This window comes from Myodes glareolus, chromosome 1 (assembly GCF_982192425.1).
Source record: "Myodes glareolus chromosome 1, mMyoGla1.1, whole genome shotgun sequence".
Classification (NCBI taxonomy): Eukaryota; Metazoa; Chordata; class Mammalia; order Rodentia; family Cricetidae; genus Myodes; species Myodes glareolus.
In genome coordinates, this window is record NC_142026.1 from 34,430,692 (window position 1) to 34,502,533 (window position 71,842).

A 71,842-nucleotide genomic window follows, 5' to 3' on the forward strand; every position below is an offset into this window, starting at 1 on the left:
GCTGAGTCAGGGGCATTGCGGCCGAACATCCAACCCAGGCAGGGAGGCAGAGAGACCATTCCACAGTGGGGAGAGGGTATGTCTTGGCATCACCTGGCTGGCTTCAGGGTGAGCTCAGATTCCAGAGGGCAGCTCAGCAGATGGACAGGGAGGATGGAGGCTCAGATGACAGCTCACAGTAGCCATGAAGGCAGAGTCCAGGAAGGACAGGCTGGGGCTGGGGGAGGCCAGTGGGCTCTGGGTTCTGTGTGCCAAAATGCAGCTGTTCCACTGTAGGGTGCTGTGCTAGGCGTCAGTTGTTGTAGCCCTAGCTCTGGCTGTAGGGTACTCTGTCAGGAACCAGTTTTTGCAGTCCTGGCTCTGGCTGTAGGCTGCTGTACTAGGGGGTCAGTTGTTGAAGCCCTGGCTCTGGAGCTGAGGACATGGGAGGGACACCTTATGAGGCTGAGGGGTGGTGGCTCATCAGAGACCAGAACTGGATTCCAAGATGGCATGCCAGTGGCTTTCTGGCTGTGCCCTCAGTCAAATGCACACAAGCTATGGCCTAGAGCCCTGATAACATCTTTGCAGGACACCCTGGACTCTAAAGTCCTGTTCTAGGCCACAGAGGAGACCTGTCACCTGTCCTCCCAGGTTCTGTATAGGACAGGAGGGCAAGAAGGCATGCATCTCACATAAATGACTCTAGCAAGGTCTAGTAGGAACCTGTCATGAGATCTTGCATCTGTGGGCCAAACCCAAGGCCATAGAGAGGATAGGAGTCCGGACCTCAGTCCTGGACCTGAAGACATCTGCTGCCTGGCTTGCTGGAGTCTCCTTGCTCACACTCTGTCTTGGTACTAGGAGTAAGTGACACACACAAGTGGCTTCAGAGGAGGGAAGAGGGTGGGGATCCAAGGCTTCTGAGGCTCTAGGCCTCTCCTCCTCTGTGCACAGCCTATCACCCAGCCTCAAGAAGGCACCCCTTGTGTTGGGAGGTCCTAAGACTTGAAGCCTCCTCTCGCTTCAAGTTAACTAACTCTAGTACTAAGACTGTACAAGTCAGAGCTGCGGTGGGAGGGAGGAGGCCCTAAGGCCTCCAGTCAGGTGCAAACACAGGGTCAGACCCCAGGCAGCTTAGTGCACAGGGTCCCTTCCAGGTCCCACCTCTCAGGAGAAATGCTGGACAGGCTGTGTTTGTTGCTTTTCTTGTTTTTGTGATAAAACACTCAGCTAAAGTAAGTTAAAAAAAGGTTTATTCCGGCTGGGTGGTGGCACATGCCTTTAATTCCAGCACTCAGGAGGCAGAAGCAGGCAGATATCTATGAGTTTGAGGTCAGTCTGGTCTACAAGAGCTAGTTCCAGGACAGAGAAACCGTGTCTCAAAACAAAAACAAAGCAAAGCAAACAAACAAACAAAAAACAACAAAAAAAGGGTTTATTCTGGCCACAGTTCAAGTACGGTCCATCCTGGCGGGGATAGCATGGTGGCAACAGCTCGAGGCAGCCATTCACACTGCATGTGCAGTCAGGAAGCAGAGAAGCCTGGGACCAGTGACATTAGACCTGCAGGTAGGTCATTCCATTCCATCCACACGCCATTCTGTCTGTTCAGCTGCATGCTTAACCAGTGAAACTCACACCGAGAGTCTGAAGGGATGGGCAGGGGCAGGTGGGATTCAAGAAGCCTTGAACCTGGAACACCTGGAGGTACACAATCAAGGTGATTGCATGGTGCCCTGGAGACAAGTGCCAGGTGTTGCCTGGAGGTGCCAGCTCTGCCAGGCCAGCACACACTAGGGGCATCGGTGGTGGCAGCAGTGCACAGGCTCTATCCTTTGGCTTCCCACTGGCTTCTGGGAGTCTGTAAGGCCGGAGAGGAGGTCTGAGCACTGCTGACGAGAAGGATGGGATGCCAGTTTAAAAAGGGAAAAAATGATCTGAAGTGTTTGGAAGGAAGAGACATAATTATACCTGTTATATGTATATTCAAAAAGCTTGGCAGCTTGGAAAATAGGGCCCGGATCTGCCATTTCTTCCCATTTCCTGCAATTTCCCCTACTATTGTCCAGGGCTCTCTGAGCCAGCTCACCCTTCTCCCAGATGGTTCCCCCTCAACAGCTGCTGGTTCCTAACCAGCCCCACCAAAAGACTTGCTTTAGGCCAAGAAGGGGACTAGAGAAAGGGGGTGGTTCCTAGATCTAGGGAGCACTGGGCATTGACATGGGGTGGACCAGGGTCACCTTGCTGGCCACAGGGCACCTCAGGGCTGCAGAGACTTGACAGCAGGCTGCTATCAGGGGAGCTGCATGGGGAATCCTGAGGGCAAGGGTGTCTGTCACGTGAGATCCAGGGTTGTGAGGAAACAAGTTGTAGCTCACACTGAGTATCAGGGGCCAGGGCATTTTGTGGGCCTTGAGATTTCCCTCACCCAGAACCCATCTCCAGGCTGAGCAACCTGGACACCCAGACCTCCTCAGGCTCCATCCTCAGCCTGCACAGCCCACAGGTCTTCGGGACTCTGATCGCTGCGTGAGAGCAAGACTCCCTTGACACCAGCAAGAGCCGCTGAATCAAGGGCTGAGCTCCAGCAGCGTACCCATGCTCCGGAGAACACTTCCTGAAGGCAGTAACCAGACGGTGTCTTTGGACACCGGTTGATCCTCTTGGCCCCAGCAATGCTCACCTCCCAGGGTGGTAATATGACACACGTGGCCCAGTGCTGAGTGGGACCCTGTGCTCAGGCACCACAGCTGTGCCCAGCTGATGGGGAGTGGGTCCAGTGGTAGGGTGTGGTGGGGAGTGGGTCCAGTGATAGGGTGTGGTGGGGTGTGGGTCCAGTGGTAGGGTGTGATGGGGTATGTCCAGTAGTAGGGTGTAGTGGGGCTGTGTCCAGTGGTAGGGTATGGTGGGTGTGCCCAGTGGTAGGATATGGTGTGTGTGTGTGCAGAAGAGGTAGGGTATGGTGGGTGTGTCCAGTGGTAGGGTGTGATGGGGTGGGTGTGTGTCCAGTGGTAGGGTGAAGTGGGGGTGTATCCTGTGGTAGGGTGTGGTGGGGATGGGTCCCGTGGTAGGATGTAACCTGATGGGAAAGCCTTTTGGCCTCTTACTGCCAGTCTAAGAGCTCACAGTCAAGGAGGCAGAGATATCAGCGGTGCCTCCTTATCCCTCCCAGGACAGTGTGCAGAACACATGGCACATCCACATTGGGTCTCCACAGACATCACACAGGACTCCTGGGGAGCTGTGTGCCAAGAGGTATCTAGGAATGCTGGAGCTTCCTTCTGTCTGTGGCTGCATTTCCTCAGTGACGACAGTGAGCTCATGGTCTGGAGGTTGGCTGTGAGGCTGATCCGTGAGGTGTCGCTCCCCCTAAGACACCCACTCCAGTTTGGACTTCAGAGTCTTATTTCTCATAACAAAGGAAGAGTATTTCCTGACCTGGGTTTGATCAGCAACAGGGCCTTGGGGCACCCATTCTTTCCTGATTGGCCACTGGGAAAGTCAGGGTGCGGAATCAGCAAGTGAATTAAAAGGCTAAGGAAAATGACCCTTGTCTAAACAACTGTTTTGACTGAGGGCTGGTTGAAATGAGAAATTCTCACTAGGCGATTAAGGGCAGGTGCACACATCTGCCTACAACTCCTCACTACAGGGTACCTACAGGCTGTGACTCCATCACCTATATAACCATCCCTGTATCCATTTTCAAACAAAAGGGTCCTTCAAGTCAGTGCTTTTTCCCCATTGGCCAGCTCTTATCCACAATGGTTCTTTCTCCATCTCTGCCTAACCTCTTACCTCTCCAGGGCTCTGTTCTGCTCTGAGCAGCCTGGGCCTCGAAAGGGTATCCTGAAGAGCCAACTGTGTGGGCTCCCTTTACCTCCTACAGGCAAACAGTGGCCTAAGAGCACAGATTGCTGTAATTTGAAGTTGACCTTGCACTTCCCTGCTGCAGGCAGTGGAAAGGGTTGAAGGCAGCATATGGGGAGTGTTAGGAAAGCCTGGGATGGACGATCCCACATACAGATCTAACCACCACTGGGCTATGCCCACTGCAGTGGCCCTAGGCTTAGCAGGCAGTAGATGTGACCACCTAGGATTGAGGAGGGAAGCCAGTACATGTGTCTTTGTCCTTAGTATTGCATTGTCATATTGCTCTGTCTCCAAGGCAGTATCATTTTGTTTCCTGCCATTGACCTGGCTGAGGCCTCCGTCACATCCCACTGGACTATGCCCCGAACCTGGAATGCCCTAGCTCTGGCCCCTCAGTCTGCTCACCACCACGAGGCTACCGAGTTTGCAAGGAACACAGGGAGCCTCTGCTTCCAATGCACTAGCAGGAGAAAGACCCTGCTGTTGCTGGCACCACTCCTTCCTAGGAAAACGCAGGTTTAAAGGGTAGATCTATTGGACTAGCTTCCTGTCAGAATACTAAAAAAGTCATAAAGGTCATCTCATAGGTGCCAGTGACACCCTGCCTTAAAGAGCCCTTGTCATTGATCCTTTGGGGTAAGCCTATATTGGAGATCTCTGGTCCTAGGGTGTCAGATCAGAGTTCCAGTGAAAATGGGATGCACCAAAACTCAGAGCTCGGGCCTCCCGACAAGGAGCCCAGGGCCATGTAGGTGAGAAAGGCACTTTCCTTCAAACTCTCTGGTCAAATCCTGGACTTGCTGTCTTTCAGAGAAGCTTAAAACCTCAATAGGACAAAAGGACCTAAGGACTGCAGGTCCTAGGAATGCCCTCAGGGCTGGCTTTATATTCGATGTAAAGCCCAGGGTGACTCGGGCTCTACCTCCCAGCTCTGAGCTGTTTCAAAGGCTACATTATGTGTAGGGTGTTAAGTGCAGCACCATCCTGCCTACTGCACAGCAGCCCTAACCTTGCACATCTGCCACAGAGCAGGCCTGTCTCCTTGGCGCCAGCACACACTGCTTACCAACAGCCAATGCAGAAGACCTTTCTGGTAAACAGAACACAGGATGTCTAAGCAATTAGGAGCCATCAGAGGGGCCCAATGTAAAGCAAGGAAAAGGTCTTCATTTGTACTGATTGCACAACCCCATACTACATCACTGCAGCCTGACTGCAGGTTCTGAGCCCCTCCTAGTACCTCGCACCCGCGAGTGGCCACGTAGCTATACACTGGCCTCACTGCATGACTTTGTCTGGTGGGTGGCTATTTGCCATGGCTCCATGGCTGGCTATATGGTGGATTGAAGTTGGCAGCAGTCTGATGCTTGAGCATGCCAGCTGCCACCAGGCTGAGCCTTGCTCTGCTGAAGACCGGCGGTGGGTGTGGGTGTTGGGGGAGGACAGCCACAAGGGCGTTAAGTCACCGAGGACTTCCTCTTCAATAGAAAGCACACAGAACCAGTGTTGAGACAGTGCTGAATTCCTGATCCTCAAAGCTCTGAGGCTGCCAGTGTGGGCTATGCAAAGCGCATGCTTTTATCTCAGCCCTGATCTACGTTTCAAAGGGCAGTAAGCATTTTGGTGAAACTAATGAGGCAATGCACTGAAACCAGATTAGAGCTTCTACTAGACTCCTCCGCAGGGCTTCACCCTGGAGGAGTCTGGGAAAGTGGACTCATCTTCCTTTGCTCAATGTAGAGTGAACACAGGAAATGGGAAGATGGACTTCTGTAGCAACACAAATCACAAGCGACACGCACCCAGGGAGTAGAGCTCCTGGGAATGAAACAAGCATGTGGGCTCTGCTGTGCTGACATGGGCTAGCCAACATGGCTGAGAAGGCTGTGCGTGTCTGCTGTGAAGAGGTTAGGGAGAAGCAGTTCCTCGTAGGCATGGGCCGGAAATATAGCCAAGATAAAGATTCTTTCTCTCTTTAATCCATTCTTCAATGAGTTCCACAACACTCCAGGGCTGGCCCGTTTCAGGAGGAGGAAGAGAGGGAGGAATGGCAGGTGGGTGACAACAGCAGTCAGGCCAAGCAGACCGTTCTGGAAGATGAAAGTCTTCTGTTCTAATACTGACCCCACCTGCCATGTGCTGCGCATACCTGATAGAGCCCAGTGCTACTAGGAAACTGAGAGCTAAATTTCATTAAGTTTTAATTAAGTTAAATTTAAATCATATGTAGCAGGGGCTCAGTACAAACTTACAACTTAGGACAACTTACAGAGGTACTCCTGAATAGCAACACAGATTGACACTCGCTCATAAAGACTCCTTCCCACTAGGGTCCAATACAGGTGAAAACCAAAACGCAATTGCTTTCTTCACTTGGGACTGGCATCCTGATTTTTGGTGACATTATGAGACCTTGCTTCTGTACCCACATTCCATGCTCATCAAGTGAGCCTACTCTAGACGACACCATTCTGCTAGTCGTGGGGTTCTTCTTCCCTTTTTGTTCTAATGTGCACTGTTAAAAGAAGAAATGCTTCAGAAAACCATTTCAACATTGTGTGTGAATGCAAACTGCAGGGAAGGCATGGAAGGGCTGCGCATCACCACCACATGTATGTGTGTATGTGTTTGCGTGCGTGCGTGCATGCATGCATATGTGCACGCATGTGGACACAGGAGGAGGAGCTATAGAGCCAGATTTATTTCTTGAAGTTGGCAGGATTGAAAGACACAGCACAGGGACACGGGGTGTCCAGTGGGAGCTGCTCTTCCAGAGCAGACCTGCTTTGTTTTGTTTTTACTGGAAGGTTCCAGAACCTTTTCAATGGAAGTTGAATCATTCAATCAACTAACTAGGCACAGGAAAGACTTTTTTCTTGACCATTTCTTCGGGCAATTTCTTGATCATTGCTTTTTCTTCCTGTTGTCTTGTAAAGCTCTGGAGTTCAAAGTTGGGCAGAGCAGACATCTTCATGGCTGTGACACAGCGTGGCAGAGGGGATCATTCACTTCAGCCAGATCCACTTGTCACCCACCTCTTCATTGTATCCTGGGTTGTACTTGCGGCCTGGCAGCTGTGGGGGAAGGCATTAAAACACTGTTTAAGACCACCTGCCCATCCCCCAGTTGGTCAGCTACTGCCCATCTAGTACCCAGAGGAGCACCAGAGAGCAGGGATCCATTGCAATGAAGCAGTCCTGCCCAGAGAAGCCTTGTCTAGATAAGATAAACCCGCAGAATTCTCACTGATGTCAATAAGGACAGGAGGGACAAGAGACAGCAGTGACACTCAGCAAGAGCTGGCAGAGGGGACCCAGCCTAGGAAATGTCTTGTTTTCAAACCCTGACTGCCTGTTTGATTATTGTGAATGGTGACTGGCTTTGAGAACCAGTGACGAGATCACTAAGAGGCCATGGTCACCAGGGTCTTGGCTTGGAAGAGTGCATGAGGGGAGAGTGTGAGCTTAACACAGGTCCTGCGGAAGTGCAGGCAGGTCAGGAAGATGGCACAGGCCTTGGGAAGCCACTGAAATGTCCAGGTCTGAAGGAGCATAGGCAAGAAACGACTGTGGAAGCAAGGAAGCGGTGGGAGAGGCCTCTGGTCTGTCATCACTGTCCTTCTCCAGCTGGAGAGTTGGATGTCACAAACAAGAACCCAGGTGTTAACAGCCTCAGGGCTCAGAAAGAACTCTAGACAAGCAAAGGGCACGACAGGGACCTGTCCAGTATGACAGCAGAATGCCCCACAAATCCACAGGGCAGCCTATCAGTACAAAGGCCACATGAGGGCAGGCAGAGGCTAGAGGCAGACCCCCTCCCCCACCTTTCCACAGTGTGAACCAGAAACTTTCCAGCAGAGACAAGTTGGCATGACTAGAACTGTCTCAGGCAAGACATAAAGGTACAGTGTGCTGCAGACCAGCCTCACAACCACTGAAACACGAAGCTTCTCCAACTGCCTTCCAGCTGAAGAGAAGGTCGCTTCTTCTCACTTGCTGGACCGATTCACACAATTTTGTCTGACGAACAGAAGACATCTGAGCAGGTCTGCACTACTCCAGCGGCCAGTCCGTCGGCAAGGCCAGGGCTTTCAACCACCACTGTCCTGAGTTTTAAAGTAGAGCAGGTAAAAACTAGCTGAAAACCTCAAAGCCTTCTGAGTCTCACCAATGTCTACTAATTGCTTCACAAACTCACTCTCTGGAATTCTTCGGGAGCATTTAATTGGCTTATGAAATCCAGTAAGGGACACCCCCAGGTTCTGGGGAGAAGACACAGCACCCCTAAGCTCCTAGTTACTAACTGTTCATCTGTGGGCTGGAAGCCATGCTGAATCTAAACCAGCAATTCAGATCATTAGAAGGCTCCAAATGAAGCTCAAGACACAACTGCCTCTGGACAGGGCCCTGGACAGCTGGAGACACAAAGAATGTTACAGGACGAGCATGTATTTTTAATTTTTTTTTCAAAAAGAGTAAACTGCCAGGCAGTGGTGGCACAAGCCTTTAATCCCAGCATTCGGGAGGCAGAGGCAGGTGGATCTCTGAGTTCAAGGCCAGCCTGGTCTACAAGAGCTAGTTCCAGGACAGGCTCCAAAGCCACACAGAGAAATCCTATCTCAAAAAACAAAAACACAAAACAAACAAACAAACAAAAAGAGTAGGTCACTTGCCTAAAGCAAATGGTACAAGAATCTGCACTTGTTCCAACTCTGGAGTGGGTGCTGAGCCCGAGTCCCTAGACACCCCATTCTGCCCTCTCCAGCCTAGATGGACCTGTGCTGCCATGCCCTATTGTTTCCAGCCTCCACTCCTCCCTACAATGCTTCCCCTTTGTAGATGCTTCGGATAAACTCCCAGAAACAGAACTGCTTGCTGAAGCAAAACAGCCTGAACAGCAGGTGTAGACAGCACCCCTCCATGGCTCTAACTTGACAGTGTGGAAGTTCTGGTCTGGATTACTGTGCTGAGGCTTAGGCAAGGGAACTGACTCAGCACCTCCTCTCCTTGCTCGTGGTCTCCAGGGCCTCCCACCAGGACAAGCAAACTGGCTGCTCTTCAGGCTGGCTGTCCTTGCAAACAGGGCACCTTACCCGCCTGTGCACAAGCTGACTATGGGGCTTCACCAAGGTTCAGTTGGGGCTAGGAGAGGCAATGGCAAGGTGTATCCCAAGTGAAGCCACTGAGTTTTGGATTTAAGTTAACATGAAGGAGTGGGGTTCTGAAAGTCATAAAAGATACCCCTTCTACATGCCACGGCCAGCTGAGTGGACACTTCAGTTTCAAAGCAGCAAGTGCAGAAAAGCCCTCCCCTGACCACAGACTGGACACGGGCCAATTTGTAACATATGGCCTTCGGGCCCCGGGTTCCAGGACCGCGGCCTGACAACTGAGACTGCCAGACAAAGCGCCATCAAGTAAGAGCAGCTTCCCAACAGTGTGTGCTATTGCATCTGGCCTCTCTAACAAGAAGCATTTAGAAACTGGAAAGCTGAGTCCCATGTCCTACCTGATCCTAGATAGGCCAAAGTGTATGGGGTAGACGTAGGGACATAGGGTCTAGGCAGAGAAAGAGCTCCAGAATTTGTCAGGGTCACTGGCCTTCAGCTGAAAACAATGTCCAGGCAGCAAAGGTGATATCCTGCAAGGCTGGACAAAACCTCTATGAGCTGTGAGCAGAAGGAACCCATGGCTACTCACTTCAGGGGGTGGGTCAGATGGGTTCCCACTGGCCCCTCCTCACACACATGAGCGTAAGAGAGATCTCAGGTTATAATGTCCCCCAAAACAGGCCCTGGAAAACTAAAACTCACTGCTCGTAGGATTCCTGCTGATGTGCAAGTAACTGCACTGCAGCCAGAACACTTCTAACACTTGTCTCAGAATAGAAGAACATCTAGCATTCCAAACCATAAAACTCACAGTGTGTTGCAGCAGTGATGCACTTCCAGACATGTGCAAGTGGAAAATGTGACCCTCAGCCAGAGGGAGAATCAGGCTGACTCAGAAATGACGAACACGATGGATTAGTGAACAGGGACGTTAAAGCATCTGTTAGGAAAGTGCTCGATATGTTCTGGGAACAAAATGACAGATGACAGAATAAGGGAGAACTGGAAAACAGAAAGGCAGAAGCTCCATGTTTAAAAATAAGATTCCTGAAGTACAATTCTATTGGATGGGGGAGGGGGGTCACGCAAATGTGGAGCTATGAAGGATGGGCCCCTGGGACTGCCCTGCTCGAGGCAGGCTGCACCCTCCCTGTTAATGGCTGGGTGCAAAGGAGCAGTGCCAGTCCACTTTGTAGGCACAGGCTCTTCCCAGAGCTCTCTAGCCTGGCCACACGCCTCCTGGATCTGTCCTCCCCACTGCCTGTCAGACATGCCACAGGCTCTCCTGCCCCTTCCAGTTGTCTCTTCTCTGCTTCCCCTCAATACATTGCTTCAACATTTCCTTTGTCTTCTGTTTCTTTGAAGATCCAAATGAACACAATGGAACAACAGCATATTTCTTAACAGCACAGAAAATAGTGAACACAAAGATATAACAGAATTGACTCAAAATAAGACAGAAAGAAAATGGCCAAAGCAGTTTCAGTGACCCATAAAACTTCCATCTAATGCACATATAATAGATTCCCCAAACCACTAGGAATAGTGAAACCTTTCCCAAATGCTTTGAAAGGTACAGAGAGCACACCCAGAAACTCAGCAAACCTCTGCAAGATACAAAGAAGCAAATCACAATGAACGCCTTAAAAACAGCACTAACGGGGCTACAGAAAACCCTGAAAGATTCCTGGGGCAACAAGACCAAAGACAAAAGTTGACTAGACTTCTTATGAGAAACGATGCAGGCTCAAGGCATAGAGGACCTTCCAGGTGTTTAAGAACAGTTAAGCTAGAATCTTGTATCAATTGAAAACACCTCACAAATTGAGTTGAAATAAATATTTTTTAGTTAGCCAGCCAAAGGAATTTGTCACTATCAGATCAGCACTGTAAAAACTGTTAAGTCAGGCAAAACCATGTCCAAACAAAGGTATGGCATACACTCAAAATGACAGTTCAGGAAGAAGTCAAAGCCCTTTCCAAATCTCTTTAAATGGTAGTAGTTTACTATACAAAGGCTTCTTTAAACAACATTATAGCCATGGAGGAGACCTTCCTTCTCTTCCTTTCTTAAACTTTATTTTCTAATAGACTTTAAAAAATCAGAGATCTTGTTATTTCTTTTTCATAAACCCATTGTTTTTGCTGACTCTCCCATCCACAATCCATGTCTCCACCCTCCCTACCCTGACTGAAACCAACCCAAACCCAACAATATCATTTTCTTTCATATCACCTATGTTCTACCAGACACCCTCCCTTAAGGAGTCCCGATGGTTCCTTTCTAATTCCTGGCTTCTACAGTATGTTCCAAATTAAACACACAGATATAAAGAGGCTAAGCTGGACCCGCATATGAGAAAGAACGTGTGGTACTTGTCTTTTGGCCCTGGCTCATCTCATTTGGGAGACTGTATATATATATATATCCATGTATCTAAAAATTTCATTTTTCTTTACAGCTGAGTACAGTTCCATTTTGTATATACCACTTTTTTTTTTTAAAAAAAGTCATTCATCTGTTGACAAAATATACAGGCTGATTAATTTTCTGGCTATTTGTGACAAGAACAGCAATGAACACTGATGGGCCAGGGTCTCTATAGCAGGATACAATAGGGTCTATACAAAGGGAGGTATAGTAGGGTCATATGGTAGGTCCATGTGTTGCTTATTGTGGACTCTCCACACTGATTTCCATAGTGATGCACCAATTCACACTCCCACTAACAGTGACTAAGAGTGCTTTGTTCCCCACAGCCTCAACAGCATCTGCTGACATCTGCCTTCTGGGTAACAGTCATTCTGGCTGGGGTGAGATGGAATTTCAAAGTTGTTTCAGTTTGTATTTCCCCAATGGCTAAATTATACTGACTACTTTCTAAAGTATTTATTAGCTATTAATATTTCTTATTTTGAAAATTCGTTATTCATTTCTAAGGCCCACTTTTAAATTGAACTGTTTTCTTGAAGTTTTAGATTTGTTCTTAGTTCTTTACACAACCTGAATTGTAGTCCTCTGGCAGATGTACAGTTGCCAGATATTTTCTACTATTCCATAGGCTGCCTGAACAAAAATCCCAGTACCAAATGCAAAATCTCTCCTTAGAAGTTACTGGTTACAGAGGCCCCAATGCAGGTTCTCAGTATTCTCGTTGGTTAACTGTAGCCAGTCTTTTTCTGTCCCACCTGCCAGTTCTCCACATGGAGACTTTTTATTAATTATGAAAGCTCGGCCTTAGCTTGTGCTTGTTCCTAACTAGTTCTTATAACTTAAATTAACCCATAATTTAAAATCCTCACTCTTTTACATGGCGTGGTTACCTTTACTCTGTTCTGCCCATCTTGTCTCCTCTGTGTCTGGCTGGTGACTCTGCCTTTCTCCTTCCCAGAGCTCTCTGCCCAGAAGTTTTGCCCATACTTCCTGCCCTAGCTCTTGGCCATTCAGTTCTTTATTAAACCAATCATAGCGACACATCATCACACAGTGTAAAGGAGTATTTCACACAGATACCCACCAGAACTAAATGATAAGACACCATGTACCTTGGTTTCAAGATACAGAGAAATCAAACTGGAACCCAGCCAACTGTCTCTTCCCTGCCAGACAAGTGTTACGCTGACTAAAGGGTGAGAAAAGGCCTCAGTGGTCTTACCCAGGTGCGAACCCTACAAAATATAAAGCCAACTTGAAAGACAAGATGCATTCACAAATGCAATAGTGGCATTACTACTATGGGTAACCAACAGCTCTTGGATTAGATTTGAAGCCTGCTCCACAGTAAGGAATTCAGGTCTGGTATAATAAACCTTTGCTCTCAAACTCATGGTTGGGAAACCATGGTTCTTAGGGGGAACTTACCACTGCTGTCTGACATGACACCAAGCTACCTTCTAAATACTTAAGATTATACTCATAGATAAATGCTACTTGATTCAGAGAATCTTCTCTGTGAGTGAATACCAGTGAATGTAGAGACTCATGCCTGCTCAGGGTGCTAAGAATAAGTGATGGCTAGGTGTTCATCCCTTTATAGGCCTCTTAGTTAGACAATGTCATGGAAGAGGGAACAGAAGGAATATAGAAGTGGGATGAAAGGAAAAATGCTGCAAAATGCTATCTTCAGGGCACGATACAGCCACGATCTCACAGCAGTTGTGGTTGCCTGCGCTACACCTGTATGAGAGTCAGTGTCAACAGTCAACCACAGACCAGGGAGGGACTTATGGGACTCTCCTGCCCCTGCTGAACTACTGGCTACTGACAGATTCTGGAAGCTGCTGTTTCCAAGTGTCTACCCAATGGTGACAGTTCCAAACCCATGGGCCCACAAGCCACGCTGTTAAAATCAGTGAGATCTACACCATCTGATAAGGCCCCTCTGAAGACAGTTGCTAACAGATGTTGGACTCTTCTAGGAACAAATTGTTTTGTGTGCCAAAGCCATGTATGTAGAGGTAACTCCCAACTCTTCACAGCCAGACCTGTGACATCATAATGAGTTAAATGGATGAAGGAAGTACTGGTAAACACACGTGCAGGTAGGAGGCAGGGGTATATAATATGTTTAGAGCTACCTTTGGGTGCCAAGTCAATGAGGGCAGACTTGTGATAATTAATCTGAATTGGGAAAGACCTGGAAGACAGTAAAGCACACCTCTGGGCGTGCCTCTATTTTTCCTTTGACGGCTCTGATCTACGAGTGGACTGATCCCTGGATCGATACATAGTATGATGAGATGTTTGGGTGGTGGTGGAAAGTAAGAGTTGGGGCCCAGCTGGAAGAAGTGAGTACCATGGACAAGTCTTCGGGAGTGCGGTTTCTTCCTCAGCTTCTTAACTACTCTATAAGTTGCTGTCCCCTACCTTGTCTTCCTTGCCAGGACAGACTGCCACCCATGAAACTCTCAGGAAAATAAGTAATTCTTTCCTAATGTTGTTTTTATCAAGTGTTTTGCTGCCACTACAAAAAACAAAAACAAACAATAAAAAACCAACTAAGTCTTCCGAAATGAGCAGGGACAGTCCCAAGCACGGCCCCAATGGAACAGCTGGGCCTCTGTGCACTGTGGCCTGAGCTCTGCTCTAGTTCTCATTCTGTCTTCTGCCCCCATCTTTTGAACTTCCTCTCACTTACTCTTTGCCTATCAATTCACAAAAAGTTTGGTTTTTAATAACAAAAATCAAGTAACAAACTCAGAAAATACTGGCTAGCTAGTTGCCATTCTCCTGACACCTTTCCTCAATGTTCACCTGAGACCCCACGCAGTCATCAAAGCAAAACCCTGGGCTTCCTTCCTTGTTGTGGGGTATTTATACACTGTGTGAAGGTGTATTTCTGTGATTGGTGTAATAAAAATTTGAATGGCCAATAGCCAGCAGAAGGTATAAGGGGGATTTCTGGGAAAGAATGGAAGAGGAGGAGGGCTCTAGGCACAAGGGGATGCCAGGAGACATGGAAAGGAAACAGGGGTGCAAGATGGAAGAGAAGTAATGCCACATGATAGAACGCAGATAAATACAGTGGATCACTTTAAGATTTAAGAGCTAGCTAGGAACAAGCCTAAGCTATACGCCAACATTCATAATAATAAGTCTCTGTGTGGTTATTTTGAGCTGGTGGCCCAAAGAAAAGTCTGACTATACCTCTTGACCTTCCCACAGTACCAAGGTGCACACAGTTCCTATACTTCTTTATACCCAGCCAGTTTGCTCCTTTTCACTGCCTCCCTCCTCATGACATGAAGTGTCTTAACACTGTAGCCTCAAGTGCTTGGCTGGACTCACTATCTTGCTGGTGGCACTCTATGCTTCCTGGGAGTGGGGTGAGGCAGTGTTGGCTCCCGGACAGCAGTGACAGTAGTGCTTGCCAGAGCAGTGTAAGCAAATCACTAGGTCAGAATTGTTTGAGGTCTGAGCACAGTGGCTGGAAGACAGTTCTGCTGCCAGAGAAGTGTCTTCGTGAAAGCTACAGATTCCCAGACTGTCAATAGCTAGGTGGGAAACAGACAGAGGGCCTTCATGCGTTCATCTCTGACTCATCCATAATGCAATTTCCAGAGGGAAATTTTGTGATAATTGTTGATGTCTGTAATAGCAAAGAAAACTCTGACTCTAAGAAGAAAGTCGTTATTATTACCATGCTTCATTTCAACCCATCATTATTAATGAAAACAACTTAGTTTTCTTAAAAGACAAACAAACAAACCAACATTCCTCTAAACGGTTACAGTTTTCAGTCACCAAAGAGGAAGCTTGAGGAACACACAATACTTCTGAAAGAGACAGAACGACCCTTCTGAAAGACCCTTCTGAAAGACACGGGGCAATAAAGGCCAACAAATGGCCACACTGGTCATTCACCGCACCAGTGCCCACCCGAGACTGCACTGCAGGTTCCTTAAACCGTGACTGAGGACAAGGGGCACATGCATCACCGCTGAGAGGAGCCCGCAGAGAAATGGAGTCTGTGCCAAGAAGTCTGGGTGGGGTCCTGGCACAGAAGAACAGAATAAAATGCTGAGGAGACCTAAATGACACTTAATTGACACCCAGGGTCCATGCCTTGTATCTCCTGAAAGCTGGTGACATCACAGCCATCACACACACACACACACACGATCTATATGTAATATCATATAATATATATTATGATATATTATATTATATATAACATTACATATTATATGTTACGTCTTTTAAAAACTAAACTTATTTTTAAAAATACCAGAAATAAAAAAATAGATTTTTCCAATTATTTGTTTAAAATCTTAAACATTTCTAACATTTAATTAAATTCACATGTTCAATGCCATAGACTCTCTTTGTTATTCAGTATTTATCTTAGTATATTGTCTTAGGTATATTGCTGTGATAAAACACCATGACCCAAAGCAACTTGGGGAGCAAAGAGTTTATTTCATCTTATATAGTTCCTGTCCCAGGGAAGTTGGGGCAGGAACTCAAGGCAGGGTCCTAGGGGTAGGAACTGAGGCACAGAAAATAGAGGAGTGCTGCTTACTGGCTTGCTCCACATGACTTGATTAGCTTACTTTCTTATACTATCTAGGACCATCTGCCCAGGGGTAGTACCACCCATAGTGAACTGGGCCTTTCCATATTAATCATCAATCAAAAAAATGTTCACAGGCTTGTCCAAAGACCAATTTGGTAGAGGCATTTTTTCAATTGAGATTCCCTCTCCCCAAAGCCTGCATCAAGTTGACAAGACGACACCCAGCAGAACTTCAAAATACAGAAAGCCATAAAAGCACATCTACAATGATGTTATCAAGCTTACCATATAACCACCTACCTACGTCTAGCTTTTGGATGACTAGCTGGCTCAGACCAACTCTGCCCTCCCTTACAAGCACAGAGGGATGGTGAATAAGTCCTCCACTTACAGGGATTTAGGCAGGCAGGGGCTGTATTTCAGGGTGTCAGGACAAAGAGCAGGGGGGCTGACAGTCAGCACATCAGTCTCCCGGAGTCTCCTCAACTCTCATGAGCAGCAGCAGCAGCAGCAGCAGCAACAGCAGCAGCAGCAATAAGGCACTGAACAGAGCTTCTAGCAGCAGCACACACAGAAGGGATGAAACTGACAGGAAGCAACCCTGCTAAACATGCTCTAACTGCAAACGCATCAGTGCAGTCATCTGTGTGGCCTTAGATTGGATTCTGGTGGTCTGCCTTCACTTTACTGCTGACCAGATAACTGTGTAGTGCATCTCCTTGTGGGTGAGCAGCACTGTTAAAGTCTAAAACTATCTTTACATTCTTAATCAAATACAAACAAAAGGGACAAGGAACAGGCACAGTGAGAGAAGATGTGAGACAACACCTGCCAGGCTGCAGAGACAAAATGATCACACAACAGCAGCGAGACCGGCAGTAAAGCAGACCCTAAGACAGACACTGCAGTCATCAGATTACTTTATTTGAGACTGTTCCAAAAATTTGTATAGCAAAACTAATTTTGCAAAGTTGAAATGAAAGTGTAAACTCTAGAAACAACAAAAAAGACAATGATGAGAATTAAAAGCTCAATGATAAGAAGAGCAGATTAAAGGGCAAGAAAGACTATCGATCGATACTTGGAAGATGGCAGATGAACACGTGTGGGCTGAAACACACTGAGAAAGGCTGTAAGAAGACCGCGCACAGAGCACAGGGAGACACGGCCTTTGGGAGCCCGAGGAGAGCAGAGAACTGGCACTGACTGTGGAGACCAGACACAGGGACAAAGGGCTTCACAAACCTCCAGGCAACTGAGGACAAAAGCACATGGTCTGGCCCCAGGTACACACACCCGTGGCAAAGCTCAAGACCACATCAGCAAGCAGACAAAAAACAGGCCCTGTAGAGAAACAAGAACCATGCCACAGAAATAGCAAGCTGCTCTTTAGAACACAGAGCCAGGATCCTAAGATGCTCAAGTCTATACTGGATGAAGGAAAACAAGCTGGCAATTCAGAATTCTCTGCCCCAACCAAGCAAATTATTCCACAAGAACGAAGGAAGACAGTCTCCCTTCCAAGTGTAACCTAAAGCTGAATATGGCTTGTGACTCCCTGAAAGTGGGGGTGACAGATATTGGTAGGGTTTGTAGCAAACCATGGTAACTGTTAATAGGGCAACAGGGGAGCAGGCAAGACTGTCCACAGTATCAGTCCTGTAAGTGCCAACAGGGAGAGTGAGAAAGGCTGAGCTGTCACCACACAGCCCTGTAGAAGTAGTGGGACCCTGACAGCATGAACTCACGACTTTCAACACACACAGATAAACACAAAAAATCGCACACAGGGAGAGTATTTCCTCACAGCAAATACTGAGGATTTGGAAGGGGTGACAGAAAAAGAACTACAATTAGGAAACCAGGCCAGGCAGTGGTGGTGCATGCCTTTAATCCCAGCACTTAGGAGGCAGAGGCCAGCCTGGTCTACAGAGCGAGTTCCAGGACAGGCTCCAGAGCTACAGTAAAATCCTGTCTCAAAAAAACAAAACAAAAATAAAAACACAAAAGGAATCCATCACAGTGGTAACTAAGTAGGTAAGAAAATCTGACAAGAGAACATGCCTGCTGTCCCAAATTCCCCCATTGACTCCCGATCATGAAGAATGAAAGACTTACATAATATTTAATCAAACAATAGAAGGAAATGTAAGCAGTGACAGGGCCAACGAATCACTTACTGCCTAGGAAGTTGCAATGAGTACTTTGACATTCCCTCCACAACAAAACTAGGGCCTGACTACTCATGAGGAAATAGCCAACAAACCAAACTAAGTGATATTTAACAGCTAAGCAATCTGTAGTCTCCAAATGTTTTGAAGTATCAAGTTCTTAAATATCAAGGAAATCCAAATGCGAGGACTGGAGACAAAGCTATCAGATGTAACCTCAGCCACCCTGGGTCTCTGGGGTCACTGACATCCCTCAATTGGTATGTGGTTAGCAGCTGCATGTAAATCCTCTCTCGTGTAGATTGCCCGATACAGTGGGGTCTTGTGGCATCTTGCTCATTAGAATGCCATCTTCAAGTGGAGTGTCCCAATCTTCTTGTTTTTTTGAGGCGGGGTTTGTCTGTGTAGCTCTGGAGCCTGTCCTGGCACTCGCTCTATAGACCAGGCTAGCCTTGAACTCACATAGTTCTGCCTGCCTCTGCCTCCCAAGTGCTGGGATTAAAGGCATGCGCCACCATTGCCTGGCTGAGTGTCCCAATCTTAATGCTCATTACAGTCAACTAGAAGACTCAAGAGAACACAACCCCGCAGCCCAGGCCCAGGCTGGGGTGTGATCTAGCAGGCCTAGCGGTCTGAGAAGTGGTATTCCTTATGCATAAGCATGCACCCTGGAGAAAAGGTGCAGAGACTATGTAATGAGTAAGAACAATGGTGTATAATGAGTTTGATGACATAGGATTATAAAAGGGCATTACAGTGATCTCAGATGGCAAGAGAAGTTTTTTTTTTTTCTATTCTTAGGTACTTTTTTCAGGTTGGCCTTGAATTTACTGCATAGCTAAGGATTACCACAGGCCAGTGGACACACGGAGAGTAGGCACAGGATCTTCTGTAACCAGGGCCGGGGCTAAGAACAGAAGCCAGGTCTTCTGCTCTAATTGCTGAACCATCTCTTCAGTTTCTCTTACCATTTTTAAGTTTGAAGTATCCCCCAAACAAATTTAAAAATACAATAATAAAAGATAAATGAAGATCAAATAAATATCATTTTAATTTGCTGCGACAAAGAATTCCTCCAGGAGGATAAGCCTAAGCAGAAGCAGAGCCACGGAGGATATGAGCCACAGTAGGGCTAAGTGGTGGGTGGTGCAGACCTATCTTGAGTCAATAATGTCTTGAGGGACTTAAAATGTACAGAGAATTAATACACACAATAACAACAGGTTACAGGAGGAGTTGGGCAAATGGGGCTCAATGCAGTCTGTGACTTCCCACGGTCTGCAACTGGAAACTACTGATATTAGACTCAAATATGTCAATTCTGGCCCCTTTAATTACCAGTGATTACTAGCTAATTACAGCAAGCAGAGGAAAATAATGAAGCCAGAAAAAAAGGTAAGATAAAACAGAGAGCAAAAACCTACGACAGGCCAGAAAACACTGTGAAACACCCAGCTAAACCCACCTTCCTTCCACTGACTGGATAAATATTCCAAATATTGAGAATAATAAGAAGTTTTTAATACCTAGAGAGGCTGACTAGAGAGGCTGTGCCATGCATACACTTGCTGGTGAAAGGGAGGCGCTGCAGCAGCACTCACCAGAACAGTCCATTACTAACGGCACAAAAGGGACAGCACTAACCACCTAGTCATCAGTGCACCCACTCCGCCAATGAGGTCAAAGCTGACAGCACAGAGGAGGCAGGGCCAGCAATACTGTAGACTCTCTTGCTACAGTACACAGTGGGCAAGATGGACCAGAATGAGGCTGCTTCCACACGGCAGAGGGAGGCAAGGAGTCCATAGGGAGCAGCTGAGTTCACTGAGGTTAAGATGGCGTCAGTCCAGACCCAGACCATGCACAGCAAGGAGCCACCATAGCCTTGGTTTGAGGAAGCCACAGTGCACGCAGGAAGAGCAGCAGCAACATGAATGGACGGTGCCTGGTGGGGGGATCTTTATGGCTGTGCTCCCAAATTTCTACACTGAATAAAATTATTTTTGAATCGGCCCAAAATACTTGCTTTAAAGAAAACATTGAATACTTTAAGAAAGGAAAAAAAAAAAAAGAAAAACAAAACAAAACTGACCACGGTGGAACCCTTGATCAATGCGTCTGGTGCTCCTCAACCTACTCTACGCAGGCGGCAGGAGCGCACGCACCTCTCACAGGGAGGCGGACTCACACATGTTCCCCTCAAAGCCACTTTCCAATAACGAGCAAGCTACAGCAGACCATGACAGAGGATCGCTCTTTCCATTCCAGCTGCTTGGTGCAGGCTGTTATTCCTGCTAAGTCTCTGATCCTGGCTGAAGGGCTGGAAATGACCCCACACCAACGGAGGAACAAACGACTGGTGAAGAAGAGTGTAAATTAGAGGAAGACGTGACCGGAGTGGTAGCTGCTGCCTCCACTGTCTTTTCTGCCATCCTTGCTGCTTTGCAGCACTTGGTTGGAGGACACTGTAGAAATGTAAGCCTCATGACTTAGAGACACACTGTGAAGAATAAGGTGACATCAGATAGAGCCATGGAGAACTGGAGACACCAGCTAAAGAATGGAGGACATGTGTCCACCAAGATAATGCACCTGAAACGGTACTGGATCTGGTGGATAGGATGTACTGCTTTATTGAGGGGGACAGCAGTAGATCTATTCTTCACAGAGGTGGCTTAGTGGCCACAACACCCCAGATTCTGCCCCCATAGCTAGGGCTCACCTCTCTGAAGCTGTTGTAGATTCGGGTACCCTGGTGAGCTCCAATCGTGATTTCTGGAAGGTAGATAGGAACAGTCGTGTAATTCAGCACATCCATCTTATCCTGAACCCTGAAAAAACAAACATGAATTACAAGCCATCAAAATAAGTACCATTAGGAAACTATTATCTTTGACTCTTGAAGTATCCATATTAAAACAAACGAAAAACAAAGAACCCTAAGATAGGGACTGGAGAGATGGGTCAGTGGTTAAGAGTACTGGCTACTCTTCCAGAGGACCTGGGTTCAATTTCTAGCACCCACAAGGTAGCTCACAACTGTCTGTAACTCCTGTTCCAGGGGATCTGGTACCCTCACACAGACATACATGCAGGCAAAACACCAATGAACATCCAGGCGGTGGTGGCGCATGCCTTTAATCCCAGCACTCGGGAGGCAGAGGCAGGCAGATCTCTGTGAGTTTGAGGCCAGCCTGGTCTACAAGAACTAGTTCCAGGACAGGCTCTAAAGCTACAGCGAAATCCTGTCTCAAAAAACCAAAGCCAAAACAAACAAACAAACACAAACAAAACAACAACAACAACAACAGAAAGCCTACGATAAATGCTGTTCAGCAGCAGGTGTCTCCGAAACACCACCTCCCTCAAATCACCGGGGCTGTGTGGTCACTCTGCTGAAACAGCTCCAGAACTGAGGGAGCTCTGTGAAGCACTGAACCTTCAGAGTTTGGGAAATGGGAAAACAGAGTCAATGTGTCCTTCACAGACAAGAGCAGGGAGAAAGGGACCAGCAGATGGTAGGTTACTAAACTATACACACATGCCCTCACTAAAAATAGGCAACATTAATACCACTAGAGGAGTGGGCCATACCTACCCACGGTCAGCCTCACTGGGTACTAGTGATACTAACTGTGGGCTTTTCTCCTTACTTTACCTTTTCACCCTGCTGATACGAGAATGTTTATACTGTTGTTCCAGCTCACTCACTTTGAAGCTGGTCTCAAAATAACTACTGTGCTTGAAAGAAACATAAAAGCTGGGCTTAGTCATACAGGCTTAAATCTTTGAATGCTTGAAATCCTCGTACTTGGGAAGCCACGACAAGAGAAACGCCACAAGTCTGAGTCCAACCTGGGCTACCTGGTGAGACAACCGAGGGGAAAAGGCACTAAAGCTTTTCTTACAGGCTCAAGAAGCAAAGTAATTATTTTCAACAGATACTCAGCCACACCTAAGTTGTAAAGGCAAGAGAGGGAGTTTCTTCTCTGCAATTTCCAAGTGGAGATTCAATACTCATCTGGCTCCTGGTGGCTGGACCAAGCCTGCAGACAACCAGGACTAGGACAACCCAAGAGGAATACAATGGACATGGGTCCACGGGTCATGCTTCCCTAATAAACCACAGGGAAACTAGGGCTGCTGCAGACTGAGCTTTGTGGGTAGCAGCAAAAGCTGGTGTCCTTGCACAAAGTGGCTCAAATCCCACCCCATAAAGCAGCTGTCCAGGTTGCCCTTCCTGCTTCTCTTCCCATGCGGTTTGTACTTGTTTAGGTAAATGGCCATATTCGACAAAGTCAAAAATTAATGCTGCGTTTCTTAGACTTCATATCCAGTTGGTTTATCAGTCAGAAAATAAAAAAAAAATTTTAAAAAATCCAAGCATGCAAACAGTAAAGTCTGCAAAGGACATAAGTAGCTGTGTTCTGTAAGCTTGCTTTATTTAGCTGTTAGATAAAATTCTACAGGACCAAAGCCCATCTTCGGCATCTCCTTCTAGTAAGCCCTCTCCAGAGCTACAAGCCGACAACTTTGCCACACACTCTTTACATGACACTATTCCAGCAGTGTATGAGCACACAGCTCTCTACTGCAACACACAGAATTATTTTGTACCTGTTACCGTCTAATTTTGTTGAAGTGGTAACAAAATATTTTAACTAAAACAAAGTACACGGTAAATGTTAACAAATATCAATGTAGTAGGGTGGTATCTGGTTTTCTCTATAAGTAAAAATCCTTTGAAAATGTTGAAAGAAAAAAAAAAAGAATGTGTCCTGGGAATCTATGAAATAGTCAGAGCAACAGCGCCATCTATGTTTAATCTGGCAAAATTACAATTTACACATGTCCCAGAAAAAGTTAGAAGACTGTAAAAGTAACCCACTGCTCTATTCTGCACCTTATTTAAACCTGGAAAAGTCCAACTCTTAGCAGAGTCACAGAAATGGGGAGAGGCACACAGCACATCTCGAAGAACTACTTCTCAGGTGGGCTAGAGAGAACACCCCAGATCAGAGATAATTAAAGTAACAAAGGCACTAGGAAGCCTTTTATGACTGAGAACACAAGGAGCAGCTAAGGAGAGTTCTGCTCACAGAACTCTTGGTTCAACTCTGCATTTGGAAAAACCGAGCTGAGAACAATGTAGCTACCACACCAGTGTCCAGCTATGATGTGGTGACACAGTCTGGTGGGAGCACTATGGACAGACAGCTTTGAACAGAGGGTTGAGGCAAGAAGACAGCAAAGAGGTTTTATGACTAACGATTTCTCCCCCAGCAGAATGTATCCTTTTCTCCCACCTTTCACAGCCTGTTTTTGCATCCTCCTGAACCGTAGTTCTACCTGAAACTACATGGAAAGCCTCCATCTGTCTCCAGACTTTTAGATTTCTGCTTGGAAATGGGCTCCCAGCAGCCACAGTGAGCCTCCTGGGCAGCAGTGGTGCTCTGTGGAAGCCGGGAGGTTGGGCAGGGGTGAGTGCACCGACAAATATAACTGAAATTAAATGGAAATGCTTTGAAGCAATAATTTGGTCAAGTTCTGGACCAAATTATTATAACTGGCAAGTGGCATGTTTACAGTAATTGTCTTAGAAAATAGATCATAATTTTCACTCAAGAAATTAAAATCAACGCAATTACCATTGGAAACTGTTATGAAACTGAGGAGGGGACACAAGACATGGAAAGGACAAAGCCATAGTAAATGGAATGAAAGCAATCAATTGGACGTTGTAACTCACAAACTCTGGGAAAATTACAGGACACAGCTCTATACCCTGATAACCATATAACTAAGTAATTACCAAAATTATGATTTTTAAGCATGGATCAGATCAACACGTGTTTCAGATCACTTTTAGAAAATGACATGGTATTATCTGTGGGAGGTCAAAACCCAGACATACACCCCAGTCAACACAAGTCTGCCCGGATCTTAGACAGAGCTCTGTTCCTATATGCTAGCTCACACACTCTGCCCAGTGGTGACTGATCCTAAGCTAGAATCACAGAAATTTGTGTGACAGACCCACAGCATTAACAGGAGTTGCTGGGAAGGTGACAAGGTGACTGCACAGGCTGTGACGGGATGAAGAACACTGGGATTCAGATAATTACCGGTACTGCACCAGGACAGAGGCCACAGGTCCTGAGCTAATCCAGGAACAGACTGTCAGTATTTGGGAGCATTCTTCCTAAGGGGAAACAGGAAGTTTCTTAACAAACAAACTACACTCTGGAGTACAGGAAATGGTGAAGAGCAATTAGTAATTGATCAAAAGCAGAGATCCAACATGGGGATATCAAACCAGCATGGCAGAGAGTAAGAGAGACAAGCAGGAAAGCACAGTGCAGTGCATCAGCTTCAGAGTTGACGTGAGGGAGAAGGAAGCGACGGCATGAACGACAGAGGCCCAAGTTAGTACTACAACCTCAGACATGGGCACGGACAGAGCAGGGCAAGGTGGCCCTGGGCTCAGCACAACAGCAGCTCCACTGCTCAGGGTTTCCAACACCAGATCCTTCCTTTCCCCAGCCCTCACACAGACTGCAGTCACATGGCCTAAACAGGCCAAGCTCCCTGAGCTGGTTCTCCTCACCTGAAAAGCAGGGCTTCCACGAGTAGACAGAACTTTCCTGCATGCCCTCCTGATGGCACTGCCACATGGTAGCAAACAGGATTTCAGAACTGAAGGTCAGACAGTGATACAGTAATGAGAACTTGCCAAGCAAGGTTAGAACCATAAAGCAGGTGTCACGAAGGTAAACTTACAACATATATGTACAATGTGCACAACACATATACAAGGAACAGACAACAAAGCCAACAACAACCTTTTTAAAAAGAACTGTGAATAAAATCCACCACCACTAAAAGCAACTTGAGAGTTTATCTTGGCTAGGGTTCCAGAGGGCAAGTCCATATGGAGGGGAAGGCATGGCGGAAGTCAGCTGGAGCAGGGACCTGACAGATAACACCTTCAAGCACTAACAAGTATTAGAGAGCAAAGTGGAATGGGATGAGGTTCTGAACTCTCAAAGCCCACTCTTAGAGATGTGCCTCCTCCAGCAAGGCTCTGACTCCTAAAGGTTCCACAATCTTACAGTACCACCAACTGGGTACTAAGTGTTCAAATACATGCGTCTACTGAGACAGTTCTCATTCAAGTCACATTCCACCCCCTAGCCCCAACAGGCTCTCCTCATATCATAACGCAAAATACATTTATTCTATTTTAAAAGTGCCAAAGTCCTTCAGTTTTAACAGTTTAAAAGTATAGTCTCTTCTAATACTCGTGACAATCTTTTAACTGTGATTCTTGTAAAATCAATAAGCAAATCACACCCTTCCAACAGTATACAATGGCACAGAATATACATTTCCATTACAAAAGAGAGGAATGGGAGCATAAGAGAAAATATTTGACCAAAGCATTACCGAAACCTGTCAGGACAAACTCAGGATCCAATAGCTCTAGATCAGTTGTCTAGGACTTTAGTTTCCAATGGCTTAGACGGCTCTGCCCCTCTAGCTCTGCTGCCTCCAATGCACATATATTTCTTGAGCTGGTTCTATTCCTTTATATAGCTCTTCCTGACAGACATCCTATATGGCTCTGGCATCTCTAACATTTGGGGTCTTCACTGCAAACCAGATTTTACATTTTCAGCTTCATTCAATAATCTTGCATGGTCTCCTGCCATCTTAGGGCTGGCCTTCTTGCAGGGACTTCCCTGCCATATGCTGCCTGGACTTGCAGCTCTCTGAACCATGGAAGAAGAATCCCTGACCCCTCAATCCTTGCATATTTTATTCCTTTAGAGCCCCTGCCTGTAGATAACACTGACAAGGTCAGCTGTCAGCTTGGGATGGCCCTTCCTTGCCTTCAACCACACTGGTATGTTGAAGCTTTCTAGAGAAGAACCAGGCTTCCTTGGAAGGTGGAAGCTTAGCTGGGTGGGGTCTTGTCTTTTGGGCATCTTATTCCTCCCAAGTAGAACAGGTGGATTCTCTTTTACTGTGCTAATCTCTTTAAATAAATAAAGTCTCTCTTGAAAGAGATGCCTTGTTTACATGCTTTGGCTGTAAAGATTACACTTCCTAGAGCCTTTTCCCTCCAAACCGTGTATGTTTTATTTCTTTCTGCTCCAATTGCTCTTTTCAACTATACATGGGTTATCAATACCAAATATCAATACCATACCAAAGACTCAATGTTATACTGTCTTGAAATTTCCTCTGCCAAAGAGATTAGTCCATTACTTAACTTCAGGCAAGTTCTCAGAATGAGGTCAGAAGGTAGCCAGATTCTTTGCTAAGATGTAACAGCCTAGTTGTTGGTCAAACCCTTGCTTCCTCTGAACCCCATGAACCCTCTACTGTCTGCATTACCCCCAGAATGCCACTGACTTCCAAGTTCCTACTAGAACAATCCATTAAGTTCTACTTACAAAATTCAACTGTTTTTCTAGTCCAAAGCACCAAAGCCTTCCACATTCCTCAAAACAAAATAAACAAACAAGCAAACAAAACACATGGTCAAGTTCTTCACAGCAACTGACCACTATCTAGTACCCAAACTACTAGGACAGCAGGGCAAAAGGTCATAAAATCAGGAAGCAATTTTTTTCCAACCAGATCACCAGGGGTGACATTGAATGGAACCATTCCTACTTCCATCCCAATACTGCTATAGGAGAAGTAGTACCATACACTGAATGGTGATACAAAGAATACACTACCTTCTGAAGGTCCCTGAAAAGGAATCTTCATAGTGGGCAAACCATGGGTAGGGTACACGGTTCAACATTTTACTTGGAAGGGGAATTAGCCAGCTGTGTTGATTAATGTGCTTATAGACAATGGTTTGGCTGGGTGGTCAGGGCTACAGAAGAAGGAAACTGCTTCCCACCTGCTTGTCCTCACTCCTGTTAGCAAGTTCATCTATCCTGTTGCTGTAGCATTCATGCACCAATAGAAGCAACTTCTTTGGGATTCTAATGTATACTAAAGACTCTAGGAATCCTCCAGGCCTTCAGCACCAGATTGGGACTACAGAGAAATCCAGCCTCATGAACTGAACACCTACCAGATTCTCAGTCTCTCCAGTCCATTGCTGGACAGTCAGGAGGGAATCCTATAAGTCAATCTAATGAGTCTCTCTCTCTCTGTCTCTCTGTCTCTCTCTCTCTGTCTCTGTCTCTCTCTCTCTCTCTCTCTCTCTCTCTCTCTCTCTCTCTCTCTCTCTCACACACACACACACACACACACACACCATTTCAAGCAGTTACAGGCACCCCACGGTACCCACAGGGATGTTTCTAGGGACCCTGTGGACAGCAAACTCTAAGGGCAAAAAAAAAAACACAGTACTGTCACACGGCCTCCATGTTTCCTGCCATTCACTTTCAGTAACCCCCCACTATGGACACAGCTGCTACACCACAATGTTTAAAGAATATGAGACAGAAACGTCTCTACATACTTAGCACAGTCACAATTAAAAAAAAAATGACTTGACTGGTGTTGTGGCTAGAGCAGGCTAACTGGCCCTCCCGACATGGAAGCGCTGGGAATGACAGGACAACACAGGAACTAAAAATGTGGGTTTTGTCTACAGTATGAAATACTATAAAGAAGTACAATTATTTAAAATGATCAGTTAAATTCAGAGAGGGAGTTAAAAGAAAACAATGTAACAAGTAGAAAACATGAAACATGGAGAAATGGAGTCCAATAGTACTGCTCACTTTAAAAGACCCAAACATAGAAGATACCACTATCAGATGATATGAAAAAACAAGACCCAACTATTTGTTGTGTAAGAAAATAATTTTAAATTGAGGCAATTTAAAGTAAAAGAATGAAGAAAAAGATGCCATGCTTATGCCAAGAGCAAAAGTGTGTTTAATAGAGTATTTCAGACAGAGCAGAGTTCAGAATAAAGTAAAATAGCAGGCACATACAGATGGGCATTATCTAGAAGATGTAAGATTCTTGGCAACAAGAATCAAATCACAAGACAAAAATGAACAGGATTCAATGGAGACACAGGAGAGCTGGCATTGCTTGAGCTTTAACCCCATTTCAGTACTGACAGATCCAACAGGGGACGCAGATGACCCGCCCACTGCAAGCCTCCGCTTTCTCAACAGGCAGACTTAGCACCCCCTGTCCCGCAGCAGAGCCCACACTGTCTGCTCAATGGAGCATGCACCAAGGCATAAATAAGATATGCCAGCCTAGCAGACACCTGAATGGAGGGAAAAGAAGATAAACAGGCAGGATGTTTGCAGACCACACCAGGGTTAGGATAGGGGAAGAACGACAGGTGGAAAACTCCAGCTGCAACAACAAACAACACACTCCCAAATCACAAGTGAGCCAAGGAAGTTTCAAAGGAATTCTGAAAATATCTTCCCTAGTGAAATTAAGAATGTTCCTTATCAGATGTGTAGGCTGCAGGAAAAGGAGTACTAGAGGGACCTGAGTGCACCAGGGCTGTTAGGACGGAGGGTCTAACAGCTGTCCGAGCATCTTCCTGGGATGCTACAGAGAGCAGCTGAGACCTCAGAAGCAGGAGGAAGAGTGAAACAAACAAAAACCAACAGCTGGAAACAAAGCAGCAAATGAACAGGCCAACACCCGGCTCTCTGAAAAAGTCACCATCAGGAAAAGGAGGCTCACAAAGGCACTGATCAACCAAAAGGAACATATAAGCTAAGATTTAGAAACTGCACTGCAAGGCAATTCTTTTCTTTGGAAACAAATGGCAGGTTTTGATTTCTATTTAATTATACTTTATCACTGTGAAAACATGCGCATACATTAACGTTGTTGTGCTTGTGCAAATGCACGTGTGTATATGTGTCATTATGTGTGTAGAGGCCAGAGAGTAACACTCAGAGCCTTCCTCACTCTCTCCATCTGAATTTTTGGGATGGGGTCTCTTACAGAATGGATCTGGCTAGACTGGCTGGTCAGCAAGTCCCAGGGATCCCCTGCCTCCAAACAAGCATGCACACCATACCCAGCTTAATATGCAGGTGCCTGGAATCTTAACTCAGGTCCCTTACTAACTAGGTCATGCCCTAACCTTAACTGTACTTCTTAACAGATAAAATATTCATTCACTTGCAAAAAAAAAAAAAATCAGTAACTGTAAAATGTATTTATTTGTACAGTCTGACTCAGCAACAATTTACAACTTAAGAAAGTAACATGGAACCAAGGAAGTGTGCACATTATGTGCATTATTGTGTTGTAAATATGAAGAAATAAAAATAATTAGAAATATCAGTATCAAATAAGTAGTCAATAAGCTCTGCTTTATCCCAGAGGTTAATAAGCTTTTCCTATTGAGGACCAAATAGTAAGTGAGAGGTAAGCGCAGGCTTCACTGACACATTTCTTATGAACCACTGGGAGGGCTGTACAGTTTTGCTACCTTATATGCAAATCTGAGCAGCTCTGGGCTGATCTGGCACACAGACCACAGTGTGCCAATCTGATTTATTTCTCAGTTAATAGATAGACATGGCATATACAGGCAGCCACTAAAAACAACAACAAAAAACTTCAACGTTTAGTAAAATAGGGACATGTTTGTGATATTAAAATAAAATATAAACTATAAGGCAATATTCAAAAATACATAAACACACACTTTATTGACTGAAGCCCCCATTAAGCTGCCAATTTTAGGTCCTGTGACAGTAGAGTAGCAGCTGATTTGGTTTTGATGTTTGTTCTAACTTCCCAGGACAAGCAGGTGTGCCTTTGCCCTCCAGCCCCTTCACCTTTCTATTTGTATGGCTTCTTTCTGGAGCCTAGCCTGGAGCGGCTCAACTAATGCTGCCCTCCCCATCTCACTGCAAGGGTGAACCTGCCTACTGCCTCATCTTTCTTCGCCACTGGTGTCCTGAACCCTCTGCCTTCCCAAGAGCCAGGATGCTTACCCTTCCTTAAAAAATGCACTATTGTACTAAAAAGTCACAGCTCACACATATTACTTTTTGAAATAGTAACAAACACTCCTGTACTTCTAAGCCTGGCTCAAGGTTGTGTAAACAATGTGCGGCACATTGCAGGACCACCACTTAATCCACGCTTGTGAGTAGGAGAGATGAAGAAAATGCACAAGGGGCACTAAGTGTAGATCCGATTTTACAAAGAGATGAGATCAGAGAAAAAGCAACACCAGACCTCCCTCTCCGTGCCAATGGACATCACAGTAAGTGAGGGAGGATGTGAAGATGACCACGAGAAGAAGGAAGGAAACCCTAGGGGAGATGATACAACAGCTCCTCTGAAAAGCTCAAGTGACTACAAACCACTCATGCAGCAAACATTTCCAAAGCATCAAGGAGCACACAGCATAAAGAGATGAGTGCTTGGAGAACTTGAAGAGCTCACAGCTGAGAAGGGAAATCAGATATCCCTACAGTTGAGCAGATGCTGAGGTCACTGAGATGCTGAATAAAGACAGAGAAGAGTGTCCTGTCACCAAGACAGCCTGTTACACTCTAGGGAGGGAGAAAAGCCCTGTTTACGGGGAAAAGTAAACAAAACATAACAGGAAGTAGGATACAAGCAAAGTACTGAAGAACAGTATTAACAGAAGGAACACAGGTAACTACAATCTGTGGGATATAACAATGTAGAAACTAGCAAGGCTCAGCACTGGAGTCACTCAGCTCTAAGCACTTCACGCTACTAACAAATTACAGCAATTCTGTGGCAGGTTCTGGGTTTTTTCTCTACCCTACAATGGGGACCCATGAAAGCTGGATTCTTTTGTTTGTTTGTTAGTTTTGAGACAGTGTAATAGTAATACTTTTTGTGACAGTTCTGACTGTCCTGGAACTCACTCTGTAGACCAGGTTGGCCTCAAACTCAAAGATTCACATGCCTCTGCCTCCTTAGTGCTGAGACTAAAGACGTGTGTTGCCACCATCCAGTAACAGTTGAATTCTTAATATTCTCCTCCAAAGGTCTGTGTTCATGGGTATAGTCACCAGCCTATGGATGTATGGTCTTCAGCACCCAGCCCTTTGTTTTCTGGCCACCAAGAGCTGAGGGGCCTATTCTACCACATGTGGCCACCATGTTGTGTTGCTTTGACACAAGCCCAAGCCACACAGCCAAATGATCATGGTCCCAAACCTTCAAATCATGAGCTAAGCCTTTCTCCCTTTATCTGTCACCATGATAGAAAGTTGACACACTGAGATGCACTAGCCTAGCCCCCACAAGGAACACCTCTGACCTAGTCATGACATGATAGTCTGATATCAAGTGTCTTTTTTTAATGAGGTAAAGTTTCTTTTAAACTACATTTCTGCTTACGACATCTGCTTCTTTTCGTTTTCCAGTTTGTGCATCCAGCAGTGGAAACTGTTGGGAATATCTTCCTGATACCTTGCCACATTTACAGCAAGGCACAAACTACTACAACAAAACCTCAGGGAGCACACAGCTGACTACAACCCAGCAGAGAACGTAAGCTTCTGAGGGACCAGAAGTTCCCTACTGCTTCTGTTTCTCACTGTGTCTGTCAGCAGCCTGCAGCCTCTGCTGGACTGCGGTGTGCATCCTGAGCACGTACTCCTCCAGGATGCAGAGCACTCACGCAGGGCCCACAGGCAGGAAAATTCAGAAGGAGCCTGGGTCTTGCGTTTCAATGGAAGATACCCTAGATTCCTTAAGAGACTTCTTCGGAGATGCGGGTCTGTGAGTGGGTTTCTTTCATCGACTAAGACTGCTGCACCGAGGATCAGTGAGTCTATAGACTGGAACGTATGTGAACTCTGTACTTACACTTACTTTTGTTTTCTAGTCAGCAAGTTCAGTCTCATGTTCTGCTTCAGTGCTAAAATTGTAAAGACGAAGAAGGCAAGGCACAAAGGGTCAAGTGACCTGCCCCACATTCTAGCTAGATCAACCCGATCCCAGGCCTGCAGTCTGGTGCACACTATGCCGTGCCTCCCTTACTCCGTTTTCAACGCCAATTCCAACCAATGAGAAAAGTAATTTGTACCTAACACTTTAGTTTGATTAGAAGTAGAAATCACACTTAAACACCACGCTATAAATAAGTAAACTCGGTATACTGACTCCTCCTCCCACGTGAATCTGTTTTTGCTTGACTGCTGCTCCAGTGACAGAAAGATGAAAAAGCTGCAGCACACATCCACTCAGCCACCCGCAGCCGTGCTGGAGACTGAAGCCACAGCATCACAGGCAAGTGCTCTACCACTGAGCTTATCACCTCTGGGCAATGGGCTGTTAACTGCATGTTAGTGAGCTGGCTCTGTTCTGGATACAGGAGACCATTGCTCCACTTAACCTAGCAGGTGAAGAAAGCACAGTTGACCCATCCTACACACTCTCAAGGATCAAGGACACTGGCACCACTGAGGAGGCACCCCCATCACAGCACCAGGCAGGGCCTCTGAAGCAGTCACAGTCATTTACTTCTGATATTGAGCAGAGAAACCTGAGCGCCAAGGCCATTCTGGTATGGACAGCCCAGGAAGAGTCAAAGGGACCATAGCTGCTGTGCCAAAGTGCAAGGCCCTGGGCCCAGGATCAGTGCAGTGGCAAGACTTCATATAAAGGCATGCCCCAAACTCCACGTCCCCATCACTGTAAGTTAACAGACCGTAAGGCAGCAATGCTGGGGTAGACTGGTCTTTCCAACCTCTGGAGAGGCATCATGAGACGGTCACTTGGACCTAGGAGTTTGAGACCAAGCTAGGAAACACAAGACAACCCTTTTAAAAAGGGGGACCCTAAATACTGAAATATTCTGATATATAAGCAAAATTAACAATATTTTCTTTACAAAGTCATTCCTGAATTTGTAAGAATAGCTATAAAACAATAAACAGCACCTCCTCCAGGAGTCTCTTTTGCGTGCACATCTGCATGAAGTCTGTGCAGGACCTGGGGTGGCAGGGAAGCCTCCTGTGCACTGGAGTCCAGCTGAGGGCCAGCAGCACAGGCTGGGCAATGATTAAGACAGGCTGGAAATGCACATGGTCAGCTGAGCACAGAGATCAACCCTCAGGTGTCCACGGGAGCAGATTATAACAAGGGCACTGTGGCTTAAAAGAGGATGGAATGGGAGGCCTCACGCATACATGTCACCTCCGAGAGCCTGCTACTGACACACCACAGAAGGCTAACTGGGAAAGGAGTGTCTTTCCCCACACCTGACCTGCTTCTACCATGGCTCCTCTGCCTGCTCACACTGGTTTAACTGTGGGATTACAATCATCCCTTGCAGGTCCCTGCCTCAGTCTCTCCATTTGTGGCCCCTCTGATACCTGGTAAGCTTCAGCCACATAAGGCTGAGTCCTACTTCCTTCAGGCCTCTTCATGCAAAGGCCTCCACGCCCTGGTCACTCACACTCCAGGACTTAGGAGTGGCCTTTATGACTCAATAGTTACATGCCGTGGTTTGTTATCCATCCCACTTAAATGTGTCTCTGCTGAGAGCAGAAATTTTATTTGATGCTAGTCTTTCAAACTAGAACCAGGCCTTGCACAGGGTAGAAGTCATATAATCATGGAATTAATAATAATAAACAACTACATACTGAACCCACTAGAGAATTCCAGAGTTGTCTGCAAAGGAAAGGGGTAAATACAGCAGTACTGGCTAGTGCAGTTGACAACAAATGGAAGCATTAACTATGTAAATATTGTCTATTTCTACTGCATGCAGAGGACCCCTGCAGTGTACTTCAAGGAGTTGTCTGTTCCTGCTCCCCCAGTGACTCACAGCATCCGTAGGTTGTGAAAGGTACGGTCATCCTGTTCAAGCCATGGCCCTTTGTTGTAGTTAAGGTATTCTATGTCCTCTACCACCTAAAACAATAGAAACAGAGAACCCCATTTTAGAACTCTGAATGAGGCAACACTATATATTACAAACTCTTGGCATACAAGTCAAGGAGAATAATATGGCAGGACCTAAGTGCTGCTCAGCATGATCCCGCCTCATCAACACTGCAAAATACCAAGGGGACAGAGCTGCTCTGAAGACTGGAATAAAAGTAAGACTGGACAGAAAGCCAACATTAAGGACAGACTACCCTTGTCTTCTTAAGTAAGTTCCTTCTAGAAGAAAAGAGCCACCAGAGAAGCAGAGGAACCTGAACACCAACACATTCCTGGAGAGCCCAGGTTCCAGTTCTGCCCTTTCAGAGAGGCCATTTTCTCACACTCAAAGCTTTTCTAGAACACGTCCAGCTTGGACCTCACTTAAAGGTGCATTACTCTAAGATACATACCATTTAAATAGATACATAATCAAAAGGTATAAAAATAAATTGAATATGAACAAGGTGGCACTGGACCAGAAAGGTACTGAAAGCAGCCTTTCAGACCAAGTAGGACAAGCCAGGAACAAGAATGCTTATAGCAGGAAGCAGCAGAGCTACATTAGGATCCAGGCTCTGTCTCAAAGCAGAAGGCCATTCCCCAGTGGGAGAGCTCACCAGGTCCCCTTCCTCCTGCCCTTTGTACAGAGGAACTGGGCATGCAGGCTGCTCACAGCCACAGCTCTGCAAGATCCTTCTGTAAGACAGAGGAGCCTGAGCTAGCACTCAAATCTTGAATTCCTATGCTTCTTATTCTTTACTAACTCGTGACCTTCATTGCTTTCTGAGACCAGGTCTTGCTGTATAGCCCTAGCTAATCTGAAACTCATTATGTAGACCAGGCTGCCTCAAACCTGCAGTAATCTTCCTGCTTCCCAAGTGCTGGCATTACAAACACGCTCACTGAGTGCTGGTAATTGAAGCTGTAGATACAATAAGGTTTGGTGTTAGTTTTTGTCATTATCAGCAGGGTCTCATTATGCAGTTCAGGATGGTCTTGAATTTATTATGTAGCTCAGGATGGCCTCAAACTTCTGTTTCTTTACTTTAGCCTTATGTTTTTTCTCCAAATGAATATTTACTTAATACCATTTAAGAAATGACCTTTTCCCTCCTATTTCACTTTTTTAAATTACTATTATCTTAAAGGAACTTGCTTTGCCACACTAACATAATCTCTGTGTTGAGTCTGGTGAAACAAAAAGAATTCACACTAACTGGGTGACTTACTACTTCTTGCATTAATGACACAGAGTTTTTTGCTACTGTGTATATGGTTTTGTACGTGGGAGAGCAAATGTCCTAAACTACTCCTTTCAGAATTTTCTTGGCTGGTATTCACTGAGTTTCCTGAAAACTCCATTAAGGTTAACTGCAGTTTCACAAAATGCAGACTTACGGAAAACAGCTCTCTTTAAACAACTAACTTTTCCTCTGAACTAAATAAAGCAAGGTGCGGCTGTCATACTCTGTGATACATATGTACTGAAGTGTTTCACATCTTTGCAATCTATGATTTTAAGATTGTACAAACTAAAGCTATTTTTTAAAAAAACAACAACTTGATGGCTCAGGGAGGGTAATGAGCAGGGCAGATACTGATGTTTATGTGATGTGGGAATCCCCTCTGTGTGCTGTGGTTACCATTACTGAATAAAGAAACTGCCTTGGCCTGTTGATAGGGCAGAACTTAGGTAGGTGGACTGAATGCTGGGAGCAAAAAGGACGCAGAAAGACACTATGTAGCCGCCAGAGTCAGACATGTCGGAATTTTGCTGGTAGGCCACGAGCTCGTGGTGATATACAGATTAAAATGGGTTAAATTGAGATGTAAGAATTAGCCAATAAAAAAACTAGAGCTAATGGGCCAAGTTAATACAGTTTCTATGTGATTATTTCGGGTATAAGCTAGCGAGGCGGCCAGGAAGAACAAGTGCCCCTCCCGCTCCAACATTTATGACTCGTCAAAGCTCCTAAAGCCAATAGTAATCAAATCCATCATGTGGCCTGGTGAACCCTGCACATCAAGTCTAAGAACATGTGCCATTGATTAGCACTGCCCCACCTTGGTTGAGTCTTCAGATTCCCAGGTACTGTACACCAAAACCTCACATTGCTCACTGTAAGACAGAATGAGAGACACAAGGTCAGCATTTCCAGGTGGAAGGTCTTCACAAATGCCCAGAAGCCACTAGAGCCCCTGCTCTGACAAGCATCCCCACAGGCTGGAACCTGGGTGTTCATGCCACCACAGTATGGCTGTGCAGGAGCTAAAAACTACTTGTTTCATTTTGTTTTTATTCATAACTTTAATCTGAGAATTTAAACAATGCCCTAAAACTTTTCAGTATCAAACAATTTAACTGTAACACCTTCCTTACAAATACACCTAGGACCTGAGAACCCTGTGGAGAGGGGAAGCAGTCTTCCCTCATGCTTCAACACATGAAGAGGAATGAAAGAAGAGAGATGTGGTGATGCTAACCCTAACACTGCTAAGGATGCTGACTAAGGATGTAAAGGACTCTGCATTGATTGATTTCCTCCACAGGTACGCTGTGTTTCAAACAATTTTTCTAGATATCTAGTCGTTACTTGAATAAGAATGTACCTCTAACACTAAAATTTGACATGGACTTGAGCATAAATTTATTTTTAGCATCAAGAATCTTAAGGATTTAACTGGAAGGGGAAAAAGCATTTGAAAAAACCCAAACAAATCCACAAAACCTAAGCTGAAAAGTCCCTTGTTGGCTCTGCAGCCCGAGGCTGTGAATGGGAGAGAAAACGCTCTGAGCTACGAGGCTTCCTCCAGTGTCTGCAGACAGCCTGAGTCTGGCAGGTCAGCACTGTGCTGGGCGCACCTCATCTTTGGGAGGAAGGTGTTCTTGTAGGCATTCTCGATGTCCTGGAGATAGGCAGAGGTGATCTTCATTTCATGTGGCTGAACAGAAGCAGAGACAAAGAGCAGGAGGCGTTCAGATTCTGTTCTCATGTGAGTGTGTAAAGTGTGAACACACTGGGGGCATGACTTTTTTCTAAGGACCAACAAGCTGCAAAGGCTTTAGGAGACAGGTGGTGGTGGTGGTGGGGTACAACCAGTGAGATGTTCCTGACTACAGAGGAATCCATGTCATGACCCTCCTCTCACAGAGCAGGGCCAGGAAGAAGGTCCCTGTGAGAAGCCCCGCCTGTATTTCTGCTGTACCTCACATCAAGAGCAGGCAACAGGGAACCACAGAGACTGGGAGGCCCAGTCTCGCCCATCGGCCTGTACTTCCTCCTATTGCAGACCCCTCTCTGCTCTTCCCCTTCTTTCCCACCTCCACTCTTCCTTTCACTCTTTCACTTCTCTTGTCAATTAAGAGTGGACAGTTTGGCCAAAGCTAAGATTCATTCTTCTCCCAGGCTCGTCTTCTGTGGCTTTTGCTCATTTCCTTGCTCAGGACAGGGCTCCTCTACTAGAACACGAGCTGCTGGGTGGGAACTCACCTACCCAGTTAACAACCAGCATCCTGTAGTTGGTACAGAGGTACTCAAGAAACATTTGTGGGAGGGAAGAGGAGAGGGAGGAAAATAAAACTAGCCTATTGTTTTGACATATAGAAATAAAGAAAACATTCCAAAACTGGATTGCGATAGAAGCTGCCATAATTTGCTAAGTTTGCTAAAAATCAGTTGCAAATTTCAACTGGTGCATGTAATGAAGTATAAATCCCACCTCACTAAAAGTGTTCATAAAAATAAAAAAGTCACCCATTTCCCGAGTGCCTGCAGCCCTGGCACCTAGACCAGGCACAGGAAAATGAAACAGTCAGCTGTCTATAAAGGTGGAGAATTCACTCCATCTGGGAACATTACTCCAGCACAGGGAGTGCCAGGCAGGAACTGTGGGCACTTCTGTCTGACAGACACAGGCACTTAGTAGTAACAGGTGGGGGGCCACAAAAGCACTGTAGGGGCGACAGGGACTCACCAGCCGTGGCCAAAGTGAAACAAGATCACATGCAGATGCGCATCCTTCCACACCCATATAAGCCCAAGGAGAAAACCAGGCTTTGCCCTGCTTGCTAGACTTGCCATGTGCCAGCCAGCCTTGCCCTCTGTTAAGGTAATATACTACCTTACTTGTAACATAAACTCAACACCAAACACCCATCAAATTTACATGACACTTGAAAGGACATCCAGATCACTTTCATCTCTAGGACAATAGGACATGAGACCTCTTAGAGAAGAGAGGAGAAAGGACAGAGGATATGCTCACTTTGCCTCCTCACAAGAATGGCTAAGGGGATAGATATGCTCTCAGCTGGGCCCTCCTGCCTTGTGAGGGTCACTGGGAATTGGTACACGCTGATCACAAAAACATGTAGAAACCTGGCTCGCATGGGTACCGACTTACATCTCCTTTCTTCTGGATCCGGCTCTGTATCTCTGGTACGGGCACATCAATATAAACGACTACGTGGGGTGGCAGGTACTCTGGAAGAGTGAGCCGTTTTACTTCATTGTAGTGGTCCACACCTACACAAGAGAGCCCATCACTATCAAACAAATTCTAGACAGCTACAGACTTCTGGCACCCTAACTGGTATGCACAGAACAGGCTCTGAGTATGTCTTCCTCACTTCCTGGGAAAGTTGGAAGCACACCAGTTCTCCTTGTGTGTTTCTTTATCTGGGATGTATGATACACCTGTTGTGTATCTATTTCTTTATGAACACAAATAAGAGTCTGGTCTACAGGGAGTTTAGAAAGCATTTCTTAAAAAATTCAACTGAACAGGGGCTGGAGAGATGGCTCAGAGGTTAAGAGTATTGCCTGCTCTTCCAAAGGTCCTGAGTTCAATTCCCAACAACCACATGGTGGCTCATAACCATCTGAAACGGGGTCTGGTGTCCTCTTCTGGCCTGCAGGCACACACACAGACAGAATATTGCATACATAATAAATAAATAAATAATTAAAAAATCCAACTGAACATATAAGCTCCACTTTTCCGGGTTCAGAATATTTCAGAGAGTTGAATGGACTATGTGTAACTACCCACTGAATCAGATTCACACCAAAATAATCTGGGAGCCCTGAGACTGGAGCTTACCCTTACCCTTGTCAAACAGTCCTGGTAATCGGAGGTTTGTTATTTAAAAGAACTACAACCCACTCCTTTGGACATACACACCCTATACACATCAGCCCCCAACAGAGCACCTCTGGGCAGTGTTGAGAAAGAACTGCTTGTATGGTAAAATCCTCCAGAATGACAAGTGGATGTTTACACTAAGGCCCACAGAAAGACACTTCTTCCATTTCACAGAACACCCCAGTGATCCACCTGGTCACTGTGTCGAAGGCTATCTTTGGACTGGTCTGAGACCAAGACCACTGAAGTAGGGAAAGCGTGATAGAGGAGGCATGCTTACAGACATAGGGCACTTGCACAGACTGCCCTGACCACACCCCCATAAGCCCAAGGAGAAAACCTACTTGCTAGACCTGCAATGAACCAGCCTTGCACTCTGCTAAAGTAATACATTACCTTGCTTCCTCTGTTCCATCTCCACTTGCCTGCTTACATCTGTCAACATCCCATTCCTTAGGCCTCTTTTCCTCACTGGATGCCACTGACTTTCGCCAATGTACTTTTCCCTATCCTGGCATTAATATGACGGGCTACAGTCTCCAACCTTACACATGTAAAATCCAATGGTCACCTGTTACAAACTCTCACACTCTTCAGCTATCTCTGGGCACACGTAGCCATGGAGCTTTATCCATGGGGTTTCCATCTCCTCAGTAATTGCACCCAGGACCTGGTCACTACTGTAATCACTCATGAGCATTACCAAGCCAAAACAGGCCCACTGCAGGCGCTGAAGCCAAACTACACCTGCTGGCATCAATCCCTCAGGCCACAGCAGCGTGAATCTGCATTTAGGTATACTCTGAGCCCGTTTAAGAGAGTCACCCAGGACACCCAAATAGAAACCCACCTTGCAGTCTACTGACTCCTCTTCATTCTAGAAACTGGTCTCCCATCACTCTCCTGCCGTGCTCCTGCAAGACTGAACACTGTTCCCTCCTGTAGACAGTTCCTACTGCCAGTGTGTCCTCCGACTTAGTCCTACCCCAACAAGTTCCCTTCCATTCTCCTACCAACTGGCCTCCTCCCCTTGGACTTTTCCTCACCATGTACATTCTTTCCAGACACTTCTGTGACCTTCTAACTACCAAATCTTCCTTCTCACACTTAAAATGCTCAGTGACCCCTCAGGACTTCCAGAAGACATCCAAGCTTTCTTCCCTAGGAGGCCAGCCCTGTCATGCACTGACACCTCACACCACTGGCCAGTCCCCACCTCTCCCCTAGCCTGCTGCTGACAATGCACCTGCCTCCACTCCCTCCGGCACTCAGTGTCTGACCCCTAAAGGTCATTCACCGCAGGAGCTATCCCTGGCAATGACTCCCAGCCCTGCACAGGTCAGTCAGGCCCCAGACGTGCTCTTTCCATAGCACTCCAGAGGAAGCAGAAGGTGCTCAGGGATGCTGTGCTGCCGCTCATCGTTTCTGCTGGCTTCGTTCCCCTGTCCCTAGGATAACAAAGCCTTGCCTGAGATCCCCGAGCATTCAGACAGAGCTGTGTACACAATGGTCCCCAACTTCAACTGCTGCTTGGCATGTACTTGCCCACTCCTTCCGCTTCACACACACAGATGGATGACTTCTAGCCACCAGGACACAGCAGAGCCAGAGTCTCAGATTACAACCATCCTTTTGCTTGCCTCAGTTTCCCTGACCAACTATACTCATGCTGACCATTAGATTTCAGTACCCACTGGTGCAGCCACCATGCACATAGGCATGAAACTGTGAAACTGACTCAAGCCAAGCACAGCATAGCCCAAACTCCTAAGAGGTACACCAACTGCCTCAGGGTTCCCAGGCTAACCGGCTTTAACCAACAGACTTTTATCCTTTCTCCTTTGTCATCTGCCAAGGATGCCAACGTCCCTAAAACAGGCTCACTAATTTGTTAGAGGGCAACTATACAGGAAAAGACAAAGGGGAAAATAAAATGGCCCAATTTCATAAAAGCTACACACTAGACCTGGAGAGTTTAGCGAAATTAGCTATGTAGGCCAAGGAAAACTAGTGAAGCTGTGGGCTGACCTCAGGACCAAGGGTCTCTTGGGGTATAGTGAGGGGAGCTGTGGGATGCAGAGTTTTCCTGAACATCAAGGATGCCTCTAGGGTAAGTGAATGGACAAAAGATACCTATTTAGGAATACAAGGACAATGGGAGCTTGCTGAGCTCCTTTCCCCTGGGGAATGTGGTATGGAACAGCACAAAATACCCTCCCCTCGGCCTCTGCGGAGGAATCCCCATCAGCAGAGGGCGTATGACACAACTCACACTCCTTTCGGATGAAGCCCTGGTTGTACATTGCCTCCAGGAAGACAAAGTCACTGTAGATGGAGCGCTCCAAGACCACACCTTGTCCTGTTGAAACAAGTAAACAACACTTTAAACCAAATGAAGAAAAATACTGCTAACTAGAAATTTCATTTTAGAAATGGAAAACAAAAAGCCCAGTCACTTACAGTTCTAGTTCTTACAAATACATTCAAAGATTACACTGTTACAAGTGGAAAACACATTTAAAACCACAGTGCTTTTTTGGTTTGGGGTAACACTATCTCCTCCATCACCTGGAACAGAGGAGGAAGGTGGGTTCTAAACCAACTACTTCAGCCTCACTGTGACCTCTCAGATTCCAGGTCAACTCTTCCTATACTTCACGTCTTACTCATTACAACCATCCTCAAATTCTCTTAAACACACACACACACACACACACACACACACACACACACATATTGTTATTTTTCTGAATATAAAGAATTAAGTATAAAAATGTCCCAAGTTCAGAGCAATTTAATTAACTCTTCGTTATCTCATGTGTCTGGAAATGGGACAAATTCATGTCCTGATCTTGCCACAAGAGGTGGAATTCCAGCATTTGGTAAAGTGCTGTACCATAGGGTCAAAGTAACATTCCTGTTTCTCCTGAGACCATCTCCATCATTAAGGCAGCTTCAGGTTACTGCCTCAGAGCAATCATGTCCCAAAGAAGAGCCTGGTTCAGAGCACTATTTTATGTTGACAGAGACGAGACGCACTTAACTCTCCAATCAGCTACACTTTCTAGACCAGATATGTAATGACCACTTCTTTCTCTAGGTCCAGGGTCTTTCACATCTGTTAACGTGATCTGAGAGATGGGTAGTCACACGGAGACACTCCTGTCTTTGAGGTGGTGATGCTGAAGCAGCCAAAGGTAATTGCTGCGGTCACACTAAATGAGAAGCCTCTCCCAACGATATCTGCACTCTCCCTGCTCAGCAGCAGCAGGCCACTCACAAAGTGGGCTGATAAAGTTGGGCTCACATCTCCTAATGGTGGCCTCTCCTTCAGAGTAAAGACCTCCAGGTCCAATATTCTAAGCTGGTCACTTCTCACCTTTATTGCCATCACTGCCAGATTCACTCAAGGCATGGATTGTTCCTGCGATCAATCCCGCTGGGTGTAGGCAGAACCTTCCCCTCGGGAAGAATGGGCCCTTGACCCACTCACCACACAAAGAAAATTAGTTGTCCAGTGTTTGAGAAGTTAGCTGGTTGTTATGTAACTACATCTAGAACCAGCTTCCCTAGAGCACTCACCACCAACTCACTCCTGCCACCGTCTTTCCAGTCAGTCTCTATGCTCCTACTAAAACAGAAGCTTCCTTCCTGCAGTATTCCTGGCTTGAGGAATGAGCCAAGCACACAGCAGGTACTTACTTACAAAATAGTAACTGAACACAGCATAAAAGGAAGCAAATCACTGTTCATTGAACATGTAAAATGTTTCTTTTTAATTTAAGAAACAAATGGTTAGGAAATAGGGTAGAATATGCTTAAAAAAAAAAAAAAAAAAAAAAAAGACTGCCCTGAGCGCCAATATCATTTCCAAGCTACTGCTTGGATTTCCCTGAGGGAGGTCCTGGTACAGAACCCAAGAAGACTCCAGATCACATAAGTTCCTAGGAACAATACTAATCAAGCCCAGAGCTTTTCCATCCTTGGAAGAAAACTAATCATTAACAAAATTGGGGAATAAAAACCAGACTCTTCTGGGACAAATGGGAATCTGTGAAGCAGCTTTATCAGCTATCTTGAGACTGCGCTGAAAATACATCTTTGTTCTTCCAGCTCAGCTCAGAACAGAATTACTGGTCCAACTTCCAGGGGCACCAGAACTTGTTTCTAAAATCACCATCAACCACAGGGAAGCCACTGACACAGGAAGCAGACACAGTCTTAAACACAAACCACCCAGTCTTTCCCACACTATCTGTCTATGAAGCATGGGGCAGCCACCTCCATACAAAGTAGACAGAGCCTTAATCAGCCACTCCCTCTCCCACACAGTCCACTCATCAACCACATGGCAATCACTGCTGTAAAGAGTAGATACAGCCTTAAATACCAGCCATGTCCACCCCCCCACCCCCCCCCCCCCCCCACACTGTGCCACTGTGAATACAGTTCTTGTCATATGGCACAGTACACCTGCTGTTAGTTTTCAGGATATTCTGGGTTCAGGTCCAAGTTAACAACTTTGCTGTTTCCCAGGAAAAGGGCTATATCCTGACCTTATCTACATGCATTCCTGTTCTGTCATCTACTCTCCCCTCATGTCCTTGCTTTCGAGTCCTTGCTGCTCGAAAAGTGTCTCTCACTCTAAACTTTGCTTGTCCAAATACACCCAGCTTGAATAGCATCTTAGGACACACTCTCCCTAACTGTAGCGGCCCCTGAGATCCTGCATATTTTGCCTCCTCACAACCTTTGCCATCTTTTCAAGGTTTAACTTTTATTCTGTGGCAACTTCCAGCCTGGCCACTGTCCCTCCAGAAAACCCACTGGCAGTCATTCATGTCTATAAAGGACACACAGTCCATCCTGATGAGTTCGACTTCACATTCTCCCAGTTACCTGTGTGCTTCATCTTCCATCATAGTTTATGCTTAAAGCAGTGGCATCACTTCTATAAGCTTGCCTAAAGTACCTTTTCAGAAAATCTCTATTCAGAACAGGATCAAGAAAGGGAAAGCCCACCACCCCCGACCGAGAACAGAGCAGTACCTGTGCTCAACAGGTGTTCTAGGGCGTCTGAGTACTGTAGGAGGCGGCTGGCATACAGCCAGGACTGCAGGCGGTAGCTGTTGCCATCATTGCTTTTGGGATTATCATAAAATTTCTCTAAGCTACAGTTGCCACTAAATTCCGTGTCGAGGGGCCTTCCATCGCCTGTGGTGCTGCTTGAGTACTGGATGCCTGCTTCTGGAAAGTGCTTCATGCCTAAGGAGAGAACACCCAGAGGAAGCATGACTAACCACTACTACTCCAAGTGCATGGTTGGACAAAAACACAAAGAAAATATGAATGCTATGGCCGGGGCTGGGCATCAGAGCCCAAGGGAAGTCACCTTTGTGCCCACACTTCTTCACATGTTCAAGAAGCACATGAGGTGCTGGGGACAATGGTTAAAGAGCATGCTTCACCATTCCCTGCAACCAAACAGCACATGGCAGTCCTTCCAATCCTCACCCCACTGCTGCTGTCCAACACCATCAAAAGGCAAGTAAGCAGACTGCTGCACCCAGAATTGGAGCAGGTCAGCCTATCTCCCCATCATCCCATGTGAAAGAAAACACAGCGACAGCTCCTCTGGCAATGCAGTTCAGGTAGGCGCACTGCTGCACTCCCAGGGAAAGTCCAGTTCCAATTTTTAAATTGAACCCCAACCCCGCTCCACAATTCAGTCTTTTTGAGATAGGATCTTTCTGTAAAGCTTTGGCTGGTCTGGTACTCACTATATAGCCCAAGCTTGCCTCGATTTCATGACAGTCTTCCTGCCTCAGCCTCTCAAGCACTGGAGATTACAGGCATACATTAAATAAGCAACTAAAAAAAATGTGAAAGGCCTACCTTAGGCCTAAATTTACCTAGTCAACAGTCAAGTAAATTCTAGGTGGGATAAGCAGCCACATGCCTGAAAAGTTAGGGTCATTCTGCATGGTGTCCATACCTAGCTTCTCTGCGATCTCCTTTGCGAGTTTGTTCTTCCCGGAGCATATGTTCCCGTCTACCGTTATCACTCGGCTGTACTCATTCAGTTTTTTGGTTGTCTTATCACCAAGAACGAAGGCAAGAGGTCCATACTTCAGTTGGCATTGCACACTGGTATGAATCTGTCCCTGAAAACAATAACATCACATCACCACTCTAGTTACTGCAGGCATTAGCAACTATTAGGTAAAATAGGCGGAGGCCTTGCTTATTTGATGAGCTGACTCCCTTCTTCCTTAGTGCAAGCTCTCTGAGAGTTGAATGTTTACATCGCTAGGTCTCAGAACAGGGCCTGAAACAAGGATGCTTGCTATGTTGATGAAAACTGGGTGGATGGATGAACAGATGAACAGGTGGATGGACAAATGGCAGAGTGGAGGAGGACTTGACAGAATAAAAGTACCTTTCTGATCAAGGCTTCTGTCTTCAGCCTGTTACCTAGTTAGCTCACCACCAAGTACACAGTTTAAGCACGGGAAAGCTAGAAGACTTAAACCAAAGTAGAGTTTCCATACCCTAACCCCCAAGTATGATGTCCTTTACAGCTGGAACTGTCCACGATCTAACAAACAACAGAGTAAATAAAGCATTATCTTTGCCTTCTTTCAACTCCATAATCACCCACAGAAGCCAAATTTGCAGGTTCTGCGGAAGAAGCAGTACCTCCCTCTCCTGCTGCACTGCTGCTGCTGAGGTCATTTTCACATCTCTCATCCACAAGGCAAGAGACATCCTCAGCAGTCTCCTAGTCCATTCACCAAACTGAAGTAATCCACTCTCTCCCCAAACAAAATAAGATCACCAAGCAGGGAACAGCGGTGGGTACATAGTTAAAAGGAAAACAATTGGAAGGGCAGCAAATTCTAAAGTGAGAAGTAAACCAATCTCAAAGATATTGCAGATGGCAAGTAAGCGCCTAAGATGCCCCCATGAGAACCCAGAAATGCACTGTGTTTGCTCACAGGATGCCCACAAATGCAAATGACTGCCAGCACCAACACCAGCAAGACAGCATGCAGCAGGAAGCACTGCTGAGTAGTGCAAATGGGACAGTCAGTGGGCGACAGATGGTTGCAAGACTACCATCTCACTAATACCCAGCAACCACATCACCCAGCTGATAGGACACATTCCCACATGAAATTTGCATGCACACTTCATGCAGCTTTTTTTCACAATTGCCTTGAAGGGGAAACTGTCAGGATGGTCTTCAAATAGGCAAACAGATAAGTGATAATATATTCGAACTATGGAGCATTACCCAGCGATTAAAAGAAATGACGCAAACAAGCCATAAAGACATGAGCCAATCTTTTTCTTTTCTTGCTGTTTCTGAGGTTTCATTCTGAGACAAGGGTCTCACTATGTAGACCTGGCTGGTCTGGAATTAAAGGTGTGCACCATGATATCTGGCTTAAGACTTATTATTTAGAGAGAGAAGGGGGGAGAAAAGGGAGAGAGTGTGTGTGTTAGAAGAGTAAACACTGGGCTATCTGTCCAGCTCCACTGTAAAAATAATTGTACACATTATTAGTAGTGTGACCGGCAATGTAATGTGTGACTGACTACAGGAGTCCAGAAAAGGCAAAATGACAGAAATCATCAAAAGAGCAGTGGCTATCAGTTTAGGGGGTGGAAAATGAATGAACATTAAGCTCAATGGATTTTTTTGTTAGGGCTGTAAACTACTCTGTGTGGTACTATTAAAAGGCAGCGATATGTCACTGTCCACTGTGCAAAACCGTTGGACTTCACGGCGTGTGGAATGAACTCAGTGCATGCAAAACTTAGGATGGACTGAACTTCTGACATACATATGTGAAACAAGCTCACTGAAGGGAGTGCTGAAGGAACAAGGATTGTAGCCTCTAAGAGTCAAGGTCAAAGCAAAAGTGCACTGGAACTTGCGTGATCCTAAGGGGCTTAGGCTGACAGCGTGGATTCCGGCTCACGTTCATGCACACCCCATTTCTCTCCCTGGCTCATTCTCACACACACCACTCCTCTGCTCAAAACAAAAATCCTAAATAAGAAGGTCAACCCCTTCACAAATTTAACACCTCTGCAGTTCTAGCTACTAAGAAGCAAAGACGTTATGGTGCTGTCAAAAAACGTGTCCTGTTTCCAGCCACGGGCCCCGAGGCGCCTAGTAACACCCACTATTCTGCATGCATCTTAGGAAGTCCTAATCCTCCCCAATCTACCCCAAAAGTCTCTGTTACGGCTCCACATCACGTCACCCCAGCGTCCACGGGGCGCTCAACCAAGCAGCTTCGCCAAACACTGAACGGACGAGCTAGCGGGCCCAGACTCCAGCGCCTCGGCATCCCGGTTTCCCAGAAGCAGCTTGGAGAGAGAGTCCCACCGCAAAGCTGCACTCGGAGCTGTGGGTGGGGACCTCGGGAGCTTGCGGCTCGAGGGTCTGACCAACAACGCCGGGGCGTCAGGGGTCGGAGACGACAGGCCGAGACCCAAGCAAGACATGCCGCCCGCCGCTCACCACGCGCTGGGCTCCGGCCGCGAGGCCCCGCGCGGACGCTGACGCCGGGAGAAGTCTCAGCAGCCTCAAGGCCATTGCTCCGCCGTCCGCCGCCGGCTCAAGGACCAGACGGACGCGAGCGCGACGGGGTCCTAGGTTGTCTGCGGCGCGCTGTCATGACGTCACAGTCGAGGTGTTCGCGGCGCCTGTCGAAAAAAAAATAACTTTCTTGGGGTGAATAGAGGATTGGGCCAGGTTATACCGGAGGGACGACGCTTAAGCCTAGATCTACTCTATGGGCAAGGTGTTAGCTCCTTTGAGCGAGTAGCGCGGCTGAACCCCCAAACAATAGATCTATGTGTGTGGCGAAGGGCAAGAAGACCCTCCTGGGCCTTGCCGATTGCGTGGAGGGTACCAACACTGAGCTGCGGTTCTTGTAGATGCCTTGAGGGGTGCGACGAAAGTGTGACTCTCTTGCTCCGGGTAATTTATGGGTTCTGTGTGGGTGGACCCGCTCGTTCCTCAAGATCCTGTGGTGAGAACCCGCCTCCCTGGTGCACGCCCGACCTCTGACTTCCTGGGCTCTGTGGGAGTCACCTACTTCCTGCCTGGGTTCGGCGAGGAGGATCTGCCACCCGCCTGGGCTCTGTGGGTGAGACCCGCTCGGGACCCGGTTTTGGGCTCTTGTGGTGCTGAGAGCTGCGGTGGCCTCGGGTCTAGAACCACCATGGTCTCCAGGGCAGAGCACCCTGCCTCACTTCCACAGCTGCCTCCTGGAGACGTCTTAAGCTCCAAGACCCTCTGAGGCTAAGAAAGAAGAGCCTGAGGAAGTCAAGAAAGTGCTATGGGGGGGTGGGGGATGTCCCTAAAACAGTGGGAGACCCGCCCTGGGCGTGGACCACCCTCACCAAAGCTCCCCTGCCTTTCCCATTTCTAGAAAGCCCAGTGCTCCTTCCAGTATATTGAGAATGACTCTCCACATTCCTCTTGTATCTCCATCATCCCATTTCGCGGCTCCCCTCCAGTGCGCTAGGTGTCAGTACAGGGCAGGCTCACCCTTAAGAAAAGACACTGCCTCACCTCCTAAATTCAGGTATGTTTGACAGCTTCAGCTGGTGGCACGATGAAAAACGGTGTATGTCATTAACATGCAGATTTTAATGGTGCTACTTAAGCTGGAGTCAGTCGTCTGCTCCAAGTTTGCTCAGAGTTTTTGTTGTGAGTCAACTGTGAGATATTTTAAAATATTGACTATTTGATGAGCTTTGAATTCCTGGATTCCCCCCCCCCATTTTTTAAATATATCGTTCTTATAATAATGAGTTGTATTCGAACTTTTAAAAAGAATTATTCACTTGTTCACGGAGGAACAGTGAAGACTATGATTTTTAGTCAGGGATTCTTTTTCTCTCTTGCCTTATTGTCAAAATAATAGAAGCTTCAACAAAATGACCTAGGAAGTATTTGCACCCACTTTGTTTTCCTGGATGCTTGTGACCAGAGGGTTTCTTGATGGGGGTTGAGGCTCTCCCGAAGCTGTTGGAGGAACTCCACAGCCACTCAGAGGAAGAATAAGCCTACTTGAGTGGCAACTCTCTCCTCCAGCAAGATTTTTCTTTAGAAGAGTTGAGTGAGGAAGTTTCCCAAATGACAGCAGAAGACTGGGAACTCCAGCGGAAAGTCAGAAGAAAAGAATGGGGAATGGAAGCTTTATCGTCTATTCCTTGGTGAATGAGTTTTTAAATCACATTTGGTTGAAGCAATAATATCCGTAGTGTAGTGTATATACAGGAAATGCTCAAAATAATCATATTTAGAAAAGGGGTGTCTAGAAGAACCCAAATGAAAGGAATGTTTGGTCCAGTGAGCAGAGTAGGGAATCAGTCCCACAGGACGTTGTTTTAAGTTTGTCTGCATAATGTAACTCCTTGACTTACCACTCACAATGCTGTAAAAATGATGATCCCCAAAGTTAACCAAATAAAGATGAAATTCTTTTAAAAGTATGTACAAGGTATCTGTTGGAAACTGGAAGAAAAGAAGAGAAAACAAACAGAAAACAGTGATTTCGTGAAACTAAAATCTTTCTGCACAGGAAGAGAACAATTAAGAGAAGCGATAGCCCGCAAAATGGGAGAAAGTCTTTGCTTGCTACTTCTCTGTCGTAGGATTGAAATGTAGACTCCACAAAGAACTCACCAAACACCAACCAGCCTAGTCAATAAACAGGCCTGTGAAATGAGCCAATAGACCTGTGAAATGGGCAGATAATTCTCAAATGATGAAACACTGGTAGCCAATAAACATATGAGAAGTTTAAGGACATCATTAGTGATCAAAGAAATGAAATTAAAAGTACATTGCTATTTCACTTCAAAATGACAGTCATAAAGAAAATGAATAACCACAAATACTGGTGAGGATGTGGACAAAAAGGAATTTTATATATACACTACTAGTGTTAATGTATATACTAAACTAGCCTGTATGGACATCAGTATGGAGATTGTTCAAAAAAAAAAAAACACAACTGGAAATAGAGCTACCATATGACCAAGCTATATCACACCTAGGCGCTTACCCCAAACAATTCCAAGTCAACGTGCCTTGAAAATATACTTGCACCTCAATGTCTATTGCAGCACTGCTCACGATAGCTAAGTTATGGGACCAACCCGTGTCCAACATCAGAGGAATGAAGAAAATGTGCTAGATATAAAAATAAAATTTTGTTCGGCTGTAAAGAATCTTGAAATTCGGAGGAGGAAAGAATGCAACTGGAGAGTATCATGTTAAGCAAATTAAGTCAGAAAGGTCAAATTCTCATCTTTTCTCTTGTTTGGGCGTCCTAGAGTTTATAGATAAACCTACGTATGTACTGATGGTGTAAAAGTAGAAGGAAAACTGGGCACCAAAAGGAGCGATGTGAGATGTAAAGGGTGAGAAGAGGTCATGAGGTGTGGGGGAATGTTCAAAGCACATTACAGGCATGTGTGGAAGTAGCTCATGAAACCTATATGATATTTTGAAATCATTAAAATGAAAACGAAGTGTGCAGGCCTTCATAAATCAATTATATGACAGCCTTAGTACTGTGTTGAAGAAATTGAATTTGTAATTAAAAAATCACAACCAAAAATGAAATTCTTAAACATGCATGTTTTCCTGAAGAATTTTACTTGATATGTAAACATATAAATTTGTACAATCTCCTTCAAAAACCAGAAGAGAGAATGCTTACCACCATATTATGATGCCATAACTGTCAAAGACAGTACAAAAATTTAAGTGTAACACATCTGTAGGCTACAGCATATAAAATAACATAAGAAGTCAAAAAAGCCCTCAAAAAAATAGAGAGGCTTACATATCACAGATCAGAAGAAATACACCAGGTTGATTTTTTTCCCAAGCCGATCTATAGGTTTAATGGGGTTCCCACTAAAACCTTCACAAGGATGTTTTAAGGGGTAGAGACAAACTATAAAATTACAGAAATGTAAAGATGCTAGATTGCCCACGATGAATTTAAAAAGAAGAATAAAGTCAGGGGAACTACTCTCCCATTGTTGAGCTTTACTACGTGTTGCTATCAATCAAGAGTGTGCAGTGGTTCTGGAGGCTATGGTGTGCATAGAACAAGAACCAGTGAAGTAGAGAGAGCTGCCACAAATGAGCCAGCACAGATCCCAGCTGTTTCTACAGTGGTGCAAACATAGTTCCGTGGCATAGCGTGAGAGCGATTGGCTAGCCATGGGGGAAGCAAATGAACTGTCAATAACCTTAACACCTGGAAAAAAAAAAGTCCTAAAATCATGTGTCTGGATGAATCATGTCTTTGAATGCAATATGTAAAATCACAAAGCTGTTAGGAAAAAAATAGGAGAAACATTTTAGGCCTAGGACTAGGGAAGTAATTTTTTTTTTAAAAAAATGTTTTTATTGAGCTATATATTTTCTCTGCTTCCCTCTCTTTCTCTCCCCTCTCCCCTTAAACCCTCTCCCATGATCCCCATGCTCCCAATTTACTCAGGAGTCCTTATCTTTTTCTACTTCCCATGTAGATTAGATCCATGTATGTTACTCTTAGGGTCCTCTTTGTTGTCTAGGTTCTCTGGGATTGTGAATTGTAGTCTGGCTTTTCTTGGGAAGTAATTCTTTTAACTTGATATCAAAAGCATAATCCAAAATAAGGAAACAGGTTAACTAGACTTTACCAAATCCAGAAATGCCTGCTGCATGAAATCTTAAGAGGATGAGAAGACAAACTACAGGTAGAGAAAATATTTACAAGCCACATATTTGACAACAGACTTTGTCTAGGATATGTAAGTAGCTTCCTTAAATTCACATTAGAAATAATCCAATATTGGCCTTGGTGGCACACTCTGAAGGTCAAGAGGTATGGTTCCATTTATAGTCTATTATGTGTTGAAATAAAAGGATGGAGAACAACTTGGGGCGTCTAGAGGTTCCAGTGTAGAGGTGTGACTGTGCGTCAGCAGCATTTGATGTCTTCTGATGATGGGAATGCTCTGCCCCCCAACTACACTGTGTTCAGTCCACACAAATGTGCATACTCTGTGACAGATGAATCTGCATAAATGATAGGATTTGAACAAGTGCCGTGGGTATGCCATAGTCGATGTCCTGTCACCAAACTGTGCCTTAGTCACGCATAAAGACTCTGGTGGGAAGACCAGGCAAGGAACGCGTGGGACTACCTAGTATATGTCTTTGCAACTTTATGTAAACCTACCATTATCTTTAAAAGAAAGATTGAAATTACATTGTGTGCAGTATAATAAAGTAACAGAATTTTACAATTTACACTTAAGAGGTGCATTCTTGTGTCATAATTTTTAGAAACTCAAGCACTGGAAAGAAGAACTGCTAACCAAAGCTACAAAGTAGGGTCAAGAAATTGAAAATTGTGACAGAAGACAGGTGCTTATTATTTTCTTACTAAAATCTCAAAATTGTGATGATAACAGTATCCCCAGATTAGTCTGTAGATTCAGCACAATTCCATGAATGAAAACCTGAAAGCGTTTTCTTCTGTTGACACTTACAAGCAGATTCTAAGATGTGTAACTCCTTTCAGGAAGACCCGAAAGAAACCAAGACGACCTAGACTTGAAGCACGTAAATGGAGGACATGCTTGCAGACCTCACAGTACAGGAAAGACCACATTTGGAAAAGCCCTGTAGGACTGGTGCAGGAAGAGACAGACAGGTTGAACTGGACCATGTCCTTCTTCAGTGACTGGGTCTTGAGAGAGAAGTGCCAGGAGATGGGGGTAGGATAGAAGACAGATAAAATAAAAACAGGGGTCTTGCATAAGCTGATGACTTATGCCAAGCAAGTTTATTAAGAAACCCAGAAGCTTGTATACTATTTGCAGGGTGAGATATGGCTAAATCAGATGGTGCTGGCAAAAGAACACATGATCCTTTTGACACAGCTGCTGTAGGACTGATAACCAGAGCCCAGGGAGAAGAGTTGGGTCCCCAGAAACCACAACCTTGGCTCCAAGGCTCTGACGTGAGCCCCAGACTATCCTTGTGAAGTCTACACCTGTGCAAGGACACACAACAGATGTGCCTTTTGCCCTTTCATCTGAGCCTCTGAGAAAGTCTTGAGTGGGTCTAGCTCCCAAAACCAGGTAGATAAAAGGAGCAGGTTGGAATTCTCTGTGATTTGTTTTATTAAAGGTAACACTACCTAGGGAAGGGTGTGACCTTTGAAACAATGGGTGAGGGCTAGACTAATTTCAGGTGCTTAGGGAAAATGGTTTCAGTTTCAGATGGATTACAAATTTAAACATTTAAAAAACAAAGGTATAATGTCACAGAAGAACATTTTTATGAACGTAGGGGAAGTAAACATTTCTTAAATGTAAAATCTCCATAAGGGAAATTGTACGTGTTAGGCAAGAAAATGAAGAACTTTTCCTCATTGAAAGACCCATGAGGTCAGAGCATATAATGAACTGTAAAGTTTTTGCTTCCAAGCGCTCAGATCTCACAGGGAGCTCATATCCAGACGATCTCAGAAGCCCTGTCAGGAAAGAGATCAGTGTGAAAATGGGCAGAAGATGTGGACGGCTCACCAGAGAGGTCATACCCAATGGATAGTGAGACACTCAGCGTCAGTACCTGCAGAACACCGTTTGCATTTGGGAAACACAGATATAAGTCACAGTGAGGCGCCTTTGGAGCCCAGAAGAAAGGCTGAAAGGAAACAGCCCTGCATGTTGGCCAGGATTTAGAACCTCTAGAATTCTCCTAAACTGGTAATGTGTGTAAAATTGGTACATAAAGTTTTGAAAACAGTTTCTTCTAAACCTGACCATACATATATCTTGTGTTTCAGCAGATATAGAAACAGACAGCCTTTGTGTACCTATGTCTAGCCTAGATACACCTCTGCAGAGCTCACTAAACTGCGTGGATACCGATAAAATACTACCTGGGTTGTATATAGCAGCAGTACACATCCTAGACAGTACTCATAATACTTTCAACCAAGAGCAAAATACAGGACTACATGCTGATACCTATGTGAATATCGCTGAGCAACAATGCATGAATCATTGCTACATGCAAAAACAGAGAGAGACCCAAACACATACTGCTGAGCCAAAGCAGAACATGTACTTCATGACTACAATAATGAAACTCAAAATACCAAGATTACTCTCTGGCAATAGTAACCAGCATAGTGGTTCTCTTGAGGCAGAGAAGGTGACTAGGTTTGGACTCTAATGCTTAATCTACCTGGGAGATAGTTTCCTGAGTTCACACTCAGAAAATATGTTTGGATAAAGGCTCATTATTGTAGGTAGTTTTACAGATTTGTTAAATTTCATTAAAATATTAAATAGAATATGATATGAGGTTTTATTTGAATTCTACTAGAGAATACTTAATGTCTACTGAGGAGCATTACCCAACCCCAGGGTCCTTCTCAGAGCATCCTTAAATTCAGTGTTCCTCAGACAGTAGATCAAAGGATTCATCATGGGTGTGAGGACAGTGTACACTGCAGAGATGAGCTTATTGGAGCTCCGGGAATCGATGGCCTGGGGCCTCACATACATGAAGATCATGGCCATGTAGAAGAAGGTGACCACGGTGAGGTGGGAGGCACAGGTGGAGAAGGCCCTCCACCGTCCTGTGGCCGAAGGGATACGCAACACAGCCAGGGTGATGTGTCCATAGGAGAGGATGGTGGCTATGAGAGGGAACACCAGAATGATGAAGGCCAGAATGAAGTCTACCAGCTCTGCAGTAGAGAAGTCGGTGCAGGCCAGTTTGAGGATGGGGGAGATGTCACAGAAGAAGTGGTTCAAGACGTTGGAGCCACAGAAGGTGGCACTGGAGATGAAGTAGACCTTGATCATCGAGATGGTGAAGCCACTAGCAAAAGAGAAGGCCACGAGCTGGACACACAGCCCCGTGGTCATGATGACTTGGTAGCGCAGGGGATGGCAGATGGCCACATAGCGGTCATAGGCCATGGAAGCCAGGAGTACACACTCCGTGCACACCAGGGAGCTGAAGAAGTAAAGCTGAGTCATGCAACCAGCAAAAGAGATGCGTTTCCTCTGCAGGAGGAAGCCATCCAGCATCTTGGGGATGATGTCTGACACATACCAGATCTCTAGGAAAGACAAGGAGCCCAGAAAGTAGTACATGGGCCTGTGGAGAGAGGCGCTGCTCCAGACAGTGAGGATGATGGCCAGGTTCTCCACCAGCACAAAGAGGTAGATGAGCAGGAAGAGGAGGAAGAGCAAGTACTGCAGCTCAGGGGCTGTGGGGAAGCCCAGCAGGATAAATATGCTGACCTTGGTGATGTTCTCTCCCCTCATCCTTCTGCACCTGCAAAAGATCCACAGGCCAATAGGAAGGGCCAAGCCTCAGCTGAGGGGAGATAGGGAGCAGTCAGTAGCCTCAGGTGGAAATCAGACAGAGGTCCTGGTTCCTGTGAGCATCAGGGAAAGGAATTAATTTTCCTGTTAGGTCTTAAACTGGGAAGACCAATGGACTTGTGTTTGGGTGCATAATGAAGGGGGGATGGGCAAGAGGGGAACTGCTGAGGATAGATATTTAAGATGTAGGAAGCCTACATGGCCCATCAGGAGACTAGCTGGAGTTAAGAATGGGTTCCTGAGAGGTTGTGGGGTAAAGGAAACACTCTTGCATTGCTGGGTGGGAGTGCAAGTTGGTATAGCCCCTTTGGATATCAGTGTGGCGATTTCTCCGAAAGTTAGGGAACAACCTTCCTCAAGACCCAGTAATACCACATTTGGGTACATATCCAAAGGATGCTCAATCATACCACAAGGACTTGTGCTCAACTATGTTCATAGTAGAGTTGTTTGTCATAGCCAGAACCTGGAAACAGCCTAGACTGAAGAATGGATAAGGAAAATGTGGTACATTCACACAATGGAGTACTAAGCAGCAGAAAAAAAAATAACAGTACCTTGAATTTTGCAGGCAAATGGATGGAGCTAGAAACCACCATTTTGAGTGAGATAATCCAGACCCAGAAAGACAATTATCACATGTATTCACTCATAAGTGGTTCTTAAACATAAAACAAAGAAAACCAGTCTACAAATCACAATCCCAGAGAACCTAGATAACAATGAGAACCCCAAGGGAGACATACATAGATCTAATATACCTGAGAAGTATAAAAAGACAAGATCTTCTGAGTAATTTTGGAGCATGGGGACCTTGGGAGAGGGCTGAAGGGGAGGAGAGAGGCGGGGAGGGGAGAAGAGAAAAATGTAGAACTCAATAAAAATCAATAAAATTAAAAAAAAAGAGTGGGTTCCTTTGCTGTGCTGCTGGATTTGGGTTCAGTATTGACTTCTCCAGGCACCATCAGAATCCATCCCTTTTTCAATCATGGCAAGCACAATAATGTCTGTTTCATACATATATACCTTGAATCAGAGGTGTCAAAGCTGGTGTTTGCTCTGCTCTACTTTTGTCATAAACGTTTATCATGGAGAAAGCCGGAATAGACAGGGCTGTGTGTGTTACCCTGTAGGGGTGAATATAGACAGAGCTGTGTGTGCTACCCTATAGGGGTGAATATAGACAGGGCTGTGTGTGCTACCCTGTAGGGGTGAATATAGACAGGGCTGTGTGTGCTACCCTGTAGGGGTGAATATAGACAGGGCTGTGTGTGCTACCCTGTAGGGGTGAATATAGACAGGGCTGTGTGTGCTACCCTGTAGGGGTGAATATAGACAGGGCTGTGTGTGCTACCCTGTAGGGGTGAATATAGACAGGGCTGTGTGTGCTGCCCTGTAGGGGTGAATATAGACAGAGCTGTGTGTGCTACCCTGTAGGGGTGAATATAGACAGGGCTTTGCTCCTCAGTCTTGAAGCAAGAGGACAGAAAGGGCTGTGTTCCTGCCTTGCTGGAGGTTAGTGCCATGGCCCAGGCTGCTCCTGTGACTCAGTGAGGTCTCCAAAGTGTGGCCAGCTTCCCCCCACCCAGCCAGCACACACCAGAAGGAACTCACATCTGCTCACACACCCGGACACTCCACGTGTAATAATGGCATCACTGCCTTTCCTGACTATATACAAAAGCAGGGTCTAGGAAGTTGGCTTAATTTGAATACAGGCTGGGAAGTCAACTTAATTTGAAAATAGAAAGCCTGCAGCCAGAGGAGGTCTAGGAAAGTTCCTGGAAGCCCTTTTGAGGAAGAGCTTATCTCAGCAGATAAAGAACAATATGCTCTGGGGTCACAGTTGCAGTTCTGAGCACACAGGTTAGAAAGTTGGAGAGGAAGACGTGGTACTGCACTCCATGCATACTGAGGCAGGAAGGCCTCATGGTGTGGCCAGAAACATTGCGTGAAGTGAGGACACAGCAGGACGGAGCAGTGGCCATAGAAAGCTGAGGTACAGCCACGGATCCATGAGGCAAATGCTGACCTATTGCAGTTCCAACAGCGAAGGGAATCAAAGAAGGCTAGGGCTGAGTATTGCCACTTACAGAAGCTATTCCACTCACGGGAACAGGGACTAGGCCCAGGTCTCAGAAGCACTGACAGAGTCGGACAAGAGTTCCAGATCAGGCCATACGCAAGGTGGACAGGGAGCAGACATAGAGGTGGCCACATGAATGCTCAGGGCGTAAGCCTCACTGATTCCTGCAGCCCAGACAGACAGATTTGGTACGAGATCTGGATATCAGGCAACCAAGCTGACCCTGAACTAAATAGGGAATGTGTGTGTGTGGTGGGGGAGGTTCCAGAGGCTGCTCAGGATCCTGGAGAACTGGTGGGCAATAGGGATGTAAGGAGCCTTTAGACCCTCCAGCTAGAGATCCTGAATAAGGAGTTATAAAGCAGCCACCAGCCACCAGCTCACAACCACAGAAGAGCCAGGGTCAAGACCGCTGTTCATTCAGGAGGATAGGTCTGGGCCTAGGAGAGGCCCCCACATTCACAGACAGTGCTTGAAGGTAGTTGAGTGGCACCGAACAGGCACCAACCTATTTCCTACAAACACTGAGACGCGTGCCAGCTCTAGGATAGAAGGCTGTCTTGTGGGGCTGATTTTACAACTCAACAGTTTTGTATTTGCCTTCCCTTAGCTGCAGATTGGGAGCTGTCCTATCCCATTGTGTCTGCTGGCCTCTGGGCCAGTGACTGTGTCTGCTCTCCTGCTTTCTCCCCCACCACTCACTGATAGCTGCATTTGCTCAGCTCCTGCGTCTCCTATTTACTTGTCCATGAATGACTTCCGGCACCTCAGGGTAAGGCTTGTGCATCTGCCAGCTACGCTGCAGCGCTTAAGATATTGTAGACACCAAATCTGAAGGCAGACTAGAGCGGTGGACAATTGCTTGCTCGGGCTGCTGAAACTATGCCAGTGCTGATGGTTGGCCAGTTACAGGCTTGCAGTAAGTCTGGAGAAGCAGTTTTCAGGGTGCTCCCCATGGCCCTGGAATTCTAGCCCTAGAATTTGGAATTCTAGCTCTAGAATTCTGGTTTGGGAAAGAAAACGTCATGCAAATAAATTCTTAGGTGTCCAGCTGACATCAGTGGTTACATGTTTGCTGGGAAGGGACAGTATCTCCTGGGAAGGGTGTGTCATTAGAGCCCCAGGAAGGGGGTTTTGGACCTTCAGTATGAAAGGAGTTCTCTATTTCCTGTTGGCTATCATGGTATGCACACGATGGTCACAAGGCAGACTCAGATTTCACTAATTTCTGACCTCCTTTTTGGTGGCCCACTAATCCAATGACAATGACTTTCTGAAAGATAGCAAAGAATAGACATCTAGGGAGGGGTGGCCATATGAAAACCTAAGCAGACGTTGAAATCATGCTGCCATAGACCTGAGGATCCCTCAAGCCACCAGACACAGGAAGAGGCAGGGAGTGTTCTCCCCACAGTTCAGATGGGAGAACAACCTTGCCACACTTCAATTTTTGAATGTCTGGGTCCTCCAAAACTTTGAAAAAATAAATGTCTGCCGTTTTAAGCCACAGGCTCTGGTCCTATGGCAGTCCCACAGATCCTGGCAGCAAAGACAGAGGAAGTGAAGAGTCAGGTGAGCCAAGTTGTTTAGCATACCCGGGGCATTGCAATGATGGGAAGTGGAGAGAGAGAGTACTGTGGCTGCCCCAGGTCTAGGAGCATCTCTGCTTGGGGAGATGTGCTGTGAGTGCTTGTTTGATAGCCTGTTGGATGGCTGTCTGTAAGGTTAGATCAGCAAGCCTGGAATTCACAGAAAGGTTCTGGGATGAAAAAGAAACATCTATGAAAGCCATGGGAAGGTTTGCACTTGGGATGGGAATTCCTGTAGGTGTCCTGTCAGAATCCAAACTTAGCACAGCTATGGGTTAACGCAATGTAACATAGCCCTTTCATGGCATCGCAATGCTAGCGTGTGGTTCAATGCTGAGAGTAGACTTCAGCAGCACTTGCAATGTTGTCTGGCTCACACCCCTTTAAGCTAACTCAGAAATGGCCTAGGCATTGAAATCTCAACGTCTGGTGCTGGGCACCTTTCAGAGCAAGGCTGTGTCTTTTCCTAGCTGAGCGGCCACAAATGGCTTTGAAGCTCCTAGGGGAGCCATTGGCATAGTGGGTTTTGCCCGAGATTTCACTGGGTTTACCTGGGATTGCGATGTCTCCAGGACAAACCACCACAGATTGGGCTTATCACTGGGATATGGCCACTGTCCACTGTGAATGAGCTAATTAATGATGGAACCTTGATCTGCGATTGAGTCCCTTAGAGCCACACAGCCCCTTTCACCTGTACCTTGGCCATGGCTAGGCATTCTTTCAAACAGACTTCCTATTTTGGAATCACTTTAGAATGACAGACTGTGGACCTCCCCACTCAGCTCCCTTAAGGCTAATGGTCTGTATAATAGAACATGTTATCAAGACGAGAGGGGTGGACCCAGGCACTTGCTCATAGCTGCATCCACTTAGTGTGACTGTCACCTGTTGGCTCCCATGGTCCACTGAACTGAGGTCTCCACTGTCTGAGAGTGCATTTTCATGATGGGTTTAATAGCTCTTGTTGGAGACTGAGGGACTACCCAGGTTATGATGAGGAGCCAGGGGTCCTCTCATCCCGAGCCAAGTCTGCCAGGTGCCTCAGACTGAATGCCCTTGCATGGACAGAGTTCAAACTCGGGTTCATGCAAGAAACCAAGAGAGGAAGGGAAGATTTCGTAGAACTGAAGGTACCATAGGAGTCTGTGAGAGGGTCTTGCCCCGTGTCAAACTGTTGTGAGCTCAGAGGCTACCCTCCTACCTAATAGAACCTATAGACAGGACCTACCCATGGTAGGGATCAGATGTACTCTGATGTGCTCAGTGCAGTGAGGATGCTGACTGAGACTGTGTGCTGCTAGATGGGGGGGACATAGCACAGCACCCCACACTATACATTCAGCATGGACCTCCAAACATGCACTCAGCACAATTCTCACAGAGCCATACTCAACACAACATTGAATGATTCTCAGTCCACCTACATATATTAATGCTTGCTCAACACAGGACTCATCAACAAACAGCACAGAAATCCTGGACAGGGACACATCAGACTAAGCACACTACTAATCTACACATACTTCGCACAGTGCTCACAGATGCGTACTCACACGGTCTCCATCAATACACACTCCCTGCAGTGTCCAAAGATGACCACTCAGATAGCACTTACAGACGCCACACCCTTGATGCAGTACTGTGAGCCTTTGTGCTGGGTGCTGTGACTGAGGAGGGAATCCTGCCCCAACCTCAGTGTGGACAGGCATGGTGAGGTCTCTGTCTCACCGCACATGTACGTCCTCCATGATGCACATTACACAACACACTCTGAAATCACAGCACAGGCCCATCTGGGCTTGAGAAGCACTCATCCTACCTGGGGCTCTGGAGGCCTCACTTGGACAGACTTTGGGAACACGGAGGAGCCCCTTCCTGGCTGGTGGCTCCCAGGCTGACCACAGTGGCTAGATGAGTTTCAGACAGATTCTTAGGACATGGGCTCCTCAAGTGTAGGGAAAAACATTTACGGCTTTTTAGCTGGAGCCCAGTGTCTCCTGGGCCCAATTACCCCCTTGCAGCTGATGAAGCTGCCCACACTGGTAATGAGCTGGGTCAGGGCCTCTGGGGCAGGCTGCCCCTGCCCTTTAACCTCTGGAGCCTGTGGCCTTTCTTTGCTGTCTCCCCACATGTCTGGGTATCTGGCTCTCCAACTACACGCTGTGTGTCTGTCTCACAAGCTAGATTGCTATCTTATGGATTTTTCCCATTCTCTCCTAAGTTCTCTATGAGACAAACTTCTACAACCAAGCATGGAGATCATGAAAGTCTCAGCAATACTAAATGGTTACTGAACGTGGATTACAAAGAACTAAGCACAAATTAAAGGGACAGTGAACGCAGAGTGGCTGACAGCTCTAGCCTGGGCTGAATCACGTGGCCTCTCTGCATCCTTCCTTCTGAACACAACACGAATACCATGTACTGTGTTTGTCCTCATGCCACGCAACACCAAAGAAAGACTAGGCTCAGGTTCCAGACTCCCATATGTTATGAGCTGCAGTGTTTTTCCTGAAAGAGCATACTTTTCTGCCATCTTAGACATGCAATGTTTTAATTATGGTACACAAAGACTTTTAATGTATTCTTACTGCTATTTATCAGCTTGTACGAATCAAACTAGTGTTATCTTTCTATTATATTGACTTCAAATGGGTTATTTATAAAATTGCTGTTTGTGTCATTGATTTGAGTTTCATGAGAAAGTGTTGAAATGTTTTTGTTCCAAGACCAAGAATTTCCTCCAACAGTTTATGGCAAGGTGCTAAGTGTACTTCTGCCATTTTGTCCTACTTATTTATGTGAAGCTGTATTCTCAGCATTGAAAGTTCTAAATAAAGATATCAATCAGCTGAAGGAGTTGATTCTTTATGTCCTCCAGTACCAAATATTTAGCCAGGATTTCATTCCTTGTGTAAAAATAAATAAGCTCATCTATGTGATTAAATATAGAAGTCTGTTCCTTTCTTTAGTAAATGGGGGGATTCTTTTATACCAATATTTAAGAAAATAAGTTTATTTACAGTTTATATCATTAAGTACTTGGTTTGGGTACCTATTTTGTACCTATGTTCCGGAGGTTTTGTAAAATTTCTCATGCATAAAGAAGTCAAGAGTGGAATGTATCTAAGGTGTCTTTGTCTACGACACAGCAGCCAACTTCAGTTGATGATGCCTGATGATGGAGAAGCCATTGATTCAGCAAGTGTAGAATCGCAAGCAGAGGCCCATGGTGCCACTCTGTGACATATTCTGCTGGACAGTCCTCAGCCATATATTCCCTTGCTGCATCTTGTGCTAAAGACTCAGAGGGAGACTGTCAGGTGGACTGGACATTCAGTCCCCAGGGAAGTTAATAGCAAAGGGAAACATTTCAGGACCCAAGGCAGCCCAGCCATGGAGCTTCCTGAAGTCATTTGTCATGTTCCTTAGGGACAAATCAGCAAATGTCCACACACACTTACAGATGTGGAGAAACTGCAATAACTACCTTTGGGGGGGGCAGAAATTCCCAGGCACAGTATGACTGTCATCGGAACAACCCCACATGGACAACCTCCTCTCCTTTGTCTAGGTGTCACCTTACCACCATTAAAATGAGGCTTACATGTGTCAATCAACGTCAAGGCAGGGTTTTGTGCTGCATATACCAAGGCCGACATTGAGAAGAAACACTAGCACTTTCCACAGCCCTGTCTCAATCCTCTCAGGAAGAATGCCCTTCTTAACAAGCAGAACTTGTGCTCCTGATATCTGAAAGGATGTGTAAGCTTGGCCCCACAGAGGGCTCAATGACTGAGATCTTGAAGCTTTCTTCTTAAAACCCCAAGTCTGTGAAGCTGTGGTACAGGACAGTCATCCAGATTACAGACAAATGGTGAGGTGACTGTTTCCAGTGTCCTGGTATAGCTCTTAAGTAGTGTTAAGTTTGTGAGACCTGTCACCCAGGAAGACAGTCAGGATCTCGTGTGTGGTGTCTGCCCACTAATGGACGTAGGTTATTAAATGCCACCCTTTGTGAAGGTAGCGGTTAGTTTCAACTGCTGACTTCACACAAGGTCGAAGCACCTGGGATGGGAGTCTTGATAAGGGGTCTCAATATCAGGCTGAGTTGTGATCGTGTCCTACATTTATATCCTAAACTGTATAAAGGGGGAAATGAGATGAATACAAACATACACGCATTTATTCTCTGTCTGCTGGTGCGGGAGAATTGTCTGTATTCTGTCAATAATGTATTTTAATAAAATGCTGATTGACCAGGCAGGCAGTATAGGCAGGAAAGCCAGACAGGAATTAGAAATTGAGCAAAGAGACTGGGAATATTCTAGGAAGCAAGAAGCTCTCTCCAACCTAATGTAGACTCTGTGTTATTTTCTTTGGGAATTGCCGGCTGTGGGGTACCAGGTGGGACAAAAATCCCAACAAGCCGGCCCTCATGCTACATATGGTGCCCACGTGGATAACTGAATCTACAGAAAGCTTGAGAAAGTTTGGGAAAGAATAGAGTAAAGCTTTTTTTTTTTTTTGGTAGCAGTAATTTCTCGGGTCTGCTCTGCTTGCTAGAGGCAAGAAAATTCTCTCATCTAAGAGAGGCTTCCTGGACTCAAGTTTAGCTGCAAAACTTTGTAGCTCATTAAGAGGTCCTGCCACAAAACACTTAGATGGTGTTGATGAAAAGCTGAATGCATGATTTAAACTTGCTTGCTGGCACGGACCTTGAAATGCCATAGAGTTGTGGCAATAAAAATGGCACCAGCGATACCTCTGCCATGAGGCTGGAAAGCTAAGGAATGGGCTAGATCCAGCTGTCAAAGCCACGGTTTTTTAGACTCATGTGGTCAGAAAAAGAGAGAGAGAGAGATACAGTAAAGAGAGATTCAAAGACGAGAAAAATCTCTAAATGGTTTACTATGTATTAAAAATATTTGCAGGTAAAAGTTAAGGTTCTTAAAAGTAAAAGAGAAAAAAAGGGAGTAGTTGGGTGTGGTGGTACACACCTTTAATTCCAATGCCTGTGAGGCAGAGGTAGGTTGACCTCTGTGACTTCAAGGGGCAGAGGTAGATTGACCTCTGTGACTTCAAGGTGTGGTAGCACACACCTTTAATCCCAATGCCTGAGAGGCAGAGCAGACAGGTCTCTGTGAGTTCAAGGTGTGGTAGCAAACACCTTTGAGCCCAGCACTGGGGAGGCAGAAACAGAAGGATCTCTGTGAGTTCAAGGACAGCCTGGTCTACAGAGTTATTCCAGGACAAAGATTTATACAGAGAACCTGTCTCAAAAGCCAAAAGTTAAAAGAAAAAAAAATAAAATAGAGGTTAAAATAAAGCCGCATAAAGATGGAAAATACACAGAGAATCTTGATACTGTGCATTATTATGCCCTCTTTGAATTGTTTGAATGCTGAGAAAGGAGCACCAGCTGCTAAAAGATATTTGCTTTTAAATGCTGCTGAATTAATCCAAGATAGATATTTTGAAAATACTTTGGCTTCAAAATTGAAGTCAAAAGGTATGTTACTTTGGAGAAGAGATTTTGCTTTTGTTTCCACAGTAAATGAGAGACTGTGGATTCATTCTGAGCTAAGAAAAATCCAGTTTGATTAAGGAAGACCACCTGAGAAACCTCCGGTAGGAACAGATGGCCCAGATGTCTGAGTTCTACATCCAGAACGGATTCAAGATGCTGCCTGAGATGATCAGGTATCACAGGATACTCCAGTCAGGACTTGATTATAACTAAATTTTCTTTAGGTCCCCATAAGATTATCAGTGCCCCCAACCAGCCAGAAGTAGCCTGAAATACTACACCCACATTCCCAACAAATGAACTATGGGTATTTTCCTTTGTAAAAAAAAAAAAGAGGGAAATGGTGCGGGAGAAGTGTCTGTATTCTGTCAATCATGTATTTTAATAAAACACTGATTGGCCAGGTAGGAAGTATAGGCAGGTAAACCAGACAGGAAGTAGAGGAAGGGCAATGAGAATAGGAGATGGCTAGGGAGGAAGAAGCTCCCTCCGCCATTAATGCCCAGATCACTGAAGAAGCAACATGTGAGCTTACAGCTGAAAAAGGTACCAAGCCATATGGCTAACATAGATCAGAATAATGGGTTAATATAAGCTATAAGAATTAACAAGAAGCCTGAGCTAATGGACCAATCAGTTTATAATCTTATGGAGTGTTGTGTGTGATTTTTATTGGGGCTTGCCGGCTATGGGGTACTGGGCAGGACAGAAACCCCAACAAGCTGGCCCATCATGTTACAGTCTGCTGTGTACAGTGGGAACGTCTAGTTGCTTCCTGTCCCTGCTGCCTTAACTTCTTTGCAAGGATGCCTGTAACCTGGAATTATGAGCCAGGTAAACTTACATTCCTCAAAGTGATTTATCATAGTAACAAGAAAGAAAGCAGGAAAATGGGATATTTGGAGGATGTAGATTTAAGCCACATTGAGACAACTTTGGAACCCAGAAGAAAGGTTGAACTGAAACACATAAGCAACACAACCTTTTGTACTTGGTGTGGAACCGTTGGGATTGTCGTATACTGCTATTAGGAGGAAAACTGGCACATAGAGGTTAGAAAACTGTTTTTCACTTTCTACTCAAGCTGGTTATGTACATATCTTGTGTGTCTTCAGGTTCCTATATGTGACTAGGTCTGGCTTAGATACAGTTCTGGGTATCTCCCCAAGTATCAGTACAATAGACTGCCTGGATTACATATAGCAACATTACCATCCTGATAGCATCCACAATACCGTCAGCCAATAACAAAATATAGAACTTCATGCTGACATATACGTAAATACTATTGAGCAACAACTCGTGATTCATTGCTACCATCAAAGACAGGAAGACCCAAATGTATGATGCTGAACCAAAGCAATACATGAACGTGTACGTGCTGAGTGATTGCATTCATAAAACCTTCAAAATACCCAAGCTACTCTCTGGCCCTAGAAACCACCATAGTGGTTCTTCTAAGGGAGAGGGGCTCCCTAGGGGTGGACGCTAACACCTGATCTACATAGTAGCAAGTTGTCTGAGCCTACACTGAGAAAATATATTTGGATGAAGGCCCAATACTGTAGCTAGCCCTATATTTGTACTAAATTTTATTAAAAAATTGAAAGAACATTAGGTGCTATACAAGGAACTTTTTACACCACAATTTGGATTCTAGAGCATGTAATGCTCTACTATAGAGTGTGACCCAATCCCAGCGTCCTTCTCAGGGCGTCCTTAAACTCCTTGTTTCTTAGGCAATAAATCAATGGGTTTAATATGGGTGTGAGGACAGTGTACACAGCAGAGATGAGCTTATTGGAGCTGCGGGTATCGATGGCCTGTGGCCTCACATATATAAAAATCATGGCCACATAGAAGAAGGTGACCACGGTGAGGTGGGAGGCACAGGTGGAGAAGGCCCTCCACCGTCCTATGGCCGAAGGGATACGCAACACAGCCAGGGTGATGTGTCCATAGGAGAGGATGGTGGCTATGAGAGGGAACACCAGAATGATGAAGGCCAGAATGAAGTCCACCAGCTCTGCAGTAGAGAAGTCGGTGCAGGCCAGTTTGAGGATGGGGGAGATGTCACAGAAGAAGTGGTTCAAGACGTTGGAGCCACAGAAGGTGGCACTGGAGATGAAGTAGACCTTGATCACAGAGACTGTGAAAGCACTTGCAAAAGAGAAGGCCACGAGCTGGACACACAGCCCCGTAGTCATGATGACTTGGTAGCGCAGGGGATGGCAGATGGCCACATAGCGGTCATAGGCCATGGAAGCCAGGAGTACACACTCCGTGCACACCAGGGAGATGAAGAAGTAAAGCTGCGTCATGCAACCAGCAAAAGAGATGCATTTCCTCTGCAGGAGGAAGCCATCCAGCATCTTGGGGATGATGTCTGACACATACCAGATCTCTAGGAAAGACAAGGAGCCCAGGAAGTAGTACATGGGCCTGTGGAGAGAGGTGCTGCTCCAGACAGTGAGGATGATGGTCAGGTTCTCCACCAGCACAAAGAGGTAGGCAAGCAGGAAGAGGAGGAAGAGCAGGTACTGCAACTCAGGGGCTGTGGGGAAGCCCAGCAGGATGAACGTGCTGACCTTGGTGATGTTCTCCCCCCTCATCCTCTGCACCTGCAAAAGATCCACAGGCCAATAGGAAGGGCCAAGTGTGGGATGAGGGGAGAACAGGGAGCAATCAGTAACCTCAGCTAAAAGACAGCAGTCCTGGTTCCTGTAATCCAGCAGGGAAAGGAATTAATTTTCCTGCCAGGTCTTAAACTGGAAAGATCTGTGGACTTCATTTTGGGTGCATTACGAAGAAGGGGCATGGAGTTGAAGTGTCAGGATGTAAAATATCTATATTGTGATAGTGGCCCCAGTCTAGAATGCTATATGTAGAGGGGTCTATGTCTCTTATCATTTTAACAAGTCCATTCCCTCTACCCTGGGTCTAATCCTTGAGTGGTTAAAAGAACATTAGTTCATGTTTCTACCCTGGAAGTGCAAGTGAGTATTGATGAGGCTGTGATCTTCCTCCCAGATGCATGAGTGTAATGACAGGGGCCTTGGGGGATCCTGAGACTGAGTGAGATATTCAAACTTGGCTTGCCTGTGTGATTGCTTTACTAAGGCCACATTAGCCTGAGCGCGCACACACACACACACACACACACACACACACACACACACACACACACACACACGGGACACAGACAGATTTGCTCACACTCCTTGACACACATTCCACCCGTTGTAGACAGCATCACCACCTTCCTTGGCCTCAGATCAAAATGATAACTGGGAAGCCAGCTTCACTTGACCATGCAGAAGATGCGCTCAGAGGAGGCCTAGGGCAATCTCTGAAGACACAGCTGGGAAGGTTTGTCTCACAGCAGATGAATGATCCCCTCCAAGACCACGAGTATAATCCTGGAGGACACAGAATAGGGAGCTGGCGAGGGATATAGAGTGTAGCACCCATTCAGATTCAAGGAGGGAGGTCCCATAGCTGGATGTGTCCAGGAGCATTGAGTGAAGAGAGAACATCTAAGGATGGAGTTGTGGGCACAGTGGAATGGGGTACAACAGAGGACCTATGTGCCAAGTGCTGGTGCCAACTCCAGGTCTTAGCTATTCCTACTGGCAGGTGAGTGGGTGAGAATTAGGGCAACTCACAAGACTTGTCCTTGTTCTTATGGTGGAAACCAGGGAGAATCCAGGTCCATGTGGTGACACATATACCCTGATTTTAAACAGCATTTGAGAGAACAGATAGGCATGTGTGAACTAAAGAAACTAGCAGAGGGAGCATGAAGGAAATTCAGGAAAGAGTGTTGCCATTTGTGAAGTGATTTACTTTGGGGCCTCTAGAGGAGGGCACAAAGGAGCAGGGGATAGACTGGGGGGCATCTAGAAGCACTGCTGAAGGTGGATAGGGGCCTCAGGGTAGACAGAGTTCAGTACCCAAGAGTGGTTGGAGTGGACACATATTCCAGTGGGGCACAGACATGGAGGCGGCTAAATGACAACCCATGGTAAAGTTACTGCAGGTTGAGTAGTGTGTTTCAGCATGAAGTCTAGCCATCCACAAAATAAGCAGACACCAAAGAAGGCTTTGTAGAGGTCGTACAACCTCTCAGAGATCCACCCACTACAGTGGGCAGCTTGGGAAGTGATAGCTCCTCTAAGTATTGACCAGCAGGCAGCTGCCTTCAAGGAATTTTCTAGAAATCAAGTTCTCGGAGACAGGTTTGAATTTAGGAACATTTTTGATGCCATTAAGGCAGTCATCCCTGCTGTAAAATGCTAGCGTGTGTTTCAACATCTCCCAGGACATTACACAAACTCCTTTAAGTTCAGTTCAGTGGTCACTGACCCTGGTAGGTGAACATCTAGTCTTGGACACGGTCCAGGGTGTGTCTGTGCTTCTTCCCAGGTATGTGGTCACAGAGGGCTTTGACGTATACATAAGTACTCAGTGGAGGGATCAACACTCTCCTACAGATGGGGACTGTTTATATTATTTATAGACTGGGGGAGCTGTGTCTCATGTCCCCATCCAGGACTGCACATACCCACAGACTGTGCTCACTGTTAGGGTGTGGCTCCCCATCACTGTGGGTGGGATAACTAAGAATGGGTCCATGGGATGGAGAAGTCCTTGGTCTGCAAACTGAGCCCTTCCAGAGCTGCATCCTCAATTCATCAGAACATTGGTCATGGTTATGTGCACTTGCAAACAAGCTTTCTATTTCAGAATAAGTATAAACTTAGAGAAGTCTGTGGGCCCTTGGTTCATCTTCCTGAAGGCTGATGGCTGTCAGAGTTTGGGGTGGCCCAGGCACCTGTTCACAGCTGTACCCACACTGTGCAGTTTCCACCTCTTGGTTTTCACATCCATTCCTGCCCTAATTTCCACTTAAATTTGAACTTGTTATTTTGAATTGTGAGAGAATATATACCACTTGTGTTAAGACCCAGGCTATGGTCCTTAATGGTCTTGAGGAGAGGAGTTGACCAGGTCACAGACGAGCCCATGTGTGGGATACTCCGAGGATAACTACATTTTTGTGCCACATTTCATGGCTTTTGTGTAGACTAGAGTACCCCATGGGTATTGATGAGGAGTCAGAGGTTCTCTCATCACAAGCCTGGTGTACCAGTTTTCTCAGACCGAATGCCCCTGCATATAGTTCAAACTCATGTCCATGCAAGAAACCAAGAGAGAAATGGAAGAGGGTTCCTGCATTATGTCAGTCTGTAATTGTGAGCTCAGAGGCTATCTTCCTGCCTGATAGAACCTGTGAATAAGGACATAGTCAAGGAGGGGAGCAGATGTACTCTGATGTGCTCAGTGCAGTGAGGATGCTGACTGAGACTGTGTGCTGCTAGATGGGAGGACATAGCACAGCATCCCACACTATACATTCAGCATGGACCTCCAAACATGCACTCAGCACAATTCTCACAAATCCATACTCAACACAACATTGATTGATTCTCAGTCAACCAACATCTATTAATGCTTGCTCAACACAGGACTCATCAACAAACAGCACAGAAATTCTGGACAGGGACACATCAGACTAAGCACACTACTAATCTAGACACACTGGGCACAGTGCTCACAGATGCATACTCACACGGTCTCCATCAATACACACTCCCTGCAGTGTCCAAAGATGACCACTCAGATAGCATTTACAGACACCACACCCTTGATGCAGTACTGTGAGCCTTTGTGCTGGGTGCTGTGACTGAGGAGGGAATCCTGCCCCAGCCTCAGTGTGGACAGGCATGGTGAGGTCTCTGTCTCACCGCACACGTAGATCCTCTATGATGCACATTACACAACACACTCTGAAATCACAGCACGGGGCCATCTGGGCTTGAGAAGCACTCATCCTACCTGGGGCTCTGGAGGTCTCACTTGGACAGACTTTGGGAACACAGAGGAGCCCCTTCCTGGCTGGTGGCTCCCAGGCTGACCACAGTGGCTCGATGAGTTTCAGACAGATTCTTAGAACATGGGCTCCTCAAGTGTAGGAAAAAACAGTTACAGCTTTTTAGCTGGAGCCCAGTGTCTCCTGGGCCCAATTACCCCCTTGCAGCTGATGAAGCTGCCCACACTGGTAATGAGCTGGGTCAGGGCCTCTGGGGCAGGCTGCCCCTGATACCGTCTATGCCTGTCAACCTGTGGACTATCTTGGCTTCACTGGTTACCTACCCACCTGAATGTCTGCCAAGCTGCTATGTTCCACACTGGAGAAGCACTGTATTAAGTGTCCCTGTGCCACCTGTGGTCCTGGGCTCAACAATTATGCAAGTGCTTGTGCTGAGAGTCAGGGTGGAACTCAACTGGAACCCAGGCCTGTGTGAACAAGGTGGACAAAGAAAGGGGATGTGGAAATACAGGGGTGACTCTGTTAGACCCTTGGGAACCATAAAGCATCAGAGGTACTGGATATCACAAGAGATCTCGACTCATGTCACGATCCCTGGGATCTCACATGTATGGAAGGATCTGATGGATTCAACTGGCCTTCTGCTCCCAAGCCTCATTCTTATGCCTCAGTCATCCTGACCACCCTGTTGTTTCCCCCTCTTTTTTTCAGTTCATGTATCTTGATGCCTCTCTGGAGGATTTTTACTATGGAATAATCCAGTACACCTTGAAATGTGTTGCTTTCATTGATGATAAAAAGCTGATTGGCTGGTAGCCAGGAGGAAGTATTGGCAGGACAACCAAACTAATGATGTTGGGATGAAGAGCACAGTGTCAGAGGAATTGCAAGTCAGACACAGAGAGAGCAGCAAATGATTCCTCTACGTGGCAAAGCAGAGATATAAAATATGGGTTAGCATAACTGTAAAAGTTAGCTAGTAATAAGCCTGAGTTATTGGTCTAGCATTTGTAAATAATATAAGCCTCAGTGTATTTATTTGGGAGCTGCTTGGGGAACAGAAACTTCCACCTTCAAATGGTGACCACTGTCTGATGT

The 71,842-nt window shown here is 46.0% G+C and overlaps 3 protein-coding genes across 13 annotated transcripts; all 3 read right to left on the reverse strand.

Moving 5' to 3' along the window:
• Positions 1–1,218: 1,218 nt before the first annotated feature.
• Ndufa10 (NADH:ubiquinone oxidoreductase subunit A10) lies at positions 1,219–47,889 on the reverse strand. 11 transcript variants are annotated; one of them, XR_015737715.1, is made up of 11 exons: positions 47,731–47,887; positions 45,190–45,358; positions 44,244–44,459; positions 41,467–41,553; positions 38,454–38,575; positions 36,913–36,992; positions 36,114–36,168; positions 33,949–34,034; positions 20,875–20,983; positions 13,833–13,929; positions 6,535–6,929 (listed from the first exon to the last, which is right to left on the reverse strand). XR_015737715.1 is itself a non-coding variant. In XM_087905554.1 (11 exons), exons 1-10 carry the CDS (start codon positions 47,803–47,805, stop codon positions 13,874–13,876), a joined length of 999 nt encoding a protein of 332 aa, XP_087761680.1. In that variant the 5' UTR covers positions 47,806–47,887; the 3' UTR covers positions 6,535–6,929; positions 13,833–13,873. The 11 variants fall into 11 exon arrangements, 10 of the variants coding, with proteins under 10 accessions (XP_087761675.1, XP_087761676.1, XP_087761680.1 ...); XM_087905554.1 differs by having other exon boundaries at positions 20,875–20,927; XM_087905549.1 differs by lacking the exons at positions 6,535–6,929; positions 13,833–13,929 and adding an exon at positions 1,219–1,683 and having other exon boundaries at positions 20,875–20,927; positions 47,731–47,889.
• A 6,755-nt stretch (positions 47,890–54,644) lies between these two features.
• LOC148123291 (olfactory receptor 6B2) lies at positions 54,645–55,583 on the reverse strand. The gene has a single exon (XM_087905601.1). It carries the CDS (start codon positions 55,581–55,583, stop codon positions 54,645–54,647), a length of 939 nt encoding a protein of 312 aa, XP_087761727.1.
• A 10,944-nt stretch (positions 55,584–66,527) lies between these two features.
• LOC148123292 (olfactory receptor 6B2-like) lies at positions 66,528–67,463 on the reverse strand. The gene has a single exon (XM_087904620.1). The coding sequence runs from the start codon at positions 67,461–67,463 to the stop codon at positions 66,528–66,530; it is 936 nt and encodes a 311-aa protein (XP_087760746.1).
• Between the last annotated feature and the right edge of the window lie 4,379 nt (positions 67,464–71,842).

Coding starts and splice junctions, on each gene's coding strand:
- LOC148123291 (XM_087905601.1), bottom strand. CDS start 55,583: ATGAGGGGAGAGAACATCACCAAGGTCAGCATATTTATCCTGCTGGGC.
- Ndufa10 (XM_087905549.1), bottom strand. CDS start 47,805: ATGGCCTTGAGGCTGCTGAGACTTCTCCCGGCGTCAGCGTCCGCGCGG. Junction 44,460..45,189: donor GGAGATCGCAGAGAAGCTAG/GTATGGACACCA, acceptor TTCTCTCCTTAG/GCATGAAGCACTTTCCAGAA. Junction 34,035..36,113: donor AATCTGAAGACTCAACCAAG/GTGGGGCAGTGC, acceptor CTATTGTTTTAG/GTGGTAGAGGACATAGAATA.
- LOC148123292 (XM_087904620.1), bottom strand. CDS start 67,463: ATGAGGGGGGAGAACATCACCAAGGTCAGCACGTTCATCCTGCTGGGC.